The 72089-nt window shown below is 40.5% G+C and overlaps 1 protein-coding gene across 1 annotated transcript; it reads right to left on the minus strand.

Annotated features, from left to right (window-relative positions):
- Positions 1151 to 17212, minus strand: LOC102173951 (solute carrier family 7 member 13). The gene is given in 4 exon segments (XM_018058080.1): positions 1151 to 1236; positions 10561 to 10692; positions 16550 to 17158; positions 17161 to 17212. Coding segments are annotated over 4 exon segments (879 nt in total).

Genomic DNA, 72089 nt, shown 5'->3' on the forward strand with positions numbered 1-72089 from the left:
TTTCTTATGGAGTATAATTGCCTTACAATGTTGTGTTAATTTCTGTTGTACAGCAAATGAATCAGCTGTATGTAGACATGTATCCTTTTCCTTGTGACATGCTTCCCACACACCCCCTCATTTTAAATTTAAATTACCTCATTTAATTCTCATAAATCCCTAAGTGGTGAGTGTTAACTCCAATTTGTAAATGATAAAACAGGTTTAAAGATATTGATTACCATCTCATCACTTAATGACCGCCAAACACCTCGCATTTTACCATTTTTCCAGTTAAAATACTTTTGGTTTAAAGTAGACTGGATGGATGGAGGAGCCTGGTGGGCTGCAGTCCATGGGGTCGCTAGGAATCAGACACGACTGAGCGACTTCACTTTCACTTTTGACTTTCATGCATTGGAGAAGGAAATGGCAACCCACTCCAGTGTTCTTGCCTGGAGAATCCCTGGGGCGGGGGAGCCTGGTGGGCTGCCGTCTATGGGGTCGCACAGAGTCAGACACGACTGAAGCGACTTAGCAGCAGCAGACTAGATAAAAGTATCTTAAATCCTAAGTGTATTAAATTAAGTCATATAAAGAAGTCTGGAGGGAAGCAGTTCTAGGGCTGGTTATATTTCCAGCTTCACAAGATGAGTGTTCCATTTGTCCGTGTTCTCTTGACTTGCATATCAGGGTTACAAGATGGTCAGCACAGCTTCAAGCATCCCACCTTTACATGATAAAATCCAAGAAAGGAAAGGACAGAGAGATTGTTCTGGCTTCTCTTTTTTACCAGAGAGAACAATATGTCTCATAAGCCCTGCATTCGACCCTCTCTTACATTTTGTTGGCAAAAGCTGGTCTCACACCCACTCCTAGACAAATCACAGGCCCGGAGTATTAGATTATAGGGGTTAGCCAAGATCCATTATGATTCATCCCCTTGAAGATGAGTGTAATTTTGCTTTTTACCTGAATAAACTCAGGTAAGGGAAGGGAAAAGGGGACAACCTGTAAGATCTCCCTTGTATATTAAAATGCTCAAAGATCCCAGGTAATAAGGAATTTTCTGACTTGCCATTAGACACATCATCCTCCATAAGATTTTAACTGAGATAGAAATTTTGAATGCACCATTAACCTAAGCATGTGGAACTGAAGCGTGGTGAGACTACAGGTCATCTTGGTAGAGCTGTGCCTTGTGGGCCATATGTGACCGTGCGAACGCCAAATTTAGCCTGAGAATGGGGCCAGCCACTAGAAGGAAGAAAATATTGCACTATGCCATGAGACAAGACAATGTACACTAGTCACATTCTTGTTTTAAAACGATTTATATCACTGAGACAAAGATCTTTAAGTCAAATGTCTTTCAACACCTTTCCTTTAAAATTTATTCAGAATAATGAGTCTGATCAACTCAGATTTCTTGATGGACATATTACCTGTTTAAAAAAACATCTTTGCAACACATTAAAAAAATAAAGTCTTCGGTTTAAAATGTCAGACTGAAGAAACATCTGTTTAAGCCGTGAGTGCATGCTCAGTCATGTCCAACTCTTTGCAACCCCATGGCGCCTCTGTCCCTGGGATTCTCCAGTCAAGTATACCAGAGTGAGTTGCCATTTCCTTCCCCAGGGGATCTTCCCAACCCAGGGATCAAATCCATTTCCTGCATCTCCTACATTGGCAAGCAGATTCTTTGCCACTGAGCCACCTGGGAAGCCCCAATTTAAGCTACTCTTCTGTGTGTGTGTGTGTGTGTTAGCCGCTCAGTCATGTCTGACTCTTTGAGACCCCACAGACAGTAGCCCAACCAGGTTCCTCCATCCATGGGATTCTCCTGGCAAGAATACTGGAGGGGGTTGCCATTCCCTTCTCCAGGGGAATCTTCCTGAGCCAGGGATGGAATCTGGATCTCCTGAATTTCAGTCAGATTCTTTACCTTCTGAACTATCAGGGAAGCCCCAAGAATACTGAACTAGGTAGCCATTTCCTTCTCCAGAGGATCTTCCCAACCCAGGGCTCAAACCTGGGTCTCCTACATTGCAGGCAGATTCTTTACCATCTGAGCCACCATGGAAGCCTCTTAAATTCAGCTACACACAACAAATATGCTAAGCCATGAAACATGTTTTACAATACAACGCAGGAGACTCTGGTTCCACTCCTGGGTGGGGAAGACCCCCTGGAGAAGGGATAGGCTACCCGCTTCAGCATGTTGGGGCTTCCCTGATGGCTCAGATGGTAAAAAAAAAAAAAAAATCCCCCTGCAATGGGGGAGCCTGGGTTTGATCCCTGGGTTGGGAAGATCCCCTCGAGAAAGGCAAGGCTACCCACTCCACTATTCTGCCCAGAACGCTGTACCTTCACTCTTATGTAATCCCAGTAAAACCAGAATGAAGAGGTTTTCAAATAAATAACCCCATGAGGAAGGGGGAAAAGAGAAAAGGTTTTGTTTTTATTTTTTGAGAAAAATATTCCAAAATATTGCAAATTGGAAAGCAAATGCATTAAAGATGCATTACAAATGTGGGTCTTTAAAGCAGGAGAAGTTGAGAAACAAGGTGATTTACTCTGCAGAATGCTCAAAAACATCATGTAAATTAATGGAATTAGGTCTGACTGGGGCTGGGGCAGTTACACCACTTAAATAAAGAAGATTATGTGGAAATGATCTAGAATTCAGTTCTAGTCTTAATCCCTAGGCAACGGCTCCTGTGCTACCATAGCGAATGACTGCAGATTTATTGATGGGAGATATCAGCACGGTTGAAGTTCTAGGTACTCTCTGAAAATGAGATGAGTTTGTATTCATTGATTACTAACTGCAGAGACTGTGCTCTCTAGTCCCATTCCCCAGCTCAGCTCCCAATACCCGAAAGTCAGAGTCCTGCCTTTAAGAAGATTAGAAGACTCCTCTGGGGAACCTGACTACCCAAGATGAAAGAGGTACAGATTCTGGCCTTGACAATGCCTTAACAATTGGTTCACTCAGATCGCCATATGTATAGCATGTAAGCTATATGTATACATTTGGAGTTCCCAATCAACATATTCGCCCATTATTATTAATTATGAACAGACAGTTAAGGCTCACAAAACATCTGAAAACTACTGGTTTTCCAGTAGTCATGTATGGATGTGAGAGTTGGACCATAAAGAATACTGAGCACTGAGGAATTGATGCTTTTGACCTGTGGAGTGTGAGAAGACTCTTGAGAGTCCCTTGGACAGCAAGATCAAACCAGTCAATCCTAAAGGAAATCAGTCCTGAATATTCATTCGGAGGACTGATACTGAAGCTGAAGCTCCAATACTTTGGCCACCTGATGCGAAGAGCCAACTCATTAAGGCCCTAGTGCTGGAAAAGATTGAAGGCAGGAGGAGAAGCGGACAACAGAGGATGAGATGGTTGGATGGCATCACCGCCTCGATGGACACGAGTTTGAGCAAGCTCCGGGAGATGGTGAAGGACAGGAAAGCCCGGCGGGCTGCAGTCCGTGGGGTTGCAAAGAGTTGGACTCGGCTGAACAACAAACGGCAACAAAAAAGTAACAACAAGCAAACAAATAGAGATTAAAAATAGGAAATGAGAGATAAAAAATCAAAAGACAGGTTCAGGAGGTTCACACGAAAATAACAAAAATTCCAGAAAAACCAACAGAGAGAGGAGGCATTTATCAATGAAATGCTCCAAGAAAATTTCCTCAAACCAAAATATTTTCCATTTCGAAAAGGCTCATGAAGGTCTAACACAACAGGTGAAAGTAAAGACACATAAAAATCCATTACCATTAAATTTGTTAAAATACTGAAGACCAAAAACGTACCTACATTTTTTTCAGGTTGTGGGGGGTGGGGGTGGGGAACAGGGCTTTGGCCACATATATAGGATTCGGAATTAGAATATACTAGAATGTCTAACCAGAACAATTAAACAAGAAATTTTAAAAATTAGAATGATTTTGAAATGTCAACAGCAATATTGGAATTTAGAATTCAGCAGAGAAATACCTCAAAATTCTGAAGCAAAATTATTTCCAAAGACTTCTTTTACTTGCAAGCTATCACTCAAAGAAAATAAAATAGACAGTTACATACTTGCAATATCTCATGAAATTTTTCTCCCATTACCTTTTACATGAAGTTACAAAATAACATGCCCTTCCAAAACAAAGAATCAACTGAAAAAGAGAAATACATGGGACAAAAGGAACAGGTGGAGGTAAAGAGAATTCCCCAGAACATTGACAAAGGAAATCTCAGGTAAATCACGTTAGAAACTGTTTTAGAAAAGTGCAGAGGACCATATGTAGAGCTGTCTTACCCTCCAGCGTGAACAGATAACCACAGGGAAAGTCACTGGAACCATCATCTCTTTTGATGAGTCTGCAGTGATGATGGGAATACTTGAGATAGAAAGATGGTGCAATGTAGAAATATACATCTGCTCTTCAGGGTTCATGAAAGCCTCATGTCTCTCTTTTACTTTTTTGGGGGTGGGCAGGGAATTCATATTTATTTTTACTCAAGTAAACAAAAGCTTATCACTGCAAGGAAAGAAAAGGAAACTATGCTAGGATAAGAATTTCCCTATAAATACCCATGTGATTGCGTATATGTATAAACTTGCATTAGTTATTTTTAATTGTAAAACATAAAAGTTATTTCCACTGAAGTTAAGATCAGAGCAAGGATGCAAATATCAGTACAGTTTTCAACCTTGTTCTGGAGGTGTTGGTCATCACCACAAGGCAAAACATATAAGTGATATCTAAAAACTAAAAGTGGAAGAAACAAAATTCTTTTTCTGACGATGACAATTATCTTCCTAGCAAATGAGAAATAGTCTTCTAAAAAATTATTGGAATAGTGAGAGTTCAGTTTAGCCAAATACAAGATCATCCACAATAAAAATGGCTTTCCTAAATACCAACAATCACCAGTTGGAAAAAAATAATGAGGGATTAAAGTATCCCAAACATAATTGCTATCAAAAAAAGAAAGAAAATATGGAATATATAGGAATGAACAAAAATTTGCAAGATCTTTGTAAAGAAAATTATAAAACTTCTTTGAAGACATAAAGATAACCTAATAAATGGCAAGATAATCATCTTGAAAAGACAGACTCAGTATTGGAAAATGTGAGTTCTTCCGGAAATAACCAATACAACCAAGTAATGAAAACAAAAATTCAAATAGAATTTGCCATGGTGTATGAAAAGGCAGTAATAATTAATACTCATTTTTTACAAGATGAGGAAAATTAACATACACTACCAGATAACCAAATAGGACTTTTCTTTTAAGAGCATTAAAACCTATGTACGTTCCCTAGGGCTGCCACAGAGTACCAGAAACTGGGTGACGTGAAAAAAACCGAAATTTCCTCTCCCACAGTTCTGTGGGAAGTCCACTTGCCTTCTCTGAAGGGTCAAGTTTCTGGCCACTCTTGGCCTTTTCCCCAACTTGCAGATCAGTTCAGTTCAGTCGCGCAGTCGTGTCTGACTCTTTGTGACCCCATGGACTACAGCACGCCAGGCTTCCCTGTCCATCACCAACTCCATCAGTTTGCTCAAACTCATGTTCATTGTGTCGGTGATGCCATTCAACCATCTCATCCTCTGTCGTCCCCTTCTCCTCCTGCCCCCAATCTTTCCCAGCATCAGGGTCTTTTCAAATGAGTCAGTTCTTTGCATCAGGTGGCCAAAGTATTGGAGTTTCAGTTCATCATCAGTCCTTCCAATGAATATTTAGGACTGATTTCCTTTAGGATGGACTAGTTGGATCTCCTTGCAGATACATTATTCCAAACGTTGCCTCAGAAGTCCACGGCATTCTCGGTGTCCCATCACACATCTTTCCTCTGCACGGCTCTGCTCATCTGCTTTCAAAGACATCATCTTGTTGAATTAAGTGTCCATCCTATACACACTATGACCTCTTCTTAACTAACTACATCTGTAAAAGCATAGTTTCCAAATAGATTCACATTCTGAGGTTCAGGTAAGGACATGAACTTTGGGAGACAATATTCAACCCAATAGGGTAACTAAAACATTGCTATTTTTAAGAAACTGCATACTAATACGGAATAGATTAATAGAACAGAATAAATCATTCAGAAATAGATGCATATATATTTTAAAATTAAAAACTATCAAAACAAAACAGATTGGTAATTGGCTGTTCATCTCAGAAATAAAGAAGATACATTTAGAAGACTTCTTTCAAATATACATAAAAACAAGTTTTATATAAACCAAAGAGTTAGATTTTAAAAACAAAACCATAAAATATTAGGAAGTTAATGTAAGCAATTCACATAAAGAAAATTCCTAGGGAGAAAAGTCAGTCACTTTTGTGATGTCTTTAAGAGATAGATACAAATCTATAGCCCCAAAGTATAACATAGCAAGTTACAATTTATGAAACCCTTTAATTAGAGGGTCCTCATTTGGGGCTTAAATCATTAAGAAAACTCCTTTTAATGGGTAAAATACCTTTGAGAAAGATAACCTATCATTTCACAGCCTGTTATCAATTATCCAAAAACTGAGAGAGGAAAAAAGAGCATGCATGTGGGTATTAGAGACAAATTCCAACTACTTATGCTATGGTTACCCTTGCCTTCCATTTTTTTAAATGTCATATTTATTTATTTATTTATTTGGCTGTGCTGGGTCTTGGTTGCAGCATATGGGATCTAACTCCCTAACCCAGGCCCCCTGCACTAGGAGCACAGAGGCTTAGCCCTTGGACCACCAGGGAAGTCCCCTGCCTTCCATTTTGATGCAAATGAATATCAAATAATAAACAAGCAATAATAACTATCACTGCGGCTTTGTGCTGTCTGCATGCCTTAGCTCATTTAATACATCCCACATTCTCAGGAGGTGAGCACTATTTATTCCCATTTTAGGTCTGAAAACACTGAGGATCAGCGGTTAAAAGAAAGAAGATTGTCTTTCCCTGTGTACTCTGGAGGCCCCCACGTGACAGGGATCCTACTGTGGTTTTGGCGTACCTGACTGTCCAGGTAGACTAAACTCTGCATGATTGCGGAAGCCAAGTCTTACTCCTTTCTACACCCAGCATACCTAGCTAGATACTCAAATCCTAGTGGCTACTCAATAACTGATACAATTAGGGGATAGCTAGGTGGGCTTCCCTGGTGGGTCAGCTGGTACAGAATCTGCCTGCAATGTGGGAGACCTGGGTTCGATCCGTGGGTTGGGAAGATGCCCTGAAGAAGGGAAGGGCTCCCACTCCAGTATTCTTTCCCGGAGAATTCCATGGACTGTATAGTCCCTGGGGTCGCAAAGAGTCGGACACCACTGAGCGACTTGCATTACATTGTTAGTTGGAAGCAGAAGCAAGAACTGAAAAGAAAGGCTGGTTGCAAGTCAGCCAAAGTTGATGGTGATTAAAATGCTGCTTTCTCCGAGTGTTCATTCTTATATTTCGTACTTAGTGAGAGACAAACATCCCAAAGAAACTGCCCAGATTTGAAGCTGGTTTCCACTTCATGCTGTGTGACTTTGGGCAGGTGACTCAACTTGTAGAAACCTGTTTCCTTTTCTGTAAAATGGAGATAACAGTAGTATCTGCCTTCTGTATTACCGAGAAGGCTAAATACGATAATCCAAGTAAAGCTTTTAGCGTGCTGAGCCTACCAAGACTATTTTACTATTCTGGTAATTACAGCATCAGGCCAGCTTTCTCCAGTAGTATCCTGATGCGGTCAAGTTGTTGCCTCTTTCCTTTTGCAACTAAAGGGTGCTCCCGTGAAACTCTTCTTCATCCAGACTGAAAGTCAGTTTAAATTTAAGTGAAGATGAAAAGATGGACTCTGTTGGTGATCACGTTAAGCTGATGTTTCAGAATGGCAGATGCTGTAACTTGTGACCCCACAGCACTTGCCTGTTCTTATTTCCCACCTGTTAAATCTGACCCTCACTGTGGAAGATACTGGAATGAAGCGGTAGCTTTGTAAGTAAACAAAGGAACCTCTGCTGAACAGACCCCATGATGTCAGACTTGACAGAAACTTAAGTAAGGAATAAACAAAAACCACCTGTAGATCAGTATTAACTATTTACTTTCTGTTATATATTGTAATATACATCCTGCCTTTTCTCTCATTGCTAAATCGCTTCAGTCGTGCCCAACTCTTTGTGACCCCAGGGACTGCAGCCCGCCAGGCTCCTCTGTCCACAGGATTCTTCAGGCAAGAATACTGGAGTGGGTTGCCATGCCCTCCTCCAGGGGATCTTCCCAACTCAGGGTTCGAAAGCACCTCTCTTAAAGCTCCTGCTTTGGCAGGCGTGTTCTCTACCATTAGCGTGCTTGGGAAGCCCTCAGGTGGTGCTAATGGTAGATACAATGAAATTCTCTCATTGTCTTTTTACTTTAAGCATTCTTCAAAAACACGATCTTCGGAGCTCAGGGTGGTCTATTATATGACTTGCTGGGAATTATTTATCTATTTCAAATTTATTGAATATTTTGGTGATCTGTAATTTTTTGCTCTCTTAGATAATGTTATGATGGTTGTCCCTGTACATACAGTTTTCGTGTATAGCTCTGATTTTTTTCTTAATTAAAGTTCATAATACAATAAAAATAGGTATTTGCAATAAAAATATTATTTCAGAATTTAAACAAGATCTGAGGATATGTATAAAAGAATATGTCAAAATACTTCATGAGTCTTCCACATATACCAAAGTTACCCACAAAAATGTTGAAACTATTATGACAGCTGAGAAGAGATATTCATTATTTTTCACAATCTTCATGACTGGCCATAACAGATGTCAGCTTCAGTGAACCATTACAGCTAGCCAGCTGACCAACAGCCCTCACCACATCTATAGCTAGCTTTGTTAATTTATTTTCTACATAATCAAAGTAGAGGGCTTTCCTGGTGGCTCAGATGGTAAAGAATCGACCTTCAATGCAAGAGACATGGATTTGACCCCTGGGTCGGGAAGATCCCCTGGAGAAAAGAATGGCAACCCACTCCAGCATTCTTGCCTGGAGAAGTCCATGGACAGAGGAGCCTGGCAGGCTACGGTCCATGGTGTTGCAAAGAGTCAGACATGACTGAGCAACTAACACACTGCTTGCTTTTATCCAATTTAGCAGTCAGGTTGTTCTTGCAAATTCTCAGAATGTTGATTATTTCTAGCATACAGCTCCCAAAGACAGCTAGACCACTGTGAATCAACAGTGATATCATGCAATGGCAACTTCCTACGTGGCAGGAGCTCAAGACCTCAGGCAGAGCGTGTTATGACTTTTATATTAAACCTCCCCCAGGTTTATTCCCAGTGCCCCAAGGATTTACCAAAGCAGTAATAACTACTCAGAAGAGATTAGTCCCCAAGGTACTGGCTGATAGCTTATCACAGAAGGTGATTACTCAAAGGCTAAGCTGGTTTGAGGAAATTGCTAGTCTCTCATATTTCCTGTTCCTCAAATTTCCTTTTATTCCTTGAATCTGTTGCTCATTTTTAAATATATGTTTTATCTCCTTAAGATTTTCTTATTTCATTTTTTAAAAATTTTTATTTTTACTTTATTTTGCTTTACAATACTGTATTGGTTTTTCCATACATTGATATGAATCCACCACGGGTGTACATGTGATCCCAAACATGAACCTCCCCCCCCACCTCCCTCCCCACAACATCCCTCTGGGTCATCCCCGTGCACCAGCCCCAAGCATGCTGTATCCTGCATCGGACATAGACTGGTGATTCATTTCTTACCTGATAGTATACATGTTTCAATGCCATTCTCCCAAATCATCCTACCCTCTCCCTCTCCCTCTGAGTCCAAAAGTCTGCTATACACATCTGTGTCTTTTTTGCTGTCTTGCATACAGGGTCATCATTGCCATCTTTCTAAATTCCATATATATGTGTTAGTATACTGTATTGGTGTTTTTCTTTCTGGCTTACTTCACTCTGTATAATCGGCTCCAGTTTCATCCATCTCATCAGAACTGATTCAAATCAATTAGGGGTCTCAAATAGTTATCTTTTAGTCAAATTTCCAATATGTTCAGAGCCCTCTGCCACCATATATTTTAGAGTTATTTATGATAAAAAATGACATTATATTACATATTAATATTTATCATATAAATTATATACATTAGCATCTATTCTTTTAATTGCTACTATCCTATATTTCAAGTTTATCATTCTTTACGTCATCTAGGAGAGTATTTGGAAAACTCACATTGTCAGAGTTTTAGTAGATAGAAGCTCTGATCACCCAGCATCACCCTGGTGAGATGAGATCATGAAAGGAATGCTGACCTTGAATCTGCGTCGTATGCAAGCATTACGTATAGTTTCCATATTAGCAAAAAACATATTACCATGCTTAAATGTGAAACTCTTTTCTTAACCAAACCATACTCTGTCCCCTCTGTCATCTTCAAAGATTACAATAGATTCTCTATAAAATAGTGAAAAGCAAACAACAGTTCCAGCTGGTAAAGGGATACTTACATATGCTGTCTTTATTATTATTTATTGTCTTAGCAATTTATGTACAAACCTGAAGAGAGAATTTCCTTGGGTGTCAGAACAGTCAGGTAGGAAATGTTAACCAGTAAATAAACAAGAGTTACCAGAGGGAATGCAGGAAATATGTTCTTTAGAATTGTTTTTCTGGGTTTCTTGAGCTCCCCTGAAAGACGTAAAAGAACAAAATCACAATGGGTAAATCTTATGTCTTAAATTTATCTTTAAAATTGTTCCATGGATCAAGTGTTGGGCTGCATTCTTCCTACTCACCCTGGCCACTATCACACACACACACACACACACACACACACACACACACTAATATACACAAACACCCACAATAGTAACTGCTACACACACCCGCTCCCCTCAGAGCTTGCTGCTAAGTGAACAAAGCAGGGGAAATGAAGACATTTCCCCCATATATGGTAAAATTTCTGAATTAAAGGCCCAAGAATGAGAATGGAAGCTGAGCCCACACGACCCTGTGGGTTCAGAGCCCACCTGTGTCTTCAGGCTTCTCTGTTGGGCACTGGGCGCTGAGTTTGAGTCCTGGGAGTACAATGGTAAGCAAAAGCGAATAGGAAGCGCAAACTCTCCTGTTTCCTGTTCCTCATTTTTTCCCAAATTTCCTTTTATTCCTTGAATCTGTTACTCATTTTAAGACATATGTTCATTACCTTAAGATTATGGGAAGAGGAGCTACGATTAACTCAATAATCACATAAAGAAAAGTTAAAATAGTGTTTGTGATAAGGGTCCAAATAAAAGAGAAAGGGCTGTGAAAATATATTATATGATAATTTGATGGTCCCTTTTGCTATTTGCGTCACAGGCACACCAGCTTTCTTTCAGTTCCTCAAAAATGTACTGCCTGTTGCCCTCAGCCCATTCTCTCATGCCCTTTTCTGGTTGCCTAATTGACATTAACCCTTCCTTCAGCAATTATAGTTTCTTCTGGGAAAATAGGAGCCAACACACACCTTGTTGTTCAGTCACTCAGTCATGTCTAACTCTGAGACTCCATGGACTGCAGCACCCCAGGTTTCCCTGTCCTTCACTATCTCTGGAGTTTGCTCAAACTCATGTCCATTGAGTCTCATTCTCTGCTGCCTCATTCTCTTCCTGTCCTCAATCTTTACCAGCATCAGAGTCTCTTCCAATGAGTCAGCTCTTCACATCAGGTGGCCAAAGTATTGGAGTTTCAGCTTCAGCATCAGACCTTTCAATGAATATTCAGGGTTGATTTCCTTTAGGATTGACTGGGTTGATCTCCTTGCAGTCCAAGGGACTCTCAAGAGTCTCCTCCAGCTCCACATTCAAAGGAATCAGTTCTTCAGCCCTCAGCCTTCTTTATGGTTCAACTCACACCACATCCATCCATGACAACTGGAAAAACTATAGCTTTGACTAGACAGACCTTGGTCAGCAAAGTGATGTCTCTACCTTTTAAAACCCTGTCTAGGTTTGTCATAGCTTTTCTTCCAAGGAGCAAGCATCTCTTAATTTCATGTCTGCAGTCACCATCTGCAGTGATTTTGGAGCCCAAGAAAAGAAAGCCTGTCACTGTTTCAATTTTTTCTCTATTTGCCATGATGACATGATCTTGGTTTTCCGAAGGCTGAGTTTTTAAAAAGCCAGCTTTCACTCTCCTCTTTCTCCTTCACCAATAGGCTCTTTAGTTCCTCTTTGCTTTCTACCATCAAGGTGGTACCATGAGCATATCTGAGGTTACTGATGCTTCTGGCAGTCTTGATTCCAGCTTGTGCTTCCTCTGGCCCAGGATTTTGCAAGACGTACTCTGCATATAAGTTAAATAAGCAAGGTGACAATAAACAGCTTTGACCTACTCCTTTTCCAATTTTAAACCAGTCCATTGTTCCATGTCCAGTTCTAACTGTTGCTTCTTAAACTGCATACAGGTGTCTCAGGAGACAGGTAGAGTGATCTGGTATTCCCATCTCTTTAAGAATTTTCCACGGTTTGTTGTGATCCACACAGTCAAAGACTTTAGCATAGTCAATGAAGCACAAGTAAGTTTTTTTTTCTGGAATTCTTTTGCTTTTTCTCTGATCCAATGGATGAGTCTTCTGCTTTTTCCAAAGCCAGGTTGTACATCTGGAAGTTCTCAGTTCACATACTGTTGAAACCTACCTCAGAGTGAACCTACTTTGAGCATTACCTTGCTAGCATGTGAAATGATGCAATTGTGCGGTAGTTTGAATATTCTTTGGCATTGCCCTTCTTTGAGATTGGAATGAAAACTGACCTTTTCCAGTTCTGTGGCCACTGCTGAGTTTTCCAAATTTGCTGGTATACTGAGTGCAGCACTCTAACAGCATCATCTTTTAGGATTTGAAATAGCTCAACTGGAATTCCATCACCTCTGCTAGCTTTGTTCGTAGTGATGCTTCCTAAGCCCCACTTGACTTCACACCCCAGGATGTCTGGCTCTAGGTGAGTGAGCACACCATCACAGTTATCTGGGTCATTAAGATCTTTTTTGTACGGTTCTGTGTATTCTTGCCACCTCTTCTTGATCTCTTCTGCTCTGTTAGGTCTTTACCATCTCTGTCCTTTATTCCATATCATTCCATATTTCATATCCATGTCCATTTCATATACATGAGTTCCTTTTGTATCTCTAATTTTCTTGAAGAGATCTCTAGTCTTTCCCATTCTACTGTTTTCCTCTATTTCTTTGCATTGATCACTGAGGAAGGCTTTCTTATCTCTCCTTGCTATTCTTTGAAACTCTGCATTCACATGGGTATATCTTTCCTTTTCTCTGTTGCCTCTTGCTTCTCTTCTTTTCTCAGCTATTTGTAAGGCCTCCTCAGACAGCCATTTTGCCTTCTTGGATTCCTTCTTCTTGGGGATGGTTTAGGTCACAGCTTCCTGTACAGTGTCACGAACCTCCATTCATAGTTCGTCAGGCACTCTGCCTATCAAAACTCTTAGGCCAACAAAATTGTCCTGTTATACCGTCTGTGGGGACACACAGAGTCGGACATGACTGAAGTGACTTAGCAGCAGCAGCAGAAGCATTCTCATAGCATCTGTGAAAACAGTAGAAGAGTCAGTCAGAAGTTCTCTTTCCCTGTGAGTCCTCACCTTTCCTTAATGCCAATATTCAGTGCAGAAGAGATCATGATTTAGCATTTATACACATAATGATTTTCTAGGATAGTCTTATTCTAAATATTGTCCCATTCATGACACCGTTTTCCCCAGTCTTACCATTTTCTGAGGACTCTCCCTGACACAGAGAGTTGAATATTATAGCTATGTGTATACTATGTGATCCTGGGCCCTGGTAATGGGTAACAGCACCACACGCAGACCTCTGACTCACTGGAAGTCTATCATTGCCAGTACACAGGATTTCTTGCAAAGATTTGAACCATATGTCAACAAAGCTTAGAGAACCAGGAAAAAAGCACTCAGTGCTTGCAGAATAGGCAACTGATAACTTTAATTTTTAAGTCCTAGAGCGTCCTTGATTTCTGTTGTTCCCGAAGACAGGTTGCTCAGGTCTTCCTTGAAATACAGCATTGTTCTTCCAGCCCGTTTCCTTCTGCTTGTTTAAGCTAATGTGTGTGAGTTTCTGTTACTTAAAGCCAAATACCTCTGACTAACAAATATTTGTCCTTTGACAGATATCAAACGCCTTCCATCTACATCCAACCAGGGGTTGCATGTACTGTCCCTGGGCTGATTGAGAACTGAAGTGTAAAGACTTAAAAAGCTCTCATTCAGGTGCTGCCTCACCCACTCTCTGCTATGGGCTTCTGGATGATTTAGTGACTCTCAAGCTTTCAATTTCCCTACCTGTATATTGGGGGTAATTGGAAAATATAGAGACAATAAAATTCCAATCAAATCCCTAGCACTTAATAAGTTATTAATGACTACGGTTATTGGTTAAAGCTTTTAAGCAAGCAAAAGGGCAACTTTTAAGATTACCTGTTCTTTCCTTTGGGCCTTTTGCTCTTTCTCATTATGTACTAGATTGGAGATAAGAAATATAATACAATAAAATATATAATATAATAGCTATACAAGTGGTGAATATCCTTGGTTTTGAACTTAAAAGATGAATGTTCCCGCAGCAGTCAAAGTCAGCTGCTTACAAACTACCATTTTACTGGTAAAAGTGTTAGTTAGAATTTAGTAATGCTTAAAAGTTATTAAGTAAATTAACAATCCCAGCATATACCCAAATTCTTCCCGCGTTTGTTTACTGCTTGCCAGTTTTGAAGAGTTCTGTAATAGTTGATAGGTTAGCAAATTTTGTTAATTTGTTTACAGCAGAGTCATCTAGCAATGAAACACCATTGGCAAAGAAACAGATGGAATTGGCACAAACAGAAGCCAAAGATTTCTGTTCTTAAAAGAGAAAGAGACAATGTGAGAGAGAGAGAGAGAGGAAAAGAAAGTTTGTTCATTATCCTCTCAAATGGCAGTGGCCCATTTAATTATAAAACACTGATCTCTCATAGTTTTCTTTTCTCAATATCTCAATTTTAAATTCAATGCTGAGTGACTTTCCTCTCATGCTCTAAACTCACCAATGAACTCTTGGTTAGTAAAATCGCTTTTGATCACTTCTCGCACTCTTCAACTTCTGAGGCATTTCACCATGTGGATTACTCTCTCCTTTGGAAACTTGGTGATTTTCTTTCTCTAGACTTCCTCTGGCTTCTTTATCAAATCCTCTTTCTCCATCCACCTCCTAAAAGTTGACATTCTCCGTCATCCGTCTCCAATCCTATGCCATCTTGCTCTACCTCACTCTTGGTGCGTGACCTATTGATTAGCAAGCTGGTGAAGTGGAAACAATTTGGCAGTTATTTAAGATTGTGTGCCATGTCTTACACACATCTGCACACTTCTGGTCTCCACAGCTTCACTCAGATTTCTCTACTGCTGGAATTTTTCGGGGGATTCCATTAAAATTGCTACCTTTTTCACTTGATGAGACAGCAGAAGGTGGTTTTATCTTCCACTGAATTTCCATTGTAATTGTATTGTTCCCTTACAGCCAGTTACTACATACTATCATATTATTACTTATTCATAAATCACAGAATTATGGTGACTTTAAGTGATACTGCCTATTTTTCAGGTAAAGGAGGGTAAAGTGCAGAGAGTTATAGACACTTGCCACAGCTAGGAAGTGGCAGAAGTCAGGCCACAACCTAGGGAGAGCCTCTTCTACTGTTGCAGACCTCTTTGGTGGAAAGAATGCATCTTACTCATCTTAAGGCACTAACACAGTGCTTTGAAAATCGTCAGTGTTTCAAAAAATGCCCGCTGGCAAGAGAGTCAATAGATGATGGACACATCAGTGACCACAGGGGGCCCTAAAATTAAGGGAAACTTTTCTCGGTAGTAGAGAGTCTGCTTCATGTTTAAACGTCCAAGAAAAACACCGATAAGAAGGTTGAAGTTGAGGAGGTGAGAGGGAAAGCGCACAGGTGGAGGTCAAGGGGATAGGCTGACTTTGAAAATGTAGAGAAAACTTGTATCCTAACACTGAAGGGAAGAGTACTGAATCTGACCTTAGACCGATCAAGGAAATCTATGAATCTATTTTTTAAAAAAATGCTTAAAAGCCTGAATGTGTCACACCCACCCATAACACAAGCATAGTCTGACATTGGATTATTCTTAGATTCACAGTTTCATGAAAGAGGACTATTTCCACACTCTCCGAATTCATCCATTAATAGAATTAAAAACTAGATTGGCACGTGAGTCCTCTATCTGTTGTCCCAGAAAAGAAAGCTGAAAAAGAGAAGTTATTCAAGAAAATAAGTACTTTGGAATAACCAGAAAAAATTAAGAATTGGTGATAAATGCAGAGCTGGCATATTCTGCTCTGATTTGGAAAATAATAAAGAAGAAAAATTACTTAATTTAAATAAGACACAAAATATAATAAAAGATGTGCATTTCGCATTGCATGCAACAAGTCATGGGTTGAGATTTGCTTTTCTCCAGGTATTGTTGGTTACCTGCTGGATACGTAAAGCATCCCCCACCTGAATATGCAAAATATCCTTGGAAGATGGCTTCTGTCAACTGGGAGGCTTCTAGAAACTCAGCATTGAAAGAGTTCGGAAATAATTCTAGATTCTCCTTCCTCACTTTTACCAGCAACACTACTGCGCTTAGGGAAACAAGGCCGAGTGTGGCCATTTCCAGCAACATGCTGGCTATCTGAAGCCAAGTCACCTCTCTCACACCACAAGAACTCAGAATTCCCAGCGCCAGACATTTCTTCAGCAGCTTTGGAGCAGAGCACCTGGGATACAAAGGCTGGATACTGTACTAGGCAAGGAGCAGAGCCTGCCTGGCAGTGAGCCCTGGACCCAGAAAGGTGGTCCAGAGATTCAGGAAAGAGATCATATTGCCAAAACACCTCTTGAGAAAACAGTAGCAAGCTCCACTGCATGGGAAAGTCACACCTACCTCTGCTGAGTGGAGAGGGGTCATAAAGGACCACAGGGCCCAATCAACCTGGATGCTCAGGGAGAGCCCTGGATTGATGCATGAGGACTTCAACACCCCTTTGAGGGCCACAAAAACATCTGCTCCAGTTATATCTGCAATTAGAAACCTCATGCCCAGCAACATCCAAATACTCTCTTGAGCTGTATCTTCCTCTCTTTATCCATTGTAACTGAATTTTTAAATTCTGCATAAATGACAGCTGATGACTTTTCCTGGCTATACTGGTAGAAATGATGTTCAAGGGTTCTCTGAAATAAAAGAGTGCTGCCCTTCTTGTTCCATCTTTGTTAAATAGAGACTGTGTTCAATCCTTAACAAAATACATGTGATGCATCCAGGTAAAATAATGTCAGATTACTTGAAAGGGTTTTAGTTTGACTTTTTAAAAAATTATCATCAAAATAATACATTCAGATGGAAAAAAATTTCGGTAAGATAGGCATTACAGCAAGAAGCAAAGATTTTCTACTCTACTTCACCCCTTCCCAAACATATTCCCAGCTTTTTCCTCTGGAAACAACCATTTAGGAGTGTTTACGGTTCTGGTTCTTTTTGGCGGTTGCTTCCACTGTTCTTCCGTGTTGGCTCAGATGGTAAAGAATCCACCTGCAACGCAGGAGACCCAGGTTCAATGCCTTGCTTGGGAAGATCCCTTGGAGAAGGGCAAGGCAACCCACTCCAGTATTCTTGCCTGGAGAATCCCATGGGCAGAGGAGCCTGGTGGGCTACAGTCCATGGGGTCACAAAGAATCAGACATGGCTGAGTGACTAATTCTTTCTTTTTTTCCACAACTCTAAACAATATAGAAATTTTTACTCATAAATATTTCAACTTAAGACAGCGTCTGTTGACTTCCGCCCATGAACACTGAGGAGCTGGCTCACTTACTGTCCTCTCACTTACTCCCTCTTCCTCCCATTCTTTCCATCAAGCTTTCAAGAGACCAAGGATCTACATTTCATTCGTTTTACAGAAACAAATTAACAATGTAAGGGAGTGAAACACCCTGCAACGTAAGCCTGTCCCCTAACCAGCCACCATTCTGGTGGCCTGGGTCACGTGCAGAAAGATGAGGTCAGGAAAGACAGGAGGAGGCCTGATCCCCCTGAATGTTGAGTTTTAATGTTGCAAAGAGTTGGACATGACTGAGTGACTGAACTGAAAATAATCAAATTGATAAAGTCAAAAAGTGGGATGGTGGTTACCAGGGGCTGAGACCAGGGGGGAATGGGTAATTATTAATCATAAATCATGAAGTTTCAGCTAAATAGTATGAATAAGCTCTAGAGATGTACACCGTTATAACTATCAGCTCAGTTCAGTTCAGTTCAGTCGCTCAGTCGTGTCTGACTCTTTGCGACCCCATGAATCGCAGCACGCCAGGCCTCCCTGACCATCACCAACTCCCGGAGCTCACTCAGATTCACGTCCATCGAGTCAGTGATGCCATCCAGCCATCTCATCCTCTGTCGTCCCCTTCTCCTCCTGCCCCCAATCCCTCCCAGCATCAAAGTCTTTTCCAATGAGTCAGCTCTTCACATGAGGTGGCCAAAGTGCTGGAGTTTCAGCTTCAGCATCATTCCTTCCAAAGAACACCCAGGGCTGATCTTCAGAATGGACTGGTTGGATCTCCTTGCAGTCCAAGGGACTCTCAAGAGTCTTCTCCAACACCACAGTTCAAAAGCATCAATTCTTCGGCACTCAGCCTTAATAATGCACACTGAAAATTTAAGAGGATAAATCCCATGTTATGTTCTTATCACAAGAAGATATTTTAAATAAGGGCAAAATATAATTTAACTAATGGGGAGGAAACGGTAGAAAAGAGCAGACGCAGGGGGCAGAGTCAGCCAGCATCCTGCCACTCAGTCTCTGCCCCACCTGCTTTCCAGAGGGACAGTGAGTGAACCCGTGTCCTGGATTTCACAGCAGGAAGCAAGACTAGAAAAAGAAGCATGACCCCCACACACCCCCACAAAAAACAGTGTGGCATCTTTGCAGTTGTGTTAACTACACATTTGACTATGCTGAACTACATTTCCCAAATTTCTCAGTTAAAATGAACCATAAGGAAGAATTCTTTCTTTTTTTTCTTTCTTTCTTTCTAATTTTTGCTTGTTTGTTTCGTTGACTGTGCTGGGTCTTAGTTGCGGCATTTGAACTCTTCAGTGGCGACATGTGGGATCTAATTCCCTGACCAGGGATCAAACTCAGGGGCTCCTGCATTGGGAGTGTGAAGTCTTAGCCACTGGACCACCAAGGAAGTCCCCGTAAGGAATATTCTTGAGTAAGATTTAGAAAACAAAAGTGAAGCTGCAAATCATTTTGATGTTTCACACGGACAAGGAAGCCGTCCTTGACCAAACTAAAACAAGACTCCTTTGAGCCCTCATCCTTTGATTTGCTGAGCAGTTTAGCAAGAATACTCACCCTGCTGCTATCTAATCCAGTTCCTCTTAGTTTTTCTCCATTCACTGACCCCCTCACTCTGCGTTGGCTATAAATCCCCACAAATCTTTGCTGTGTTTGGAGTCGAGTTCAGTTCTAGACTGAAGTCTCTTTCCCCTACTGCAGTAGCTTGAACAAAATCTGCCTTGCCCTTTGTAACCAGCATGCTAAGCAATTTTTCTTTTATAATATACATTGTGTTATAGATGATGGCCCACCCCTTTGCTGTAATTGTTTTATATCTGTTGGCTTATCTCATTAGCATGAGGCAGTAAGTAAACCTGTAGCTCTTCCAGCTTCACCAAAGTCCTCCTTCAGCTGTTCCAACTTCTGGGTCTGGTGCCTACGTTGTTCCACCAGGAAAGGCTTCAGCTTCGGTGAGATACTCACGCTCTCAAGGTGAGTGGTAATAAAACTGAGATTTCAGTTTATCCTCATGAGCTCCAGCTTGTTCTTGTTCTCCTTCCCTTTTACATCCACTGTCCCTTCTGGATGAACTTCAACTTCCAGCTGCAGACTTGAGGACTAGAGACATCATAATCAGTCTTACTAGAGACAACATAATCAGCTCCCACAACTAAATAAAGTCAAATCGCTTTAACAAGCAAATCCTCTTCATTTTCAAAGCTAGAAATAGAAGAGATTCAGATACGGATGCAGATAAAGAGCTATAGACGGCCCTATACATAGATGAAATAGATGCGGATGTAGACACGATTTCCTAGAGGTTCCATTGCTCCAACTGATACAAGGAGAAAAAGCATATGCCATTTCATGTATCCCTTGAGTTCAGTAGTATTCAAGCATGTCAGTCACTCGGTGGCAAAGAATCTGCTTGCCAATGCAGGAGACTCGGGTTCAGTCCTTGCGTCAAGAAGATCCCCTGGAGAAGGAAATGGCAATCTACTCCAGTATTCTTGCCTGGGAAATCTCACGGACAGTGGAGCCTGGTGGGCTGTAGTCCGTGGGGTCGCAAGAGAGGCAGACATGACGTAGCAACTAAATAGCAACAGATGTCTGTGACGCTGAAAAATAAGAGTGTAAAACAAGAGACTTGGGCTGGGGTGTCAACCCCCATCCCTGGCACTCTCAGGACTATCAGAGATTCTCCAAATACAGCAGGAGCTTCCCTTGAAACAGGATCCCTACTCCACGGTGTGTAGTCTTGAAGATTCTGGGTGGGGCTACTCCATTAAAAGGTGAATCTTCCAGTATTAGGCTCCCTGGCATAGCTCCTCTGGTGCCCTGAGAATTACCTCCGCACAGCATGTAGGTGAGCCCAGCCACTGGACAAAAACTCTGGGAAACGAAATGAAAAACGTCCGTGGCCATGCCTTTTCAACATGTGACTCAAGAAACAGCAACGGGAGTCGCAAAAACAGAGAATCAGAGAAGAGGGAGGCAAAGAAGAGACATTCTGAAACACTAAATTGCATAGTGAGATGCCGTCCTGAAAGGTTTACAATGTTTTTCCTATTTATTCTTCTTTTCCTTTAATTGCATTCTAAGATAAGATCTGTCATGACAGATCTAATGGTGTCAGTCTTGCTAAACGTGTATCATTAGCTCAATTGTACAGATATGCAAAAAAGAGGCTCATAGAAGGGAAGCTGCTGCTGCTGCTAAGTCGCTTCAGTCGTGTCCAGTTCTGTGTGACCCCATAGACAGCAGCCCACCAGGCTCCCCCGTCCCTGGGATTCTCCAGGCAAGAACACTGGAGTGGGTTGCCATTTCCTTCTCCAATGCCTGAAAGTAAAAAGTGAAAGTGAAAGTGAAGTCCTGTCAACTCTTCAAGACCCCATGGACTGCAGCCCACCAGGCTCCTCCATTTTTTCCAGGCAAGAGTACTGGAGTGGGGTGCCATTGCCTTCTCCATGGAGAAGGGAAGGGACTTTTGCAATTCATATGCCTCTGTGTTACTCCAAAATTTATGTTCTTAATACCTAAATTTTATTGTTTGTAGAATTATTTGTAGAAAAAATTTTACGGTTTGTAGAATAAATTCCTGATTTATTAACGTTTAATTAATTTTTATTGAAGTGTAATTGCTTTACAATGTTGTGTTAGTTTCTGACATACACAAAAGTGAATCAGTTACACATATATATATGCACACTTGTTCAGAGTTCCTTCCCACTTAGGTCACCACAGATCGCTGAGTAGAATCCCCTGTGCTGGGCAGCTTGTTCTCATTAGTGAGCTATCGTAGACATAGGAGTGCATACATGTCAATCCCAATCTCCCAAGTCACCCCTCCCCTTCACCCCTTGGTAACCATAAGTTCGTTCTCTACATCTGTGGCCCTATTTCCACTTTGCAAATAAGTTCATTTGAACCATTTTTCTAGATTTCACATATGGATGATCTTATATGACATTTATTTTTCTCTTGCTGACTTACCTCACTCTATATGACAATCTCTAGGTCCATCCACATCTCTGCAGATAGCACTAGATTTTTCCTTTTTATGTTTTGGCCAGTTCAGTTGCTCAGTCGTGTCCAACTCTTTGCGACCCCATGGACTGCAGCAGGCCAGGCTTTCCTGTTTTACCCCTGATTTAAATATAAGTATGCTAGTCAAATTATCAGAATGAAGTCCCCACATGTCTATTCTTCCATAAAAGCAACAAGATACTGAAAAATTTGTCAAAATCAACTTTTTCTGTTCTTCAGAATCTAAGTCAACAACTGTCACAATCTACGGAGATTTTATTTAAGAAACACTTCTGAGCTTTAATTAATACAGTTGAGTTTGTGGGTTTCAAATTTGGCCTATTCCCATCCTCCTTCCCCCAGCTCCGAACCAGCCTTGAAAACCAACGGCTCTGAAATCTTGTATCAGCAAAAGCAAGCGGTGTTGCAGCCACTGAATAGTGGTAAGCTAGGAGCTCCTCAAAGAGCACCATTTCCAGAGCCTTCTCCTCATTGGACCTATCTCTTGGCTCCTTGAAAATACTCCATATGCAGGTCTTGAAAAAATCCCTGTCAGCAGGATATCCAACACAAACAATCAACTGGAATTTTGTTTAACACAGCAATAGCCTAAGGCAGCAATACCAGTTTAGGGGGCAAGGTGGACAGGGGAAATCCAAGCCTAAAATTTAAAAGGAAGATCTGGAGGAAGAGACATCCAGAAGGGCCTCTGAAAAGTGCCGATGTATTTATAAATATCTTGAAGGCCACGTGCACATCCAGGACTCTGAAAATGCCCAGAGAAGGCCTGATGGGGCCCCAAGCTCTCATTTTTGTCTGACACTGAGGCCCTGTGAAAACTAGAAACGAAGCCTAAGTTAGATTAATAATTTGCCTGAGCATAGAAGGAATGCCTTAACTTACACAGAGCTCCTTAGCAAAGACTGGAAGACTTACTGGCCCCAAGTACTTATGGGAATCTCTGATCAGTCACTCAGTTCAGTTCAGTAGCTCAGTCGTATCTGACTCTTTGCAACCCCATGGACTGCAGCATGCCAGGCCTCCCTGTCCATCACCAACTCCCAGAGTTTACCCAAATTCATGTCTATTGAGTCGGTGATGCCATCCAACAATCTCATCCTCTGTCGTCCCCTTCTCCTCCTGCCCTCAATCTTTCCCAGCATCAGGGTCTTTCCCAATGACTCAGTTCTTTGCATCAGATGGCCAAAGTATTGGGGTTTCAGCTTCAACATCAGTCCTTGCTATGAACATCTAGGACTGATCTCCTTTAGGATGGACTGGTTGGATATCCTTGCAGTCCAAGGGACTCTCAAGAGTCTTCTCCAACACCACAGTTCAAAAGCATCAATTCTTTGGCACTCAGCTTTCTTTATAGTCCAACTCTCACATCCATACATGATTACCAGCAAAATCATAGCTTTGACTAGATGGACCTTTACTGGCAAAGTAATGTCTCTACTTTTTAATATGTTGTCTAGGTTGGTCATAACTTTTCTTCCAAGGAGCAAGAATCTTTTAATTTCATGGCTGCAGTCACCATCTGCAGTGACTTTGGAGCCCCCCAAAATAAAGTTTCTCACTGTTTCCATTGTTTCCCCATCTATTTCCTATTAAGTGATGGGACTGGATGCCATGATCTTCGGTTTTTGAATGCTGAGTTTTAAGCCAACTTTCTCACTCTCCTCTTCCACTTTCATTAAGAGGCTCTTTAGTTCTTCTTCACTTTCTGCCATAAGGGTGGTATCATCTGCATATGTGCGGTTATTGATATTTCTCCTGGCAATCTTGATTCCAGCTTGTGGTACTTCCAGCCTGGCATTTCCCATGACGTACTCTGCATGTAAATTAAATAAGCAGGGTGACAATATATAGCCTTGACATGCTCCTTTTCCTATTTAGAACCAGTCTGTTGTTCCATGTCCAGCTCTAACTGTTGTTTCTTGACCTGCATATAGGTTTCTCAAGAGGCAGGTCAGGTGGTCTGGTATTCACATGTCTTTCAGAATTTTCCACAGTTTCTTGTGATCCACACAGTCAAAGGCTTTGGCATAGTCCATAAAGCAGAAGTAGATGTTTTTCTGGAACTCCTCTTGCTTTTTCCATGATCCAGCAGATGTTGGCAATTTGATCTCTGGTTCCTCTGCCTTTTCTAAAACCAGCTTGAACATCTGGAAGTTCACAGTTCACGTGCTGTTGAAGCCTGGCTAGGAGAATTTTGAGCATCACTTTGCCAGCATGTGAGATGAGTCATTAGCTGACTACTAAGCACAACTAGTGAAGAAGTCAGGGGCTGCACACTGGGGATACAAGTTTTTATTTGTTTCTTAGGGCTGCCACAATAAAGTAACAAAACTGAGATGTCTTAAAACAACAGAAATGTATTGTCTTATTGTTCTGGAGGCTAGAAGTTCAAAATCAAGATTTCAGCAGGGCCACATAATCTCTGACCGCTCTCGGTGAGAATCCTTCCTGGTCTCATCCAGTTCAGTTCAGTTCAGTCGCTCAGTCATGTCCAACTCTTTGTGACCCCATGAATCGCAGCACACCAGGCCGCCCTGTCCATCACCAACTCCTGGAGTTCACTCAGACTCACATCCATCGAGTCAGTGATGCCATCCAGCCATCTCATCCTCTGTCGTCCCCTTCTCCTCCTGCCCCCAATCCCTCCCAGCATCAAAGTCTTTTCCAATGAGTCAACTCTTCGCATGAGGTGGCCAAAGTACTGGAGTTTCAGCTTCAGCATCATTCCTTCCAAAGAACACCCAGAGCTGATCTTCAGAATGGACTGGTTGGATCTCCTTGCAGTCCAGGGGTCTCATCCCAGGGCAAGCTATTTCTGCCCATCCGTAGCCCTCCCTGCTTTGTAGATGCAAGACATCGGTTCCATGCTCTTTTCTCCCTGTGTCTTCTTTTCCCTCTTTGTCTTTCTTGTCTCTTCATAAGTAACATAAATTTTTGTTGAAATTGGACATTTTAGATAAAATAAATGTCACAACTCTGAAAATCAGATCCCTCCTCCCCAAAGTTTGTTGTTATTGTTGTTTCTGGGGTGTGGTGCGTGTGTGTGTGTGTGTGTGTGTGTGTGATTGCTTAATCACTTTCCTAGTCTAATTCTAAAAAATTCATATTATGGGTTGAATTATATAACTCCAAAAGACATGTTTAAGTCCCTGGTACCTGGTACCTTAGAATGTGACAATATTTGGAAATAGAGTCTTTACAGAAGTAATTAATTTAAAATGAAGTCATTATGGTGGGCCCTAATCCAGTATGACTAATGTACTTTCAAACTGATGAAAAACAAATGAGTCCCAAATGGAATAAACTTAACTAAGTTTGTACCCTAGCACACTGTAGTCAGACTTAGAAAGACATAGACAAAGGATTCCTGAAACCATCAAAAGAAAAATACTCATCATCTGTATGAAATTCTCAATAAAGTTAACACTAACTTCTCATTAGAAACTATGGAAGCCAGAGGCAGTGGAACAATACAAAGTGTTGGGAATGGGAGGGGAAGACTGTCAATCAATAATCTTACATTCAGGAAAACTATTCCTCAAAACTGTGAGAGAAATCAAGATACTACAAGGCAAACAAATGCTGAGGGAACTCACAAGTACCAGTTCTATGGGAATCTTTCAGTCTAAAATGAAAAGACACTAGGGAGTAACTCAAATCCACATGAACTATACAAATGAATATAAAACACAATATAATACAAGTTTTGTAATTTTTTCTTCTCCTATCTGATTTAGAAGACAACTATATACTGCAATGAATATAAATTTTGTTGATGGTCTTATAATGTTTAAAGGTATAGTTTGTAAAACAATAATATCACATAGGAAAAAGGAAGGAATGGAGCAAAGTTTCTCCATTAGAGCAAAATTTCTATATACTATTGAAATTAAGTTAATATTAATCTAACTTAGATTGATTTAAGTTAAGATGAGAGTTATAATCATCAGGGCAAACACTAAGAAAACAACTTTTTAAAAAGAATAAGCAAAAAAGAGAAATTAAATGGTACACTAGAAACTATCTATTTCACACAAGAGAGGGAAGTCACGGAGGAAGAGATGGATAAAAAAGACAGATACAAAACAAATGGCAAGATTTCAAACATAACTCCTACCTTAACAGCATTTACAGTAAATGTGAAATTTAAATGCTGTGATGCAAAATGTAGAGACAGGTAGGATGGAATTTTTTAATGATCCAATTAAATATGGTATATAGAGTATAGCAAAATTCAAAGATGCAAATAAGTTAAAAGATAGAAAAAGATACATAATACAATAGTATCCAAAAAAGAGCTAGAGAGGTTACACTAATAAAAGACAAACTTTTAAGAAAAAATTGCCACTAGACTGGAGAAACATTTTATGATAATAAGAGAATTGAGTTACAAGAACAAATAATTACAAAACAAATTGCAAACAAATAATTACAAAAACCTAACAACTGAGTCCCAAATATATGAAACTAAAATCGAAAAAATTAGAGGTAGGAACAGAAAATTCAATGATAGTTGTTCTTGAGAATTCCCTGGGGGTCCAGTGGTTAGAAGTCCTTGCTGTCACTGCGAAGGGTTGAGATTTGATCACTGCTGAGGGAACTAAGATCCCACAGACTACATCAAGTGGCCAAAAAAAAAAAAAAAAAAAAAGAATTAAAAAAGTAAATAGCTGCTCTCAAAAATGCTCTCAAAAAATTGATAGAAAAACTGGAACAAAAATCCACAAGAATATGTATAACTTAAAAAATATCTTCAACCCACTTTATCCAACACCCATCATCAGCAATATTCATAAATATTTTCTACCATAGATGGAACATTTTACAAGATAGATGATATGTTAAGTAATGATATAAGCATTAATAAATTTAAATGGACTTAAGTCATACGAATGGAGTTAAGTTAGAAATTAAAAACAGAAGGAAGCTACAGCAATCAAGACTGTGTGGTACTGGCAAAAGAAGAGACAAACAGATCAAAGGAACAGAAGTGAGATCCCAGAAATAGACCCAGGCAAATGTAGTCAACTGATCTCTGACAAAGGAGCACAGGCAATTCAAGGAGAAAGCAGAATCTTTTCAACACATGGTACTAAAACACTAAACACCAACTGCAAAAGAAGATAAATAAATCCAGACACAGAGTAGACATTTTTCATAAAAACTAACTCAAAACAGTTCATAAACCTAGATATAAAACACAAAACTACAAAGCTCTTAAGGACAACATAAGGAAAACTCTAGGTGACCTTGGGCTTAGTGATGACTTCTTAGGCACAACAACAAAAGCATAATTTGTGGGGAAAAAAATGTGATAAATTGGACGTTTCCTAATTTAAAAACTTTGGCTCTGCAAAGACACTGCTAAGACAATGAAAAGACTAACTGCAGACTGAAAGAAAATATCTGCAAAATATACATGTATCCAAAATATAGAAAGAACTCTTAAAACTTAATGATAAGAAAGCAAACAACCCAACCAAAAAGTGATCAAAAGAATGGATAAGCTACCTTGTTAAATAAGGTATGGCAAATAAGCATATGAAGAGATGCTCCACATTGTATGTCATGAAAGAAAGAAAGTGAAGTCGCTCAGTCATGTCCAAGTCTTTGCGACCCCATGGACTGCAGCCCACCAGGCTCCTCTGTCCATGGGATTCTCCAGGCAAGAATACTGGAGTGGGTTGCCATTTCCTTCTCCAGGGGATCTTCCCGACCCAGGGATCGAACCCAGGTCTCCCACACTGCAGGCAGACGCTTTAACCTCTGAGCCACCAGGGAAGTCCTGTATGTCATGAGGGGATTGCAAATTAAAGTAAAACTACACACCTTTTAAAATGGCTGAAATCACTGACTATACCAGCACTAACAATAGCAAATGTTAGTAAGGATGTGGGCAGTAAGAACTCTTATTTATTGCTATTGGGAATGCAAAAGTGTTTACAGCAACACTGTAAACAATTTGGCAGTTTCTTACAACACTGAACATTGGCTTACCATATGATCCAGCAACTGCACTCCTTTGCATTTACCCAAATGAGCTGAAATTAATGACGTGCACACAAAGTCCTATTCACAACTTAACCAGCACTTGGAAGCAGCCATGATGCCTTCCAGGGTGAAAGAAAAAACATCTGCGGTAATATTAATAGAGTATTATTATGTTGAACACAATGGAATACTACTCAGCAGTTAAATGATAAAACATGGAGACATCTTAAAAATGTATATTGTGAAGTGAAAGAAACTGATTCAAAGACACTACAGCTACTTGATTCCAACTGTTGAACATTTAGCCAAGCTACTCCATGGCAGCATTGCCTTGACCTCCATTTTGGGAGCAAGAAACTTGCAGGGGCCTTAAACTGACATCAGCTCCACATGCAAGAACATTGCCCAGGTAACAGCCTGCAGAGGCACAAGAAAATCTAAGTTCCCCAAATGACTTCCCCCAAAGCCCTTGTGATAAACTCTCACCCCTCCGCCCAGGGCCTTCCCCTTGTGTGCTCCTTAGATAAGCTTATCAAAGCCCCGTTCCTCTTGGTTTGAACAGACCAATCTAGCTTAGCTGGAAACCCTGAAGCCCTCCACCCATGGACCTTAAAAAAAGCCCATGCGCCACATCCTGTCCCTCTCTCTGCCTACACCCTGCCTTGACCTCCCCATGTGCTCCCCCAGGGTATGCGGTGTACTTCCTCCATGATCTATGGCCAATAAACTTCTCTATTTCAATTCCCTTGTGGCCTCTTGTTGAACCAGGGCTCACCATCTGTCATTGCAAGACTCAACAAAAGCTAATTTAACAAAGGCACAACAGTTGGCATCTGGAAAAGGCAACATTACTGAGACAGTAAAAAGATAAGTGGCTTCCAAGGATTTGGAAGGAGGGAAGGAGGGATGAACAGGTGTTGCAGAGGTTAACTTGGGGGCAGTGAACAATTTGTATGGTGGATACATTTGTGAAAACTCATAGGATATACAATATAGAGTGAAGCTTAATGTAATATTGGCTCATCAAGTGTATCTCTAGCACTAGATCCAGCAATTTCTGGATCATGTGGTAAGCCAATTTTTAGTATTATTTAACATATTTAACAAGATATTGATAATAGGGTAAACTGTGTAGGGGTAGAGGAGAATGATGGGAGGATGGGGTAGGTGGGAAGTTTCTGTACTTTCTGCTAAATTTTTCTGTAAACCTAAAACTGCTCTAAAAAATTAAGTCCATTAATTTTTTTCAAAAGGTACAGCAAGTTTGCTGGATATAATATCAATCTGCAAAAATCAATTGTATTTTGATATATGAGCAAAATTAAGAATAAAATTTCACTCACAATAGCACCAAAATGAATGAAATACTTAAGAATATATTTAACAAGAAAAGTGCAAAGCATACACTGAAAATCATAGAACTTTGCTGAGGTAAATTTTAAAAAGTGTTAGTCACTCAGCCATGTCCCACTCTTTGTGACCCCATGGACTGCAGCTTGCCAGGCTCTTCTATCCAAGAGGCAAGAATACTGGGGTGGATAGTCATTCCCTTCTCCAGGGGATCTTCCCGACCCAGGAATGGAATCCGGGTCTCCTGCATTGCAGGCAGATTCTTCATTGTTTGAGTTACCAGGGAAGCCCCAGACCTAAATAAATAGGCATTCTGTGATTACAGATTGGAAAACTCAATATTGTTAAGATGACAATTCTCTCCCAAATAGATTCAACACATTCCTATCAAAAAACTTCAGAAACTGACAAATTCTAAAGTTTGTATGAAAATGTAAAACACCTACCAGCCAAAATAATTTTGAAAAGAACAAAAAAGTTAAAGAACTCTTATTTTCTAATTTCAAAACTAACTGTAAAAGCTAAAACAATCAGACAATCTGGTAATGGTATATGTGTGTGTGTGTTAGTCTCTCAGTCATGTCTGACTCTGTGACTCCATGGACTGTGGCCTGCCCGGCTCCTCTGTCCATGGAAATCTCCAGGCAAGAATACTGGAATGGGTTGCCATTCTCTTCTGCAGGGGATCTTCCCAGTCTAGTGCTTGAACCAGAGTCTCCTGTGTTGTGGGCAGATTCTTTACCATCTGAACCAATAGAGAAGCATGGTATTGGCATATAGACATGCAAATATAATTGACCCTTGAACAACACAGATTTGAACTGTGAGGGTCCACATGTAGGCAGATTGTTTTTTTAAAACAGTAAGTACTATAATACAGGACTACATGGTCTGCAGTTGGTTGAATCCACAGATGCAGTTATGATGAAACCTCAGCTATGGAAGGCAGACTAAATTTATGTGGATTTTCACATGTGAGGAGAGCCAGTGCCCCTGATCTCTGAGTTGTGTAAGGTCAACTGTATGGAGAGTAATGAAACAGAATTGAGAGCCCGGAAAGAAAGCCTTATATTTCAGTCAGCTGATTTGTTTTACAAAATGCCAAAGCAATTCATCGCGAGGAAAGGGTAATCTGTTCAACAAACGGAACTGGGACTGGATCCATTAGCAAAAAAGATCGATTTTGACCTTCATCTTAGAACATACACAAAATTAACTCAAAATGGATTATATACTTGAATGTAGGAGTTAAAACAATAAAACTTTTAGAAGAATAGGTAAAAGAAAAGCTCCAAGACCTTATGTTAGGGAAAGACCAAAAGAATAATCTATTTTTAAAAAATTGTTAAATTGGATCTCATCAAAATTTAAAACTTTTGGACTTCAAAAGCCACAATTAAGAAAATGAAAAGATAAGCAAAAGACAAGAAGCAAACATTTTCAAAATACATGCCCAATAAAGGACTTATACCCAGAACCTGTGAAGAATGCTGACAACTCAATAATAAGATGATCCATCAAAAATGTTTAAACATGTTAACACACATTTCTGAAAGAAAATGCATGAATGGCTGATGTAAAACGTTACACGGAAAGATGCTCGAAAATACCATCCATTGTTGGTGTTGTCCAGTCACTCAGTCTTTGAGACTCCATGGACTGCAGCACTCGAGGCTTCGCTGTCCTTCACCATCTCCTGGAGTTTATTCAAACTCATATCTATTGAATCAGTGATGCGATCCAACCATCTCATCCTGTCATCCCCTTCTCCATCCACCTTCAATCTTTCCCATCATCAGGGTATTTTCCAGTGAGACAACTCTTCGCATCAGGTGGCTAAGTATTGGAGCTTCAGCTTCAGCATAAGTCCTTCCAATGAATATTCAGGACTGATTTCCTTTAGGATGGACTGGTTGGATCTCCTTGCAGTCCAAGGGACTCTCAAGAGTCTTCTCCAACACCGCAGTTCAACATCGTCCATTAAGGAAATGCAAATTAAAATCACAATGAAATGTCATTTCACACCCATGGGTATGGCTCTAATAAGTCAGACCGATATTAACAAGTGGCGGCAAGATGTGGACAAATAAGAACCCTCTGATGTTGCCAGTGACAGTGTAAGGTAGTTCAGGCATTTTGAAAAAGAGAGCTTTCATGTGGAGAAGCCAGAATGCTTCCACATACCGCTTTGTGGACAGTTTCTTTGTCTGGTACCCTATCTATGTATCTCTTCACCAGGTTGCTGACTCATATGTAATAAACTGGTCATCTCATAAGTAAATAGATCTTCCTGAGTTCTGCAAGCTGTCTAGCAAATTAACCGAATCCAAAGAGAGGGCTGTGGACATGAATTGGAGCAAACTGCAGGAGATAGTGAAGGACAGGGAAGCCTGGCGTGCTGCCGTTCATGGGGTCACAAAAATTTGGACACAGCTGAGCAACCGAACAAGAAAGGACAGGGTTGTATAAACCTCTTGTTTGCAGCTAGTTAGTCACAAATACAGGTAAAATCTGGGTTTGCAACTGGCATCTGAAATGGAGAGCAGTCTCCTGGGACTGAATCTTTACCTTGAAATTTGATTCTGTCTCCAAGTATGTAGTGTCAGAATTGAACTGAATTCACAGACACCAGAACTGCATGTGCGAAGTATGGTTCCTCCCTGATTGAAAACTGAGTGTCTCCACACCAACTCTGTGGGAAAGCAGGGATGGTAGTGTGACATACTAGGGGAGCAAGAGACACACACATGCACCAGAGACACCGGTGGAGTGCAGAAGGGGTCTGCGAGCTCCTTTGGGCCCCATGTGTGGCATGAACAGTAACTGGGATAAAGTGTGTTTCTCCTTTGCGGGTGGTCCTGCAACTGGGACAAAGAGAGACACAACCAACAGGTCCTTTGTGGGCCATCCTCAAAACAGAAAGGCTAGAATGGGGTCAGGGACCACCAGCGCTATGAAGCAGAGTAGATGCCCAGATAAGGCCACATTCTGTCCAGGTTGCCATTTGAGGAAGCATCATACTTTGCCGTTGCCAAGAGTCTAATAGTATAAATTACATAGAAGGCAAGGATCCAGTGCAGGACTTAATAAATCAAGACCTGCATGAGGTCAGGCCCCTCCCGCATTACCCACAGTGGCAGTTGCATAAGCCACTAAAAAATTAAAAGGGGCTTAAAATTTAAAATTTCAACCCAGGGAAAGGAAAAGACCGAACACGGGGCAACACCATGAATGTAATCAAGCTTCAAAACTAAAGGACCGAAAAAAACAGAATTTATTCTTGCTTAGACGTGACTAAGTTTTCTGCTTTGGGCAAAATAAGAACTTTGAGGCAAAAATCAAAGTGAATTATACCGAAGAGAAAGGAAACGGCACCAGAAAAGCTTCTAGAACAAGAATGCTACCCTCCACTGAGCTCCCCAGATTTGAACTTCTAGAGGAGGCGGCTGGAAGGGCCAACCCGCGGTTGGCACGAGGATGCGTGCGCAGCCCTGGTACCAGCATGGCCTCTGCACACGCCAAGGGCTGCAGCCGCGGCGGGGGTGAGCTGCCATGGTGAGCGCATCAGTACCTGCAAGGAGGCCTAACGAGGAGGCCTGGGAACTCATTATTTACTTGTTTTAATAATTTACAGACCAGGAACAAAGGTTTACTTCTACAAACAGTGATTTTTCAACTGAGAGAGCTTTCAGCAGTCTTGCCCCTGAACTTTGGATTCTGGTTAAATTACTGTCTGTTCAGATTTTTTTCAGACTCATATGGACAGACAAATCGTGTTTCAATACATTATTTTATCTCTCTTGAATTTGGTAAAAACTGGAAAAAATGTTCTGTTTTGTTTCTCTCGTTTGTATGCTAAGTTGCCCTTCTTGTCTAAGGAGATGGCTTAAGGTTGCTTTCTGTATGTCTTACTCAACATTAGGCTGTTTTTAATTTTTATCCTGTTCAGTTTAAAACACTTCAGTTCAGTTCAGTCACTCAGTCGTGTCCAACTCTTTGCGACCCCATGAATCCCAGCACGCCAGGCCTCCCAGTCCATCACCAACTCCTGATGAAGATCTTTTTTGTACAGTTCTTCCCTGTATTCTTGCCACCTCTTCTTAATAGCTTGTTTCTGTTAGGTCCATACATTTCTGTCCTTTATCGAGCCCATCTTTGCAAGAAATATTCCCTTGATATCTCTAGTTTTCTTGAAGAGATCTTTAGTCTTTCCCATTCTGTTGTTTTCCTCTATTTCTTTGCATTGATCACCAAGGAAGGCTTTCTTATCTCTCCTTACTATTCTTTGGAACTCTGCATTCAGATGCTTATATCTTTCCTTTTCTCCTTTGCTTTTTGCTTCTCTTCTTTTCACAGCTATTTGTAAGGCCTCCCCAGACGGCCATTTTGCTTTTTTGCATTTCTTTTCCATGGGGATGGTCTTGATCCCTGTCTCCTGTACAATGTCATGAACCTCAGTCCATAGTTCATCAGGCACTCTATCTATCAGATCTAGGCCCTTAAATCTATTTCTCACTTCCACTGTATAATCATAAGGGATTTGACTTACAACATACCAAATTATATTATTTAATCCTATCTTAGACACTGACTGAGCTATATTTTGCAAGTTGGTATAATATTAAAACACAGTGTTTTTATACATGTGAGTAGAAAAATATTGGTAAATAATCAAATATGATTATGGATTTGTGATCTCATATTTCAAAATGATCAAAAATCTCCAACTGTGACAGAATGGCATGTACTTCAAACAAGGATTGTATTTTTATGGAAAAAAATGGGGGGAAATTATTTGAAACTGAAAATCTCAAAAACTTTTCCATTGTTGATTATGTTGTATAACATGTTAACATGCTGGCAAATTCCCCACAAAATGCATAAGGACAAAATGTCTCCCACAAAGGTACACAAATACTTAGGAAAATGTCTATATATATATGTTTTTAGATTTATGTTTACTTGTTTCTGGCTGTGCTGGGTCTCTGTTGCCACACGCAGGCATTCTCTAGTTGTGGTGAGCAGGGGCTTCTCTTCATTGCCCAGCACAGTCTTCTCATTGTAGCGGCTTTTCTAGTGGAGCACGGGCTCCAGGTGCCTGGGCTTCAGTAGTGCAGCACATGGCCTCAGTGATTGCCACTCTCCAGCTCTGGAGCGCAGGCTCAGCAGTTGTAGCATGGGAACTTAGCTGCTCTGTGGCATGTGGGATTTTCTTGGACTGGGGATGGAACCTGTGTCCCCTGCTTTGGTAGGCAGATTCTCAATGAAGGTGAAAGAGGAGAGTGAAAAGGCTGTCTTAAAACTCAACATTCAAAAAACAAAGATCATGGCATCTGGGCCCATCACTTTATGGCAAATAGATGGGGAAACATGGAAACAGTGACAGACTTTCTTTTCTTGGGCTCCAAAATCTCTGCAGATGGTGACTGTAGCCATGCAATTAAAAAACGCTTGCTCCTTGGAAGAAAAGCTATGACAAACCTAGATAGCATATTAAAAAGCAGAGACTTCACTTTGCTGACAAAGGTCTGTATAGTCAAAGCTGTGGTTTTTCCAGTAGTCATCTACGATGTGAGTGTTGGACCAGAAAGAAGACTGAGTGCCAAGGAACGGATGCATTCAAACTGTGGTGCTGGAGAAGACTCTTTAAGAGTCCCTTGGACTGCAAGGAGGCCAAACCATTCAATCCAAAAGGAAATCAATCCTGAATATTCATTGGAAGGACTGATGTTGAAGCTGAAACTCCAATACTCTGGCCACCTAATATGAAGAGCCAACTCATTGGAAAAGACCCTGATGTTGGGAAAGATGGAGGGCAGGAAGAGAAGGGGGTGACAGAGGACGAGATGGTTGGATCGAATCACTGATTCATGAGTTTGAGCAAACTCCAGGAGACAGTGAAGGACAGGGACGCCTAGCATGATGCAGTCCATGGGGTCACAAAAGGTTGAACACAATTGACAGGACAACAGCAACAACAACAAAGACTACTAGGAAAGTTCCGGAAAATGTTTGTATTCTTTATGAGAAATGTAGGAAAGATTTATTTCTTAAGAAGAGAAGGAAGATTAAATAGAGAAAAAACATTGCGAGAGGAAGGAAATAATTGGAAACAAAGAGAGAAAGAAGGAAAGAAAAGAGAAAGAAGAGAGATCTAATTTATTCTCTGCTATTAATTACATTGTATATTCAAATGTCAGGAGTTCTTCCAAAGTAAAAATGTTTATATTGATTTATGATAATGCTTTGAGAGGAATGGCCAATATATAAAAACCACTGTTTACAAGACAATATAACTTTCTCAGTTCATGTGAGGTGGTACTTACAATTAGACTTATGAAGAGAAAATGATAAATGTAAAGGAGAAATGCCAAAATAGTAAATGCACTTTTTAATTTTGAAATTGGTCTTGAAATCTTTCATTGTATTGAAAAAAATAGGACAGTGTTCAGTTTGACTTCAATATCATCATCAGTCCTCTAAGTTTTGGCATGACCATCTTTGGTGTAACCATATTTTACTGTATCAGTTAGGACTGCATGCAAATAAGTTACAGGAAATTGAAGTAGCTTTTAAAAATATAGTCATCTTTTTTACTTGCCTCAGAGGAAGGCTGAGGTGGAAATTGGTCCAGTGACTTACCCCCTAATAGTTACTGGATAGATGGCTGCTAGAACTCAGGCTTAGCACCAGCAACCAAGGCGAGAGGAAGACAAACTCACAATGCTGCCTCACAAGTTTCTTTTACCAGAAAATCAAGAAAATTCAGGGAAATTCTCCAGTTCAAGGGGCAGGAAGAACCGTTGGATCAGCCAACCAACAGTGGCAGCAGCAGTTTGCAAAAGCTGTTTTTATTTCTTTGAACTAAGATCCTGATTATAAAATCAAGGTCAAGTGCTCCATAATAAGTTGCAAGGAATTTATTTCAAAAGAGCGGAATATTCTAGGAACTAGGTTAATCTTTAGTTTCCTACTTTGCATTATACCCAAAAATGCCAGTATTGCCCCATGTTGCATACCTCTTTCTGTGAGAACTCACTTTGCCCCAGCATCTGTGTCTGCCAGGGAAGGCAGCTGGCCCAAAGGCACGCAGCACACACAAGACTCAGGGGCTTGTGGTGCTCTCTTAAGACCTGATCAGAAAGATGAGCTAGACCAGTATGAATCCTCAGTTAAGAAATGAAAACTGAAAAACAGAGGCGGAAGCAGTGATGGTTGTGAACGTGCAAGTGTTCCATAAGCTTGAAATGGACCCATGGTAAGCAATATTCAGGTACAGGAAAAGTTTTGGCAGCAGAAGTTTATTAAAGTGCATGAAGAGTGCCCTGAAAGTGTAGTTTAAAGTTTTTTCCTGCATGATTCAAGAATCAGTCAATTAAAAAAATCAGCAAGCCTAATGTATACCTACAACTGACGCTTGTTGATATATTGCAGAAACCAACACAATATTCTAAAGCAATTATCCTCTAATTAAAAATAAACAGATTTAAATAAAGAATAAAAGCACCTGAATGTGAAAAAATACAGCAGGCCTAGTGAGTTGCCCACATTAAAAACAGAGTGCACATTTCAAGAAATATCTATTCATTTTATAAATAAGGAAAATAAAATGCTATTTATTCCATTCTCTGAATAAATGTTGACTTATAATCATGAAGCAGAAAAGTAAACAGTGTTAAATCTCAACTAACTCACCCAGAAAATTAAACCCAGTCCCTTTTAAACATTTTTTATTTATTTAATTTGTGGTCTGCGCACAGGCTTTCTCTAGCTGCAGAGAGCCAGGCGCTACTGTCTAGCTGCGATACACGAGCTTCTCATTGGGCGCGGTTTCTTGTCGAGCACAGGCTCAAGGGCAGGGGGCTCCAGTAGCTATAGCACACGGGCTCAGCTGCCCCATCACATGTGGAATCTTCCCAGATGAGGCAACTGAACTCATGTCTCCTGGATCAGCAGGCAAACTCTCAACCATGGAACCACCAGCAGAGTCCAGCCCTTAGGCGATTAACAACGGTATCAGACATAGCTTCGCGCTGCTTCGGGGGTGTCTCTGGGAGTCAGCGCTATTGCTGAAGACAACAAGACCGAAATCAAGAACTACCAGACTGACGCTTTGACGGCACCTTATCCAACAAGAAGCAGGCCTGGAACTGTGAACAGAGCTCCCAGGACCTGCATTGCTGTGAGAAGGCAGTGACAGCCAGCGGGAGTGCGCCCGCCCGGCGAGAAGGGCTCCGTGTGTGCAAGCCCTCCTGCCCCACGGCTTGCCTCTCAGCCCGAGACACTGCGTCCTGGGAAGACCCACAGTGGCCCCTCCCCTTCCTCTGCCCCCCATCCTTCTCCCAGGGCGGCAAAGGAGCACCTGGGCACATGGTGATCCCACCCCGGGATCCTCAATCGTGCCTTACCTAATAATAAATATTCATTGGAAAACTGGAAGGAGCGTATTAAAAAGTAACATATACACACTACTACATGTAAAATAAAGGACAGCTACTTACTGTATAACACAAAGAATTATACTCAATATTTTGTGCTAACCTGTACGGGAAAAATACCCCAGTCACTTTGCTGTACACCTAAAACTAACACAACCTTGTACATCAACTATACTTCAATAAAAATAAATTAAAAAAAAACAATATTAAGAGATTATGACCTAGTATTTCACGTGAATATCAGTTCTACCCGATGGCACTTTAGAAGTCTCTTTACAGAAAAGAACGCTGAAACTTCTATCTTTTTCTGGACCAAAGTAGCAGATTTTTAAAAAGTATAGAATAATGCCAAAATTCCACTCACTGAGTACTTTAAATGTTTATCTTCTAGGATTTTTTTTTAATTTTTCATGTTTCACAATAGTTTCACATGACTACCATCTAGAAAATATCTCAGCATAGCAATCATTTTTCTTATTCCCTGCTAACTTCACATATAGGTGTTAGAACAGTCCTCAAATGAAAAGTTCACAAAATGGATTTGGAAATGTTGGATGGAACCCATCTTCCAGGTCTAATGAAGTGAGCAAAGCCACCAGACTGTATTAGACAAGTAAATTTTAGATAAGTCAAGTAAAACAAGTTAATCAACACATCAGAGATTCTCCAGTTGTCTATAGAAGGATCCTTGGGCGTCTGTGACTGTCTTGCTTCTGGTTGAATATGCTGATGAAGTCAGGACGCGGCCACTGAAGCCCATTCCCTGTCTTGGAGGTATCTGATGGAAAGAGTAGTTCCCCTGAACTCAGGGAAACCCAAAGGCCTCACAGGGCTGTGTGTTAGCACCACATTTGAGATTATTTAGATCTCTGTTATTCATATTTGAAAAAGTCGGCAGTTTGCTTTTGCTTCTGGTGACAGGCAAAGGCAAAATAGCCTTGTGGCTCAGTGTCTGCAGCCAGGAAAGGTCACACGCACAAACTAGGAAACTATTTTTGATAACTTGGATTTGGAAAGACCAGCCTAGTGCTCTGTGAGCTATTTAAAACCTGCTCTGGATTCTCAGGCAACACCAGATCCTCTGATTACATGTTTACAAGCCAGTCCTTAAAGATTCATAGAGCTCTCCACCCCATAGCCAGGACACCTAAAGTCATTCACTTCAAAGTGAAATTCTCCAGATACTAGCAGAATAATCTCCATAAACACCTGTGCATGCAGATGACTGCAATTAGCCCCATTTTAGAAACCAGCCAATAAACTCTTTTTCATCAGGAAATTCCACAGTAAATTTGGATCTAAATCATACACTTTCCCAACTTAGTTACAGCTCTTAGGATAAACCTGATGTGCTAGAAATAAGGGCTTCCCAGGTGGCTCAGTGGTAAAGAACTCCCCTGCCAATGGAGGAGATGCAGATTCGATCCCTAGGTCAGGAAGTTCCCCTGGAGAAAGAAATGGTAGTCCACTCCAGGTTTCTTGCCTGGGAAATCCCATGGACTGAGGAGGCTGTTGAGCTACAGTCCTTGGGATAGCAAAGAGTTGGACTGAACTTAGTGATAACAACAACGAAACCAAAAATAAAGTATTTGGAGTATAAGATGCATTCTGATGAGCATGAGAAGACTGATTAAATTATTCACCCCAGAACCAGACTGGCTATGTATGACATTTGGTTGTTAGCTAAGCTTCCTTACCTTAGTTTCCCCATTTTTCAAATGGGGCTGACACTAATAAGCACCCCATAGATTTTCTGTGAGAACAGAATAAGCTTAATATTTGTAAAATTGTGAGAACAACTCCCTGGAACATTGTGAGTATATCAGGAGTATTAGCCAACAGTAGTGCAAAGCAAGAGAGCTAATTCACCATAAAGACTTATTTCTCATCACCAAGCAAGGAGACCCAACCAGTCCATTCTAAAGGAAATCAGTCCTGAATATTCATCAGAAGGACTGATGCTGAAGCAGAAACTCCAGTACTCCACCTGATGAGAAGAACTGACTCATTGGAAAAGACCCTGCTGCTGGGAAAGATTGAAGGCAGGAGGAGAAGGGGAGGACAGAGGATGAGATGGTTGGATGGCATCATGAACTCGATGGGCATGAGTTTGAGCAAACTCTGGGAGTTGATGATGGACAGGGAAGCCTGGCGTGCTGCAGTCCATGGGGTCACAAAGAGTCAGACATGACTGAGCAACTGAACTGAACTCATCACCGAAAGTAATGCAGTTATATCTCTGAACAAAGGAAATCGGCATTGTCCTTCTGTGACACTACTGATCTATTTCTTCTATCTTGCTCTGGGATCAAGAATCCCTACCATTCGTGAAACAGTGGGTGTGGAGATTTGAGCAACAAATATTGATTGTGCAAAAGTCTATAAATAACTTATTTCTCTGTAGTTGAAATTAATTTTATTCTCAAATGCTAATTTGTGGTAGAAAATTCATTTAAGGTAAAACTTAGTGATTTTCAGTTTAAAATTTAGCCTCTCAAGACTGTCCCATCTTTCTTGTCACCTTTATGCCCTTTCCCCAGCAGTAAAGTTCCTGCAATGCTCTAAGTTCCTGAGAGAGTCATCTTGGGCTTGTGGGAGTGGAAAGGTGTGCTGACCTGTCTCAGGTAAGACTGCACTGAGTGAAGCTTGAGCTACCTGATCTTGGGTATCAGTCTCTGCCTCCACCACTTCTCACATGTGGCCTCAGAGACATAACCTGGAGTCTGGTTGCCTTGACGTGGGCGGTCCACTTTGCAGACCCTAGTATAGGGTTCTGTCACCCTAGTCCTGGGCTCCCCTCTCAGACCTTAATTCTTAACCAAAAATATTTGTTGGGGGAAAGATAGATCACCTCATGCTCTCTTTGCACAAACCTGCTATACCACTGTTTCTCTGGAAGCTACTTTTCTTTTGGTGCTAGACTGTATTAGTCATCCTTTGCTTCATAAAATATTATCCCAACACTTAGTGGTTTAAAATAAAAAACATGTATTATCTCAGTTTCCATTGATCAGAAATTCAGGAGCAACCTGTGGGTGGTGGGTGGTTGTTACCTGGGGTCTCTCCCGAAGCTGCAGTCAAGATATTGAAACCAAGCAGGACCCTGTGGGTCTCCCAGGTACAAATCCCTTCTGTTTCCTTCATTTCTTGTTTGTAAGAAACAGACTTCAATCTCCTTGGCCTTCCCTGAGTTCCAAAGAGCAGATTCAGTCTTTAATCAGGGATGGGAGGGAATGAACACAGAAATAAGACGAAGATACAATAGTCCAACCTTGGACATGGAAGCAACCTAAATGTCCATAGACAGATGAATGGATAAAGAAGATGAGATACATATATACAGTGGAATACTACTCGGCCATAAAAAAGAATGAGGTGTTGTCATTTGAAGCAACATGAATGAACCTAGAGATTATCATACTAAGTGAAGTCAGTCAGAAAGATAAAGATAAATACCATACGATATCACTCATGTGTGAAATTTAAAATGAACCCATCTATGAAACAGAAACAGAATCATGGATGTAGGGTACAGACTGGTGGTTGCCAAGGGGGATGGGGGTAGGAGATGGATGGAGTGGGAGGTTGGGGTTAAAAGACGTAAGGTTTTATATATAAACTGGATAAACAAGATCCTATTGTATAGCACAGAAAACTATATTCAATATCCTATGATAAACCATAATGGGAAAGAATATTTTGAAAAAGAATGTATATGTGTATATAACTGAATCACTCTGTTCACAGTTGAAATTAACACAGCATTGTAAATCAGCTATACCCCAACTAGCCTTGGGTCAGGATCCTGATTCCTCCTCAATGAATTTACATAACAGTATCTTCTGCAGAAAGAAGGCCCTTACCCAGACAGAGGATGGCAACTTCAGGCTGAGCCCAAGATGCTGGGAGTACAGCCCTATCCATCTACCATCAACCAGTCAGAAGAAAGTCATATACCCTGCAACTCTCAGTCCAAATTTTGCCTATAAAACCTTTTCCCCCAAAACCATCAGGGCGTTCAGGGGTTTTGAGCACAGGCCACCTGTTTTCCTTGCTTGGTGCTGCAATAAGCCTTTCCCTGGTCCAGACTCCAGTGTCTCAGTTTATCTGGCCTCACTGTGCATCGGGCACACAAACCTTTGTGTGGTAACAACGTCAGCAGGGCTGCAGTCATTGGAAGGCTCAGCTGGGGCTGGAGGAGGTCTGCTTCCAAAGTCACTCATGTTGCTGTGGGCAGGAGATCCCAGTTCCTCACCATCTGGGGTCTCGGGAGAGATTCTGAAGACACCCCAGGACATAGCAGCTAGCTTTTCCCAGGGCCAATGATTTTAGAAAGAGAACAAAAGAGAAGCCACGTTGTCTTTGGTGATCTAGCCTAGTGAATCACATACCATTCTACTGGGCGCGGTGACACGGCGGAGCAGTTCTACGCAAGAATGCCAACACCAGGAGGAGGAGGTCATGGTAGGCCATCCTGGAGGCTGGCTCTGCACGCATATTCTGTCAGGTTCCTCTTCTCCCAGAATTCTGCATGGGATACAAGGCGCCAGTCATTCTTTCTGAGCCCCAAACTCACCAGAGACGGTGCAGGCTCGGGAGTTTACTGTCTGGCTTCTAATTATCTTCCAACACTTTTTAAGTGTGTGACCTGGGAAATTTACTTAATATTAATATTTCTGCACCCAAGTCCTCATGTATAAAACGGAGCTAATAATACCACCTACAGTGAGCTGTTGCACTGTGTTTAGTCTCTCAGTTGTGTCTGACTCTTTGCAAACCCGTGGACTGTGGCCTGCCAGGCTCCTCTGTCCATGGGGATTCTCCAGGCAAACGTACTGGCAACCACGTCCTCCTCGAGGGGATCTTCCCAACCCAGGGATTGAACCCAGGTCTCTTGCATTGCAGGCGGATTCTTTATTCTCTGAGACACCAGGGAAGTGAGGTGTAGGGAGAATTATAAAAGATAATCCAGGTCTAGCACTTAGAACACTCTGGCATATTGTTATTGTTCAGTAAATATTAATATCATCACTGACATTCATAAAGATTTCATCCAGGGAAGGGGAGAATGGGCAGGCAGGGAATAAAGCTCCACACTGTATCTGAGCTCTCCAACTTTTCTTTCTAAATCCACCCCGTATATCTTTCTCATATCAAGGGTTTATTTTTGGATTTTGAGCTTCCATTTTGGTTCTTGTTTTCTAATTTCCTTACCCTATAACTTAAAACTGCTCTTTTCTCTGTATCCCACAGTCTCAGATTCCATAATGCTGTGGTATACTCTTTAAGCCTTCAGCTTTGGTTCTTGATACTTATCAAGATTTTGAAATTCATAGAGCATTTTTCTCTCCTAAGCACCTGGTCTTGGAAGCTTTGCTGCCCTGTTTTAAAAACTCAAAGCCACTAACAAAAACAATAGCAATTGCTCACCAAAGGCCAGGCCCTAATGGAGATGCTTCATACATTAACTCATTCAATCACTGCAACAACTGCTGAGTGTAGATATTATTATTACCCCATTTTACAGATGAAACAGGCAAATAGAGGGTTAGTGGGCAAGTCCACAGAAAAGAAATAGCAGAGCTGATCTTTGTCCTTTGAACCAAGGCAACCCCAACCCTGCACACCCCCACTTCCCACGCACCCCCTTCCCCACACTGCAGTCTATGTTCCTGTCCATTGCCTTGCATAACCTTTCAAGAAAGTGCTCTTGCTACTCCCTTGTTCTTTTACATTCTCCTTTTCTTGTAGCACTTTATCTCAGCCTCAAGGACACTTCTTTTAGCTTTTTATTTCATATCATTTCAGACTCACAAAAAAGTTACAAAAATAACACGAAGAATTCCTTATAACCATCATCCAAATTCTGCAAATGTTAATATTTTACCATATTTGCTTTACCATTCTCTCTCTCTCATCTCTCTGTGTGTGGAGATTATGTGTATATAACCATATAAATTTCCTGAGAGTAAGTTGCAGACATGAAACCTCTTTACCCTTAACTATTTCAGGCTTTGTTTACTAAAAACAAAGATAATCTTTTACATAGTTTAGTACAATTATCAACAGCAGGAAATTAACAATGTTAATAATACTAGCTGTGGAATGCTGGTAAATATTTAACAGCAAGCTCTCCAGGTTTTAAAAAAAAGTGATCCTGGTTTGTCTTATTTGCTGCTGCTGCTGCTGCTGCTAAGTCGCTTCAGTCGTGTCCGACTCTGTGCGACCCCAGAGATGGCAGCCCACCAGGCTCCCCCATCCCTGGGATTCTCCAGGCAAGAACACTGGAGTGGGTTGCCATTTCCTTCTCCAATGCATGAAAGTGAAAAGTGAAAGTAAAGTCGCTCAGTCATGTCCGACTCCTAGCGACCCCATGGAATGCAGCCTACCAGGCTCCTCTGTCCATGGGATTTGCCAGGCAAGAGTATTGGAGTGGGGTGCCATAGCCTTCTCCAGTCTTATTTGCTACTCCCCACCATATAAATACTCTCTGCTGCTGCTGCTAAACTGCTTCAGTCATGTCTGACTCTGCTACCCGATAGACAACAGCCCACCAGGCTCCCCCATCCCTGGGATTCTCCAGGCAAGAACACTGGAGTGGGTTGCCATTTCCTTCTTCAATGCAGGAAAGTGAAAAGTGAAAGTGAAGTCATTCAGTCGTGTCCGACTCTCAGCAACCCCATGGACTACAGCCCACCAGGCTCCTCCATCCACGGGCTTGTCCAGGCAAGAGTACTGGAGTGGGGTGCCATTGCCTTCTCCATAAATACTCTCACTCTGGCTGATTTCAAGCCAACCACCTGATGTCACTAAATCTGGAGTTGAGAAGATGTCACAGTCAGCTCTTATGGACCAATACAAGGCAACCTCAGCACATCATTGAAAATAGACATTTAGTTACTGCTGCTAAATCACTTCAGTTGTGTCGGACTCTGTGCAACCCCATAGACGGCAGCCCACCAGGCTCCCCCATCCCTGGGATTCTCCAGGCAAGGACACTGGAGTGAGTTGTCATTTCCTGCTCCAATGCAGGAAAGGGAAAAGTGAAAGTGAAAGTGAAGTCGTGTCCGACTTGTAGCGACCTCATGGACTGCAGCCTACCAGGCTCCTCCGTCCATGGGATTTTCCAGGCAAGAGTACTGGAGTGTGGTGCCATTGCCTTCTCCGATTTAACTACTAAATAGCTATAAAATTTACAGAGCATTAAAGAAAAATGTATATATATTTACAATAATCAAAATATTTTTCTGCTACTTTATTTACCTATGTTCCATTAGTGTCCTCCCCAGGTTCATCTAAGGATAGGTGTCATCAAGTGCCAGGGAGAGAAAATGAGGCTTAACAACTTTATGTAAAAGACTAACATGTCCTACTTATGAAGGGATGTTTCACATGACTTTATTGGTCCGTGTGGCTCCCAAAGCAATTAACAGAAACTTGATATCTAGAATTAAAGAGATGATAATCCTGTGCTATGATTATTCTCATTTGTAATTGAAATAGCTGCTAATAATGTGAATTTGAAGCTGTAAGACTGAACCTGCAAAAATGAAAATATCAGCAGCAAACTTTACGTCACAAGAATCAAATTTTGCCGTATAACTATGGTATTTGAGCAGAAAATTGATGCGAATCTTATTTTGAATTGAATATACACACAATAATATTCTCTAAGGCATTTGAGACATTTTTTGAATACACACAGGAAAAAAAAAAAACATAATGATCCCAGTATATCAGTCTCCTCCATCCCCCCCCCCCCCCAGGAATAAAACATTAGGAAAAAACTATTGATTGGGCAAATGGCATTACTCTCAACTTCAAATTATTATCAAAGAAAATATTCAGAGAAAACTGAAAAGTCTTTTATTTATTTCAATTATTTGCTTTAATTGAGCATAACTTACAAATTCCATAGAGAAAGTACAGGGAAAAAGAATATGAGCAACTCTTTTATTTAATGAAGCAACCACGCAGATCAATTTTAAAGAGATATACATTATGTATTAATAAGACAATGTGAGCCTACAACAGACTAGGTTTTAATTTAGGCACATTTACCTAGTAGTTCACTTTGGAATTAAATGTGTTATAGCATTTTCACTATTTTTGACTGAGCAGACATTTAATTTTTATTTGGAATTCGAAGCATCCTCGCAAAGCTGTTTCTCATAGCTTCCTGCCCAGGCAGCTCTTCGTCAGCTGCATTAGGTGAAGAAGCCTTTGACAGCAACTACAAATCAGTGATCTTCATCAAAATAAAATGAAATTCAAAGAATACTAAAAGTAAATAGAACCTATCCCACAGAGAAAATATTATAGGTAGATAACATGGAGATGCGATCATTGGGATCAAAACCAAAATAGATGAACAGTTTAACATGAAAACCCCATAGAGTGGTATCTGCATATTTCTGTTATGATAAAACAGAATCTAGGCTAAGGACCTATGAAGCAAGTTGAGCTGTCTTGGAAGGTGTAAAATAAAACTGAAAGGAAGGAGATGATTTCGGAGGGTGTCCTTGTCAGGATTTTGCTTCGATGGTAGGAGCACGCCTTAGTGATCATACCCCACGAGTGTGTCAGGTTGCAGTCACTTGCTGCCTGCCCAGCATGGGTTTATGGGGATTTTCTTTAGGGCAACACAAGTCAACAAATGCCAAACTAGAAAAAGTTGATGTCATAAATCCACAAAACATCATCCAGCTGTGTTTTGGCCAGAGGGTAGTAGGTTATTCGGTGTGATTTAAGAAGCAGGAGGGAATGGGGGGAGTGAAGTGAAGCAAAAGTCACTCTGTCGTGTCCAACTCTTTGTGACCCTATGGGCGTTACAGTCCATGGAATTCTCCAGGCCAGAATCCTGGCGTGGGTAGCCCTTCCCTCCTCCAGGAGATCTGCCCAACCCAGGGCTCAAACCCAGGTCTCCCACATTGCAGGAAGATTCTTTACCAACTGAGCCACGAGGGAAGCCCACAATTCCCTCAGCCTTTTCTGAGCTTTATCCCTTCCCCTCACCCCAAATACCTCCACTGCTAGGGCTAACATTTCAGCCACTAATCTCAAACCACATAATGAAGGATGCACCTTTTTGCTACTGAGTCATTATGCATTCAGGATTTTCTCTTAAAAACTAGTGTGAAGGGTAAGCCATTTGCCTAATGCCTTTTAGGATAGTCAAACACTGAGATTAATGGAGAAATAAGAATGCGCAGAAGATAAGTAACTAGGACACACAGACAAATGTTAGTCAATTCTCCCGCACACCTGAGGCTAACCCTTTGCCACTTTTAAGATGCACATGTATGTCAGGGTATAATCACAATCATAAAAACTCATCTTAATAAATGTTTACTATGAGCCAGACACTGTGCTCAGTACTTTGTTGTCATTATTTATTCATTTACTTTTTCAATTATTAAGGGTCAAACACTATTTTTGATACATGGGTTTTAGTGATAAAAAATCAGATAATATTCCTGTTTTCACAGAGTGTACATATTAGTGATAAACAAAATGTCAATAGGTCAAATGGCTATGTTGAAAAATAAAGCAGGGAAAGATGGTTAGAACTGATGCTTTTGAACTGTGGTGTTGGAGAAGACTCTTGAGAGTCTCTTGGACTGCAAGGAGATCCAACCAGTCCATCCTAAAGGAGATCAGTCCTGAATATTCATTGGAAGGACTGATGCTGAAGCTGAAACTCCCAATACTTTGGCCACCTGATGCCAAGAGCTGACTCATTAGAAAAGACCCTGGTGCTGGGAAAGATAGAAGGTGGGAGGAGAAGGAGGTGACAGAGGATGAGATCGTTGGATGGCATCACCAACTCGATGGACATGAGTTGGTGTAAGCTCTGGGAGTTGGTGATGGACAGGGAGGCCTGGCTGCTGCAGTCCATGGGGTTGCAAAGAGTTGGACATGACTGAGTGACTGAACTGAACTAGAACTTCTAAAGAAGGGTAAATCATGGTGTAGTGTCCATGGCCAGCAATAAAAACTTTCCCAGTGCTAGCTGTGGGGTGCCTTGCTCTCTTTGCTTGTCCCTACATGGTCCTCACCATGCTCTACTTACAGTTCTCTATTTTCTAACTCTTCCATTGGGCTGTGAACTGCTTGAAGGCAGGAACAATCATTCATTTTTATATTCAGCATATCTAGCACAATCCCAAGACCACAGCTGGTGGCCAATAAATACTTTCCGGATAAATAAATTAGCATCTAAGTTAGAATTTAAGAGAAACCTTTTGAAGAAGGTAACTGAAGCAGTCTTCATTCCAGGTATTCTTTTCTGCCTTCCAACATACTCTCAGTGCATGGTCAAGAGCTCTGACAGCAGAATCAGAAATTCTGAGATTGGACCCTCAGCCTCAAACTCATTGGATGTCTGTCTGTGGCTCTTCACTCCACTGCTCTAGGTTTCAGTTTCTTTACCTGCAAAACATCGACAATAAAGATTTCTCATTTTTTGCTGACATATTAGAGATATATATATATTCTTGGCAAAAAACCTAATTCTTATCATTGCTTCATACATGTTAGCTGTCGTTATTATTATAGATACTTAACACAAGCCTATAATTATATACAGATTACCTCTCATGAACAGAGGAGCCTGACAGGGCTTTAGTCCATGGGGTTGCAAAGAGCTGAACATGACCGAGCACACAGCCAACCTATCTTTTCCATGTTTAAGTCAAGAACGTTTTGACCACGGCGTGCTCAGTCATTCAGTAGTGTCTGAATCCAGTGGACTGTAGCCTGCCAGGCTCCTCTGTCCATGGCATATACTTTTTCATAATAAGAATGTTGTTACCTACTCATTCTTTCTATCAAAATCTTCCTTATCTTTTGAGGCCTTGAAGACCAAATAGTTTTTGAAACTCAAACAAAACCAGAAGGTTCCGATGGAAACTGAAAGGTGGTGGATTGACATGTTGGATGAGGAGTTCTCAAAGCTCCACTAAGAAGCTGTCTCTTCTGCTTGTCACATGATTAAGGAGAAATGCAGAGTGCGAATTCATGAATGGCTTCCCTGGTGGCTCAGCTGCAAAAAACCTGCCTGCCAGTGCAGGAGACGTGGGATTGATCCCTGGGTTGGGAATATCCTCAGGAGGAGGAAATGGCAACCCACTCCAGTATTCTTGTGTGGAAAATCCCATGGACAGAGAAGCCTGGTAGGCTACAGTCCACGGGGTCACAAAAGAGTTGGATATGACTTAGTGATTAAAAAATAGTTCCTGAATGATCCAGTAACAGTTTGTATGCATGACTAGCTACAGAACTGCTCTTCAGAAGCAGCGTTAGGCCCTGGGATACAGAGTGTCCCTGGGTGTATCCACTCTGTACGGCGTTCTAAGGACTTCAGTAGCTCCAGTTTGTCTTTGATGGCACCAACATATTGTCCACTCATAAAATGATAAGAATGATGAAATTACAATGACATCATATGGTTCAACAATTTAATAGCTTCACTGAGTTCACTTTTCAAAAGCTTATGAATTATTTTTGTTCTCTTTCTAATGCCAGTATACCAAAAGTCACTTAGATTTTCCTCTTAAGAACAGTTTTATCAGATTTACTGCTCATGTCCAATAATGATAGTGATGATGGCTGCTCCTGGACACCCTTACTTCTATACATTGCCCTTCTATACTTTTCTACAAGACCCTTGCCTATAAAGAACCTGAAGCAAAACAAAGCTGCCCTGAAACTGTCTATTTACATTAAGTAATTGAAACAACGGAAACAAAAATTGAAACAAAACCCAATCAAACCAGTCAAAAAACCACCAAACCAAACAGTGAGATAGCTGTCATCTAATATTGTTTTCTTGAAGAATTGATGCTTTTGAACTGTGGTGTTGGAGAAGACTCTTGACAGTCCCTGCAAGGAGATCCAGCCAGTCCATTCTGAAGGAGATGAGCCCTGGGATTTCTTTGGAAGGAATGATGCTGAAGCTGAAACTCCAGTACTTTGGCCACCTCATGCAAAGAGTTGACTCATTCGAAAAGACTGGGAGGGATTGGGAGCAGGAGGAGAAGGGGACGACAGAGGATGAGATGGCTGGATGGCATCATTGACTCGATGGACATGAGTCTGAGTGAACTCCGGGAGTTGGTGATGGACAGGGAGGCCTGAGCTGCTTCAATTCATGGGGTCGCAAAGAGTCAGACACGAGTGAGTGACTGAACTGAACTGAACTGAATATTGTTTTCTTAACAAAAGGAAAAACAAGAGGGAAAAAATCCACAAGATGCTGAAGCAAAACTGGATCATTCAGTGTGATAAGCCTCCAACCCCCACCCTGTTCTGAACCACTTCTAATTCACCTTGTTGGTGAAGGAGGAATTCTTCACCCTAAGTAGTTAGATATCTGAACACATGACCCCCAAAACTGGACAGATGAGCACGACAGCAGCTTATCAGTCACAGAACTCACACCTTCGGGTCAGAGGACACTGCCCGCCGTGCAGGGCCATGCAAGGATGGCACTCCAGAGCAGAGGGAACCAACAGAGACTGTGGGAGCCAGGCTGTGCAGGAATAAGTGGATCACCCCTGGAAGACATGGTCACTTGTTTGAATAATTTCCAGGCTAGCACGGAGGTAAAATCCAGTAGGTTAAGGACTATGTACAGCAGGTCCAGCTGTAAGAGGTACTAGGCAGGTGAGGAGCCTCTCCTTTGGGGTGGGAGGCATGCGTAGCAAGAGTGGGAGTGGAAGGACGTCACAGCAGCGCTAGAAATTGAATGTCCTTACCCCTCTCTGCTGCTGCTGCTGCTGCTAAGTCGCTTCAGTCGTGTCCGACTCTGTGTGACCCCACGGACGGCAGCACATCAGGCTCCCTCGTCCCTGGGATTCTCCAGGCAAGAACACTGGAGTGGGTTGCCATTTCCTTCTCCCATGAATGAAAGTGAAAAGTGAAAGGGAAGTCGCTCAGTCATGTCCGACTCTTTGCGACCCCATGGACCGCAGCCTAACAAGCTCCTCCGCCCATGGGATTTTCCAGGCAAGAGTACTGCAGTGGGTTGTCCTTACCCCTTGGCTTCCCTGGTGGCTCAGAGGTTAAAGCAACTGCCTGCAATGCGGGAGACCTGGTTCGATCCCTGGGTTGGGAAGTTACCCTGGAGAAGGAAATGGCAACCTACTCCAGTATTCTTGCCTGGAGAATCCCAAGGACGGAGGAGCCTGGTTGAGCCCCAGTTCACACGGTTGCAAAGAGTTGGACACAACTGAGCCACTTCACTTCACTTCACTGTTGAGTAAACAGATTCCTCGGAATTCTAACACTCCGATACTTAGCCTTTAAAATAAAAACTAAGTGAGTCATTTATTTTTGTCATAGACATGAGTGATGGGAAAAACTGGTTCCGTGGCAGAAACTAGCCTTGAGTTTGATTCACAGTGAGTCACACTGAATTGGAGAGCTTATCTGAGGCTTGATGGTACTTAACTGTTTACAATTATTTTTTGAGCACCAAAGCACGGTGTGAACCTGCAGCAGAAACATTGTTATGTGTTCATTAAATCCTTCTAATGTTTCTGCTGAGCACACATTTTCTCTGCATCTCCAAACTACTTTTCAATGATGTGTGGCCATGAAACTAAGTTTTGGACAATGGAATGAGGGCAAAAGCTAAAAATGATACTGTCAGACCCATGTGAGAGTATTTGTTTTCTCTTTCCTTTCCACTGATGACCCTGAGAGGCACGTGTTGAAGATGACAACCTCACAAGATGGAGGCTTTTAGCCCCTGAATGACTAGACGACAGTGGTCTTCCCCCACAATATCTCAACTGAACAAAGACTAAAATAAGTGAACTAAAACAAGATGTTATTGTGCTAAATCTCCAAGGTTTGAGAACCACTTGTTACAACAGATAGTTTAACCCTCATAGATAACCCCTGTACAGAATGTTAAGAAAGCTTCAGATATGAGAGCAAAGCCTAGGTATTGTTACAAATACTAGATATAATTTATTCTGAGTTATCCCTTTCTCCTATGATGGTTTGTGCTATCGAAAACATCTCTAAGTTGTATCACACAAAAGAAAGTCAACTCCTCCAGGCATGGTGTAAAGAAAACCAATAATTAAATATATTAGAACAAAGATAAATTCTGAACTACACTAACCAAGAGCTGGGCAAAAATAAATGGGTAGACAACCTACTATGTTAATGAAAAAGTTTTCAAAAAGTTTAAAAAAAGAGATGATAAGAAAGAACAGAAGGAGAAGAAATGAGAGATTATAAGAATCCAATTGAGGGGCAAAAGAACATCCTTATGGATAAATGAATTTAAAACATAATGGACAGAGATGAAAGTTGAATTATTAAATAGATGAAAAATTTGAGAAAATCACCAGTAAGATCAATCAGCAGATAAGAATATGGCAAAGGTGTGCCTATTGAAATGATCAATTTCAGACTGGAGCACAGATGGCTACAATTCAATAAAAGCATTCTGAGACCAAAGAACTAAACAAATGGAAGTACAAAAGCCTCCAAAGAATTACTGCCAATTAACAAGGAGAAGGCAATGGCGCCCCACTCCAGTTCTCCTGCCTGGAGAAGCCCATGGACGGAGGAGCCTGGAAGGTGCAGTCCACAGGGTCGCTGAGGGTCGGACACGACTGAGCGACTTCACTTTCACTTTTCACTTTCCTGCATTGGAGAAGGAAATGGCAACCCACTCCAGTGTTCTTGCCTGGAGAATCCCAGGGACGGGGGATGGGCTGCCGTCTATGGGCTCGGACACGACTGAAGCGACTTAGCAGCAGCAGCAGCAGCAACAACCCTCAAATAATGATTCCAGCAGATTGAAGACACATAATCAGCACTCATCCAGCCATAACTTGGTAAAATCGTGATACTTTAAAAGTAAAGAAAAGAAACAGAAGGAAGAAAAAGAGAGGAGGAAGAGAAGGACAGGAAAGGAAAAGTTAGGAAAAGGAGAAATCTTCAGACATCAGGTAGGAAAAAATTCCACTGAAAAGGAGAAAGAATTGAGGCACAGCATGATGCAAAACAAAACATAGTAGAGAGACACATCCAGAAAACTCTAAAAGAGAAAAAAATAAACAACAACAAGTCATATGGCCCAAGGAAATTATACTCATCCAAGATGTGAGAAAATCAAACAGACCTTCCAAACTATTTCAAAGAACCTGCAAGAACATAGGACTCATGGGTTCTTATTAAGGGAAAAAAAACGCAAAGCAAAGCAAAATAAAACCCCCCGAATCCCAAATTATTGAACTCAGAAATGGAAAATACAAGTAAAAGGACTGGAGATGGAATGAAATTCACGTAAATGTGAAATAAGTACTAAGCTATTGTGTTCAAAAAACAGTGGTATACAGTCGACCCTTGAACAACACAGGTTTGAACTGTGAAGGTCTCTTAACTAGGGATGTTTCTATCTATCTGTGGAGTTTTCCAGTAAATACATACAGCACTACACGACTCACAGGTGGTTGGATCTGCAGATGGAGTGGAAATAAGTAATTTTTAAGTATGACTCCAACTTCTCAGTGCACTTTATTATCTCTTAAGCTCAGATAAATCTTTTAGAACATAATAGCCTATTGAGAGGAATTTCATTCCTTTTAAACATGAAGAAATTTAAATATAATATTTTTCATTTAGAATATGATCTCATTAAAATATCACTTTCACCAACTTACATACCTATGCTTCCATTTGTGCATATGTATAGAAAAACATCTGGAGTAAAGTTGTTTCTAAGTAGGGGACTGGTAATGACTTTTTAACTTCTTTAAAAAACTTTTTTTAGGACTTCCCTGGTGGTCCAGTGGCTAAGACTCCAGGCTCCCAATTCAGGGGCCCCAAGTTCAATCCCTGGTCAGGGAACTAGATCCCGCATGCTGCAACTAAGACCTGGTGCAGTCAAATGAAGAAATAAATAAATATTTTTTTTAAAAAACCTTTTTTTAACATTACTTAACTTCTTTATATAGATCCTTTGCTACTAAAATAAAATTAATATTACAAGGGAAGAAGAAAAATTGTTTCTTGCGCTATGGATTGTGTATCTTTAGATGTTACATACTGACTTATATTTACTCTTGCAGTAGCAAAGGATTTTGTATAAACACCATGCCCCTGGCAAAACTAGCTGGTTATAGTCCGTCGATCTTTTGGTTCAGCTCACTACCTAATAGAGCCTGCAGGAGGTTTTTTTTGTTTTGTTTTGTTTTGTTTTTTACTGTATTTATCTTTTAAAAATAATTTTAAACATTCTATACTGTAAAAAGTACTACAAACTCTTGGAACATTTCAAACAAAAAATGTATTGTGGACAGCAAATTCTATCATTGACAATCCCCTCTTCCCATTTCCATTGCAACACCTTTTAAAAAAAAAAATTAACTAAATAGTTGATTTGCACTATTGTGTTAGTTTCAGGAGTGCAGCTTCAGTTTTTTTTCCATGATAGGTTACTGCAAGGTATTGCATAATGCTCCCTGTGCCATACAGCAAATCTTTATTGTTTATCTATGTTATACATAGTGCTGTCTATCTTTTAATCCCATACTCTTAATTTATCCCTGCCCTTCCTCTTTCCCCTTTGGGAACCATAAGTTTATTTCCTTAGTCAGTGAGTCTGATTCTGTTTTGGAAATAAGTCGATTTCTACTGTTTTTTGGACTGCACAGATAAGTGATATCATATAATATTTGTCTTTTTCTGCCTGACTTACTTCACTTAGTGATGTCTAGGTCCATCCATGTTGTTGCAAATGGCAATATTTCACTGATTTTTACGGCTGAGTAATATTCCATTGCATGCAGATGTGTATATATGTGTGTGTATATATATATATATATATATCCACCATGTCTTCTTTATCCACAACTTATTACATCGTTTCAGACATCTTCTAAGCGCCTGCAAATGTGCACACATGCATAGAAAACACAGATCTAGTCATTATTTTTCACATACATAAGGTGAAACTACAAATATTGTTCACGGCCTTTAAGTCAGTTTCCTGGGAAATAGACTTGAAATGCAGATTTGCAGGCAGAAGGTTAACAGGCGAACGATCTCAGGAATAATCCCTGTGGCGGACTAAAGGAAGTACTGAACTGCGATGCTGAGAGCGCTGGTACCCAGGTTGCTCTCGGCAACCGCAATGATTCTATACAATTCCATCCTAACTTAACCTATCCTACCCCTGCTACCAGAATTTACTTAGGAATTAGATCAATATTCACTTTCTCCAATGGAGTAATATGGGAATTAACAGGTCAGAGTTCAGAACCTGGGGCTGGTATAAAAATCCACAAGAATACTGACTTTCTATCGTTTCAATCTTCTGTTTATTTCACAGCTTTGGGTAAGTTTTTCAGCGCTGACCAAGACAAGCACATCGTCCACATATCAGTTATTGCTGCAATAATGATGCATAACAAACCAAATCAAATTCAATGACTTGTAAAAACAAGCATTTGTTCTTAGGTTTATTACATTTCATAGCACATATTTTAGTTACCATTAAGTTGTGAGCATTGTATCAAGTCATTAAATTTTCTTTTTAAACATGAACTGTAGTCATGTATGGATGTGAGAGTTGGACTAGAAAGAAAGTTGAGTGCTGAAGAATTGATGCTTTACAACTGTGGTGTTGGAGAAGTCTCTGGAGAGTCCCTTGGACTGCAAGGAGATCCAAGCAGTCCATCCTAAAGGAAATCAGTCCTGAATATTCATTGGAAGGACTGACTGAAGCTGAAACTCCAATACTTTGGCCACCTCATATGAAGAACTGACTCATTTGAAAAGACCCAGATGCTGGGAAAGATTGAAGGCGGAAGAAAAAGGGATGACAGAGGATGAGATGGTGGGATGGCCTCACCGACTCAATGCACATGAGTTTGAGTAAACTGCTGGAGTTGGTGATGGACAGGGAGGCCTGGTATGCTGCAGTCCATGGGGAAGCAGAGAGTCGGACACGACTGAGCAACTGAGCTGAACTGAATTTATTCAATAGTATACATTGCTAGACATCGATGTGCATAAAATTTGGGGCAACTCTGATTTTTTTTCTGCTCATTTCCTTCTCACTCTGCTCTTTGTTCCAGTCACACTTGCCTTCCAGTTGCTTATCAATATGTCAGACACATTCCTGCCTTAGGGACTTCACACTGGCTGTTTCCTTGGTATGGAGGAACGTTCTTTTCCCTTACCTTCTTGGAGCTTTTTTAAAAATCCCAGTAAAACCTGCTGTAATCACCCTGTTTGAAATTGCAACCCTTTGTCCTTTTCCTTAGCCTCATCTTTTTTTTCAATAATACCTAATATCTAATACCCTAATAACAATACCTTATAATATTCATCATCTAGTTTTAGAAAAGGCAGAGGAACCAGAGATCAAATTGCCAACATCCGCCGGATCATGGAAAAAGCAAGAGAGTTCCAGAAAAACATCTATTTCTGCTTTATTGACTATGCCAAAGCCTTTGACTGTGTAGATCACAAGAAACTGTGGAAAATTCTGAAAGAGATGGGAATACCAGACCACCTGACCTGCCTCTTGAGAAATCTGTATGCAAGTCAGGAAGCAACAGTTAGAGCTGGACATGGAACAACAGACTGGTTCCAAACAGGAAAAGGAGTACGTCAAGGCTGTATATTGTCACCCTGCTTATTTAACTCATATGCAGAGTACATCATGAGAAATGCTGGACTGGAAGAAACACAAGCTGGAACCAAGATTGCCGGGAGAAATATCAATAACCTCAGATATGCAGATGACACCACCCTTAGGGCAGAAAGTGAAGAGGAACTAAAAAGCCTCTTGATGAAAGTGAAAGAGGAGAGTGAAAAAGTTGGCTTAAAGCTCAACATTTAGAAAACGAAGATCATGGCATCTGGTCCCATCACTTCTTAGGAAATAGATGGGGAAACAGTGGAAACAGTGTCAGACTTTATTTTTGGGGGCTCCAAAATCACTGCAGATGGTGATTGCAGCCATGAAATTAAAAGACATTTACTCCTTGGAAGAAAAGTTATGACCAACCTAGATAGCACATTCAAAAGCAGAGCCCTTACTTTGCCAACTAAGGTCCGTCTAGTCAAGGCTCTGGTTTTCCCAGTGGTCATGTATGGATGTGAGAGTTGGACTGTGAAGAAGGCTGAGCACTGAAGAACTGATGCTTTTGAACTGTGTGTTGGAGAAACTCTTGAGAGTCCCTTGGACTGCAAGGATATCCAACAAGTCCATTCTGAAGGAGATCAGCCCTGGGTGTTCTTTGGAAGGAATGATGCTAAAGCTGAAGCTCCAGTACTTTGGCCACTTCATGCGAAGAGTTGACTCATTGGAAAAGACTCTGATGCTGGGAGGGATTGGCGACAGGAGGAGAAGGGGACGACAGAGGATGAGATGGCTGGATGGCATCACAGACTCGATGGACGTGAGTCTGAGTGAACTCCGGGAGATGGTGATGGACAGGGAGGCCTGGCGTGCTGCGATTCATGGGGTCGCGAAGAGTCGGACACGACTGAGTGACTGAACTGAACTGAACTGAATACCTAAATTATTATTTATTTGCTGTATTTACAATTTATAGTCTCTCTCCTTTGCTAAAATGAAGGTCTATGAAAATAAAGATTTTAGTCTAATTTTTTCACTTATAAATCCCCAGTGCCTAGAAAAGTGTCTAGAACTCACTAGATGCTCAGTAAAGATTATTAATCGATAAACCTCTAGAAGTAGAATTAAACTGTATTTCTGAACTTCTAAAAGTTAAATTACACCCAAATTGGCCTAAGAGTAGGCATTTTTAATCAGGTCGCATGTTATTCAGTACACTTTATAGTGTGTCCACATTCAAACAAAAATTTTTTAATTTTATTAAAATTATTACCTATTCATAGTACACTTATACTTCTTAAAAGTTAAAAATTGATCATTAATCATACACAAGGCTGTCAAATTCTGTTACTAGAAAAACTGATCCCATTTCTGTTTAGTTAGCTTGTCTCTAGTTCAGCTCGATCATTACAATCCAACTTCTTCTTCTCTTGGAATAATTTAAGAACAGAGACAAAACTGAAAACCATTATTAAAGTCTCACATAAGCTTTCTAAACTTCTTAAGCATTCACTAAAGAAGCAAAAACCATGCACTCAAAAGGAATTTGCTTTCATTATTTATAGTAGATAAATACTTAGTGTTAGATAAACACTTAGGCTTAGTGTTTTATTTAGGAAATTACTAATTTCCTACTTCTCTAGTCCTTGCTTTTTTCCACGTTTCCACACCTTCCTTAGACACATTACTCCTGTTTAATACGTATTCTTCCCTTTGCGATTTTTATGGTGCATGTTCTTATTCTTTTCCCATTTTCTGTACTTAACCAAAACTCTAAAATACTGCTGTTCTCATTTTCATTATCTTAAGGGCATATTTGCAAACTGACTTCACAACAAATATCTGTAAGAGTATTAGATATTGTTGGTTTGTTGGCATTTGTTTCTATTAATCTTCAGTATGTACTCTTTCAAGAGAAAATACCCTTTTACACTCATGACCACAATTTTTATTAAAAAAAAAAGTCACAAGGGTTGTTAAAAATACAAAGAAACTGAAACCCTAGTGCATTACTGGTGGGAATGCAAAATGGTGTAGCTACTGTGGAAAATGGTATGGTGAGTCCTCAAAAAATTAAAACTGGAATTTCCTTGTGATCCAGAAATTCCACTGGTGGTTATTAGAGTTAAATTAAAAGGATTAAAAACAGATACCCAAGCTAATATCTGTACACCCATGTCAACAGCAGCATAATTCACAAATAGCCAAAAGGTGGAACTAATACAGGAGTCCAAAGTAAATGAATAAACAAAATACAGTATACATAAGCAATGAAATATTGTTTAGTCTTAAAAAGGAAGAAAGTTCTGACACAAGCTACTACATGGATGGGCCTGAAGACACCATGCTAAGTGAAATAAATCAGCCACAAAAGGACGAATACCATGATTCTGCTCACGTGAGTTACGTAGAGTAGTCAAGTTCACAGAGACACAAAGCAGACAGATGATTGCCAGGGTGTGCAGTGAGCGTGGGGTGGGAAGTTAATGCTGACGGTTATGGGGCTTCAGCTGGGAAGATAAATTGTTCAGGACATGGGGGAGGTGATGATTGCTCAACAGTGTGAATATACACCGTGTCACAGAACTGTCCACTTAGAAATGGTTAGAATTATAAGCCTTACACTATAAAGCTTTGAACATTTTTTAGTGCCCAAGAACTGATAAATTAAACACTCTTCTCAATTAAGAACTGTGAACCACAAATTCTTCCAAAGATGTTATAGACGGTAGCCCTGTTCATGGGGTGCTTCAATGCGTGTGCTCAGCTACTCAGGCATGTCCGACTCTTTGGGACCCCATGGACCTGCTAGGCTTTTCTGTCCATGGAATTTTCCAGGCTAGGATACTGAAGAGGATTGCCGTTTCTTCCTCGAGGGGCTCTTCCCGACCCAGGGACTGAATCTGCACCTCCTACCACTGTCACCCAGGAAGCCCCCAGATGGTGTTTAGGAAAAGTCTTATGAAAATGGACCACAACAAAGAAACCAGAGACTTCAGTCACATCTTTACTACACAGCTTCAGTCACAGTATTTGAAATGCATTCAGTATCATCAAAGCTCATATTTTATTTAAGGAGAAAAGTTTCCCTACACGAAAAAATAGTTTTTGTTGTTTATGATAGATAATTACATATCTATATGTAGCTATAACTGTACAAATTATATAAATACAACTGTCCTCTACATACAGAACCACAATAATTCAGTAGCACTCAAGCACTTGATGAAGATAAGTTCATTTTTCTCTTAGTTATTTACTATCAAAGATAAATAGAGGACTTCTTAGAGTGTCTGAAAATATAAGCAGAGAAGATACCACAGTCAGGAAAGGAACTGTTGTTAACAACATGCTTTAGAATCATCTGTGGTTCCTCTATTTCTCTAAATATCAAAGAAAAGAAAAGAAATACTGTTCATTAGTTACAATTTCTGAAAAAGATATGCTCTGCAATTCTAAGGAAATAGACACATATGTTCCAGACACCTATCACAGACTTTTCACGGTGTTGAAAATTTCATGAAATTGAAACCCAGTTTCAAATATTATTACATCCTGTTCTCTCAGTATGGGCCCCGATTATTGGTTTAAATTATGGTAAATATAGAAATGAGAACAGGAAACTCTGATCTCTCACTAGAATGTGAGCTAGGGCCATTGAAGCTAACTCTCTAAGCCTCAATTTCCTTAAAGCTAAATACATGTGGCTGATAATATCCACCTTGCAGTTATAAGAATTAGATATAATGTCCCTGGAAAACAGTAGGAATTTAGTAAATCATTATTAACATAAGTATATTCAATAATAATAGTACAAGAACTTGGTAGCAAGAGGGGCATCTGTTTGGATTATCTGTATCCTCCTGTTACCTTTGTGTAGCACTCACACACAACTAAACTGGTAAGAAGAAATAACTGATATTAATAAAGGTTAATGAAACACAATTATCATCTGTTCTTAGGACTCAAACCCAAGGCACAATATAATAAGTGCTTTTTATAAATTTTAATCCAAACTGCTTTTAAGTTATTTTTGTACAGGAAACTGTATCTAGGCATCCCAGTTCCGGGACCCCACGTAGAGGAGACAAGGCCCCTTGGCTGCTGGGGAGAAAGCTGGGACAGATGGAAGATGAGAAGAAGCCTAGACTCCACTTGTGACGAGTGCACGGGTGCTCACTTGCCTGCAGGCAGGGCAGAGAGAGCTCGCACTAGCAGCTGTCCCCTCGCCTTACTCCCCAAGCCAAGCTGCGCAGACATACCAGCTCCACTCAGTCCATGCCATGGCACAGGATATAGGGCAACCTGGTCCCAGAAAGGGATGTGATATGGTCATACACGGATGACCAACAGGCCGAGGCAGTGACCCCTGGGAGGCAGCAGTGACCTCGGTCAACATCTACAGAGGCAGCACCACAGATGTAGCCTGAACTCTTGGCAGCAGTGCAAAAAGTTCAAGAAAAAACTCCTTGCAACCAAAACCCTGCAACCCCCAGTCCCAGCTGAGACACGCCTTGGCCCTGCCCACTCCACACCACAACTTTGCGCTAGATCTGGAACGCCCACAGTAGGGGAAGGGATGTGATTTTCAGTCTGAAACGTCAACATCTTGGACCTCTGTGAGTGCAAGAGCCTCCCTTTCCTATGTACTTCACTCCTTTGGGGAAAACTCTCTAGGTCAGGAAGAAGAAAGGGCAGACACTTAAAAGTGAGCTCAGCCTGCCTGAGCCAATCTTCAGGGCTTCCACTCCAGCAACTGGGGAGCAGACCCCACCCAGGGCAGGGGGACTGCAGTGATGGGGCAGGAAGTCCTGGCTCACGGGCTCTAGCTCTCCCAACACAAGCCACACACCCAGCCAAGATGACAGCGGCCAGCACGCCCGCAGGAAAGACGGGGCTGGCATCCACACCAGACCCAGCCCTCCCTCCAAAGGCATGAGGCAAAGCAGTCTACCCAGGGAGTTCCACCAGAATAGATAACAGTTTCATCTAAACTCATAGATACAGAGAAAGCGAAGCGAAATGAAAGGCAGAGGAACTACTTCCAACTGAAAGCAAAAGAAAAACCCTGAGAAAATAAATAATGGAACATGACTAGTCTACCAGACACTCACTTCAAAAAGCTGGTAATAAAAATGCTAACTGAATTAAGAAAGAGTATCCGTGTAAATGCACATCGTTTTAATAAGGAACTAGAAACTATAAAGACCACCCAATCAAAAGAGGATAATTCAATTTCTGAGATTAAAAAAAAGCACTTCAGAAGCAATAAAAAACTGAATAAACGACACAGAGAATGCATGCGTAATCTGGAAGGTAGGATAATGGAAATCATCCAATCAGAACAGATAGAAAAACAAATTTTAAAAAGTAACATACGAGAACTACAGGATAGTCTATTTGTGCCAACATACACATAATAGAGGTTCCAGAAGGCAAAGAGACAAAAGGGAATCAAAAATGTTTTTGAAGAAATTATGGCTGAAAACTTTCTAAACCTAAAGAAGGAAATAGATATTCAGGTCCTGGAAACACAGAAGGTCCCCAACAAATTAACTCAAGACATATTATAATGAAAGTTGTAAAAGTTAAAAATAGAGAGAGAATTCTAAAGGCAGCAAGAGAAAAACAATGAGTCATATATAAGGGATCCCCTGTAAGGCTATCAGTTGACTTCTCTGCAGAAATTTTGCAGGCCAGAAGGGAGTAGCATTATATAGCCAAAGTCCTAAAGTGGAAAATGTGCGAACTAGGGTACTCTACTCAGCAAGTCACCATTTAGAAATAAAGAGGAGGTAAAGAATTTCTCAGACAGGCAAAACCTAAAAGAATTCAGCAATACCAAACCTACCTTAAATGAAATGCTAAAAGGTTTTCTCTAAGGGCAAAAGAAGCAAGAATCTATGGGAAAGGGACAATCTCAAAAGGAAGGGCACGTATACTGTATGGATTGAAGATAACTTATATGAGTCAGTATGTAAATTTTTAAAAAAACCCAAATGAACAAGTAACTATACCTACAAAAAAAGGATAAGCATGAGATGTAAAATATGAGATCAAAACCACAAAATGTAGGGAAGGGTGGTAAAAAATGAGCTTTAAGAATACGAACTTAAATGATTACCAGTTTAAATCAAGTAGATATAATTGGGGATCAACATATATGAGTCCCATGGAAATCACAAATCAAAAATGTATAATAGATACACAAAAACCAAAAAGAAAGGAAGTCAAGCCCACTACAAAAAAATCATCAAATCACAATGGGAAAAAACAAAAAAGAAAAATGAACAAAGAAATTAAAACAAAAAAACCTGGAAAACAAGGAATAAAAGGGCAATAAGGACATTCTTTTTTAGTTGCTAAGTCATATCTGACTCTTTTGGAACCCATGTACTATAGCCTACCAGACTCCTCTGTCCATGGGACTTGCCAGACAAGAATACCGGAGTGGGTTACCATTTCCTTCTCCAGAGGATCTTCCAGACCCAGGGATCGAATCTGTGCCTCCTGCTTGGCAGACAGCTTCTTCACTACTGTGCTATCAGGGAAGCCCATGAGTACATACCTATCAGTAATTACTTTAAGAGTCTAACTGCTCTGATCAAAAGACATAGGGTGGATGATTAGATTAAAAAAAAAAGAAAAACAAGAATCTTCAAAATGCTGCCTACAAGATACTTCAGGGTGAAAGACAGACGCAGATTGAAGGTAAGGTGAGGGGACGGGTATTTCATGCAAATGAAAATGACAAGAATGTAGGAAAGCAATATGCATATCAGGCAAAATGCACTTTAAGGCAAAGATCATTTTTTAAAAAAAGAGGGACATTATACAATGATAAAGAAATCACTACAAGGAGAGAATATTACACTCGTTAACATATATGCACCATTCAATACAGGATCACCTAAATACATAAAGCGAATACCAAAGGAGAGGGAGAAATTACAGGAATACAGTAGCTGGAGAAGGAAATGGCAAGCCACTCTGGTACTTTTACCTGGAGAGTGCCATGGACAGAGGCTACAGTCCATGGGATTGCCAAGAGTAGACACAACTGAACAACTAACGAAGACAACAGAATTTAACACCCTGCTGCCATCAATGGACAGACCTGTCAGGCTGAAAATCACTACGGCAACAGAGGTCCTAGATGACACAACGGAACAGTTGGACTTAATCGATACCTACAGGGCACTGCATCCAAAAAAGAATGTACTTTCTTTCAAACATGCATGGAACACTCTCCAAGGCAGGCCACGCAGCAGGTCACAAAATAAGCCTCAACAAACTTAAGAGTATAAAAATGATATCAAGCATTTTTTACAACCACAAGACCAGCTACAAAAAAGAAAAATAGGAAAAGAACAAACACATGGAGACTAAACAACATGCTAACAAAAAACCTAATAGGTCAGTGATAAAATCAAAGAGGAAATCAGAAACACCTCACGACAAATGAAAATGAAAATACAACTTTCCAAAATCTGCAGCAAAAGTAGTTCAAAAAGTAATGCACATAGTAATGCAGGTCTTCCCCAAGAAAACAAGAAATATCTCAAATAAAACACCTAACCTACCCACTGAAAGAATTAGAAAAAAGAGCAGACAAAGTCCAAAGTCAGCAGAAGGAAGGAAATAACAAAGATCAGAGAGGAAATAAATAAAATAGAGATTAAAATAATTGAAAAGATCAATGAAACCAAGAGCTAGTTTTTGAAAAGATAAACAAAACTGATAAAACTTTATCCAGGTTTACTATGAAAAAAAAAAGAAAGAGGACTCAAATAAACACAATAAAAAATAAAAGAGGAGAAATAACAACTAACACAACAGAGATACAAAAAAAACTTGTGATACTGTGAACAGTTATACTGCAACAAATTAAACAACTGAGAAAAAACTTTTAAAAATTCTAGAAATTCTAGAAACATACATCCTGATAAAACTGAGTCAAGAAGAAACAGACAATTTGACCAGTCTGAGCATCAGAAGTGAAGTAGATCTGTAACGAAAATATCCCTGCAAACAGAAGTCCAGGACTGGACAGTTTCACTGGGGAATTCTGTCAAACATATAAAGAAGCAGTTATACTTACCCTTCTCAAATTTATTCCAAAAATTGAAGAAGAGATAACACTTCCACATTCATTCCATGAGGCCACTTTACCTTGATACCAACATGAGACAACGGAACTGCAAAAAACAATAGTTGCTGGCCAATATCCTTGATGAATATAGACACAAAAATCCCCAAGAAAATATTGACAAACCAAATCCAACGATATATTAAAAGGATGATACACCATAATCAAGTTGGACTCAATCTAGGGTCATAACAATGATTCAACATATGCGAATCAATCAATATGATACACCATATTAACAAAAGGAAAGACAATCACATGATCATATCAGTAGACACAGAAAAAGCACCTGACAAAATGCAACATCCATCATGATAAAAACTCTCACCAAGTAGGTATGGAGGAAACATATCTCAACACAATAAAATGATGAAAAACCCATAGTCAACATAGAACTCAATGATGAAAAGCTGAAAAGCTTTTCACTGTTGAAAATGTGGAAACAGACAAGGATGCACACTCTTATCACTTCTATTTATGACAGTATTGGAAGTCTTAACCACAGCAATCAGAGAAGAAAAAAAAAGATTTAATAAAAATAACGTATCCAAAATAGAAAGGGAAGATGTAAAACTGTTATTATGTGCAGATGCCATGATTCTCTATACCAGCGGTACCTAAACTTTTGGAGCCAGGGACTGGCTTCGTGGAAGACAATTTTTCCACAGACTGGGAGGAAATGGTTTGGGGATGATCCAAGTGCTTTACATTTGTTGTGAACTTTATTTCTCTTATTATTATATCAGCTCCACCCCAGATCATCAGGCATTAGATCCTGGAGGTTGAGGAACCCTGTTCTATATAAACAGCCCTAAATTCTGTACCCCAAAACTTTTAGAACTAATAAGTGAATTCAGTGAGTTTGCAGTATACAAGATTAATGTACAGAAATCTGCTGCACTTCTATACACTAATAACTAAATAAAAGAGTTTAAAAATTGCATAAAATTAAAAACCTTAGAAATCAGCTTAACCAAGAAGGTGAAAGATCTGCACTCTGAAAAATATAAAACACTGATGACAAAATTGAAGATGATTTCAAACCATGAAAACATATCTCATTCTCTTAGATTGAAAAAACTAGCATTATTAAAATGTCCATACCACCCAATGCAATCTACAGATTTAATGAAATCCCTATCAAAATACCCAGGGTTTTTTTCACAGAACTAGAATAAATAATCCTAAAATTTATATGAAAGCACATAGGACTCCAGATTGCCAAAGAAATCTTGAGAAAAAGGAACAACCTGCCAGTCTTCAGACTATACTATAAAGTCACAGGAATCAAAACAGAATGGTACTGACATAAAAACAGATACATAAATCAATAGAACAGAATAACAAGCCCAGAAATAAGCCCATACACGTACATTCAGTTAATCTACAACACAGGAGGCAAAAATATACCATAAATAAGGATAGTTTCTTCAATAAGTGGTACTGGGGAAATGCACAGTCACATGCAAAGAGTGAAAATAGGACATTCTCTCAACCATATGCCACACACACACACACACACACACACAACTCAGAATGAATTAAAAACTCAACCATATACCACACACACACACACACACACACAACTCAGAATGAATTAAAAACTCTCAACCATATACCACACACACACACACACACACACACACACAACTCAGAATGAATTAAAAACTCTCAACCATATACCACACACACACACACACACAACTCAGAATGAATTAAAAACTCTCAACCATATACCACACACACACACACACACACACACACACACACACACAACTCAGAATGAATTAAAAACTCTCAACCATATACCACACACACACACAACTCAAAATGAATTAAAAACTCTCAACCATATACCACACACACACACACACACACACAACTCAGAATGAATTAAAAACTCTCAACCATATACCACACACACACACAACTCAAAATGAATTAAAAACTCTCAACCATGTACCACACACACACACACCTCAAAATGAATGAAAAAATCTGCAAGCAATAAATGCTGGAGAGGGTGTGGAGAAAAGGGAACCCTCCTACACTGTTGGTGGGAATGCAAACTAGTACAGCCACTATGGAGAACAGTGTGGAGATTCCTTAAAAAATTGCAAATAGAACTACCTTATGACCCAGCAATCCCACTGCTGGGCATACACACTGAGGAAACCAGAATTGAAAGAGACACATGTACCCCAATGTTCATCGCAGCACTGTTTATAATAGCTAGGACATGGAAACAACCTAGATGTCCATCAGCAGATGAATGGATAAGAAAGCTGTGGTACATATACACAATGGAGTATTACTCAGCCGTTAAAAAGAATTCATTTGAATCAGTTCTGATGAGATGGATGAAACTGGAGCCGATTATACAGAGTGAAGTAAGCCAGAAAGAAAAACACCAATACAGTATACTAACACATATATATGGAATTTAGGAAGATGGCAATGACGACCCTGTATGCAAGACAGGGAAAGAGACACAGATGTGTATAATGGACTTTTGGACTCAGAGGGAGAGGGAGAGGGTGGGATGATTTGGGAGAATGACATTCTAACATGTATACTATCATGTAAGAATTGAATCGCCAGTCTATGTCTGATGCAGGATACAGCATGCCTGGAGCTGGTGCATGGGGATGACCCAGAGAGATGTTATGGGGAGGGAGGTGGGAGGGGGGTTCATGTTTGGGAACGCATGTAAGAATTAAAGATTTTAAAATTTAAAAAAATAAAATAAAAAATAAAACATTTTAAATCTTAAAAAAAAAAGAAAAAAAAAAAAGAGTTGAAGAGGCCGACAGCAGAATCCAGGGAATGGTTAGGTCTAAAAAAAAAAAAAAAAACTCTCAACTATATACCACACACACACACACACACACAACTCAAAATGAATTAAAAACCTTAATATAAGACATCATGAAGTCATGAAGTTGCTCAGTCGTGTCTGACTCTTTGTGACCCCATGGACTGTATGTAGCCCACCAAGTTCCTCCATCCATGGAATTTTCTAGGCAAGAGTACTGGAGTGGGTTGCCATTTCCGTCTCCAGGGGATCTTCCCAACCCAGGGATTGAACCCAGGTCTCCCGCATTGCGGGCAGAGACTTTACTGTCTGAGCCACCAGGGAATTGCTACAATATAAGACATACTACCACAAAATTCCTAGAAGAGAACATAAGCTAAACATTTCGACATAAATCATAGCATTATTTATGCTATGGATCAGTCCCCTAAGGCAAAAGAAATAAAAGCAAAAATAAATGAATGAGACATAATTAAACATAAGAGCTTTTGCATAGCAAAGAAAATCATCAACAAAATTAAAAGACAACCTATAGAACAGGAAAAAAATTGCAAATGATGTGTTCGATTCCTGGGTCAGGAAGATCCACAGGAGAAGGGATAGGTTCCCCACTCCAGTAATTCTTGGGCTTCCCTAGTGGCTCAGCTGGTAAAGAACCTGCCTGCAGTGTGGGAGACCTGGATTTGATCCCCGGGTTGGGAAGATCCCCTGGAGAAGGGAAAGGCTACTCACTCCAGTATTCTGGCCTGGAGAATTCCATGGACTGTAGAGTTCATGGGGTCACAAAGAGTTGGACATGACTGAGAGACCTTCACTCACAAGAGGCTAATATCTAAAATATACAAACAGCTGACATAACTCAGTATTTTAAAAATCCAATGACAGTGGGGCAGGGGCCACCACAGTGTTGTGAAGTGATTGTCCTCCACGTAAAATAAATAAACAATTTAAAAATCCAGTGAAAAACTGGGCAGAAGATCTAAATAGACGTTTTTCCAAAGAAGGCATACAGATAGATAACAGGCACATGAAAAGATGCTCAGCCTCGCTAAGTATTAAAGAAATGCAGATCAAAGCCTCAGCCAGGTACCATCTCACATAAGACATCAGAAAGTCTATAGATAACAAATATGAAGTGAATTTGGAGAAAAGGAAACCCCTGAATACTATTGGTGGGAATATAAATTGGTGCAACCATAGAGAAAACAGTATGGAGGTTCAGGGAAAAAAAAAATTAGAACTACCAAATTATCCAACAATTCCATTTCCGGAACATATCTGAAAAAAATGAAAATGCTAATTTGAAAAGACACACAAATGCCAATATTCAAACTATTCTTTACAATAGTTAAGACGCAAGCAAAAGCAGCTCAAGTGCTCAGAAACGGATGATTGGCTTGAGAACATGCACTGTGTGCAGATAGATAATGGAATATGCGTCACAAAAAAGAATGAAATGCTGTCATTTGCAGCAACATCAGTGGACCTAGAGATCTTATGCTTAGTGAACTAAGTCAGAGTATCAAACACTATACAACAGCACTTATATGTGGAACCCAAAATGTAATACAAATGGATGTTTATTCAAGACAAAAACAGACTCACAGAGAAAGCAAACTTGTGGTTACCAGAGGGGAGAGGAGAGAGTGGGGAGGGACAGATTAGAGGTGTGCAAGGTTCACGGACACCGACTACTATAAGTGGTAGTAGTGTTCAAACGACTACTGTATGTAAAGAGGATAAGCAACAAATACTCACTGTAGAGCACACGGAACTATACCCATTATCTTGTAATAAGCTATGATGGAATGCAAGAATCTGCTAAAATACTGAATCACTATGCCGTACACCTGAAACTAACACAATATTTTAAGACAACTCTACTTCCATTATGGAGAAGCAAATGGCAACCCACTCCAACTAATCTTGCCTGGAGAATTCCATGGACAGAGGAGCCTGGCAGGCTACAGTCCGTGGGGTCACAAAGAGTCAGGCATGACTGAGTGACTGTCACTCTCTCATACTTCCATTAAAATAATAAGTAAATAAATAAAGTACTTATAGTCTTCCAAAAGCATAATGATCTTATTTCCTTTGGATATAAACCCAGAAATGGAACTGCCATGTTACATGGCAGCAATGTTTAAGTTTTTGAGGAACCTCCATAGTGGCTTCACCAAATTACGTTCCCACCACCGAAGTACTAGCTAGGGCTTCCAACACTATGTTAAATAAAAAAGACAAGAACACGTATCCTTGTCTTGTTCCTGATCTTAGCAGAAAAGTTTTGAGCTCTTCGATGTTTAGCATGAGGTTAGCTGTGAGCTTGTCACACATGGCCTTTAATATGTTTATGTATGTTCTCCTTATACCCAGTTTCAAGAGTTTTTATCATGAAAGGATAATAAATCTTGTTAAAAGTTTCTTCTGCATCTACACCCAGTGTGTTGAAAGTTTTTTAATACCTCCATTTCATTCCCTGGGTCTAGAGGTCCCTAGCCAGTCTACCTTTTTCTTTCCACTGTTCAGAGTTTCTTTTTTGCTTTATGTATGATGTCCAGGAGTTTTCACTGTATTTACTGGGAAGAATAGGGAGACACATGTCAACTTAACCTTCTCTGGAGCAAAGTCCTCCTGTGCGATAGACTAAATATTTGTTTCTCCCCAAATTCATTAGTTGAGACCTAATCCCCAAAGTGATGCTGTTTGGAAGTAGGGTCTTCAGGAGGTGGTCAGGCCTGGAGGGTGGAGCCCTCGTGAGTGGGACTGGAACCTCTGTGAAAGAGGACCCACAGCAATGTCTCTACCTTCCACCACGTGAGGTCACAGAACAGCAAAAAAATACAGCCATCTGTGAACCAGGAAGTGGGCTCTCGCCGGACACAGAAATTGCAGGCACCTTGATCTTGAACTTCTCAGCCTCTGGAACTGTGGGAAATAAATTTCTGTTGTTCACAAACCACCTAGTTTGCAGTATTTTACTATGGCCAACCCAGACAGAAGAGGCCAAGACTCCTGCTCAGCAGTTTTGTAAATACCGTAACATAGCAAATGGCGACATGGAGATGTTCTCATTCATCAGAGTCTGAAGACTTCTCATACAGTTGATATTGTTGTGAACTGTTATGTTATAAGCTGAATGCATCTCTCTAAACATTTTTATATTGGAGTCCTAACCCCCAGTACCTTGGTTGGTGGCTCAAAAGGTAAAGAGTCTGCCTGCAATGAAGGAGATCTGGGTTCAATCCCTGAGTTGGGAAGATCCCCCGGAGAAGGAAATGGTAACCCACTCCAGTACTCTTGCCTGGAAAATCCCATGGACGGAGGAGCCCGGTGGGTTACAGTCCATGGGGTCGCAAAGAGTCAGATCCAGCTGAGCGACCAACACTAACCCCCACTGCCTCAGAATGTGACTCGGAGATAGTGCCTTTAAAGAGGAAACTAAATTGAGGTCTTTGGGGTGGCCCTAACCCAATACGACTGCAGTCTTTCTAACAACAGGAAATTTGGACACACCACAGGCACAGAAGGAGGATCATGTGAAGACACAGGAGAAGACAGCTGTCTACAAGTCATGGGGAGAGCCTTCAGCGTAAAACAATCGTGCCAACACCTTCAGACTTCTGGCCTCCAGAGTATCGAAAAATAAACTTCTGCTGTTTAAGCCACCCAGTCTGTGGTACTTTCTTACCGCCTCCTCGCCAATTGATTCAGTATCAGAGTATTAAAATTATTTAATTACAGAAAATGTTTTCTACATGATAGAAGTTAGTTATCTTTTCTTATCTCTTCCTTTTGATTTAGACTAAAAAATCACAATTGTAATAGCCAGCATATGCTCAAAAAAATAATTTTTTTTCCTCAAGAGAGATATTTGGAGTAAATAGTTAAAAGTTGAAAATCTGGAAGGTCTTCTGCTATTGACTGTTTTGTAGCTTCCTGATCAAAGACTCCTAAAATCACGAGAGATATACCTGTCTGGAGCAAAGGCAGATGGTGCCAGAAAAGAAAACAGTCTTGAAACTTGAAGCCATGTATATGTGGAAAATAGCCACATGCAATCATATGATGAATCAAGGAAAAGAGAGACTGAAAGTTAGATGTATGTTCAGAAGAATAAATAAAAGGAAGAAAGACGAGAAGGAAAAAGAGAGTGATGGGAAAGTCAAAAAGAAAAGGCGCTCGAGAAGGAAGAAAACAGAGGAAAGGAACAGGCTGGAGAGACTGAGAGAGGAAAATATTGTGAAATCATTTTTTTTTCTTTAGTTAATGTTGCTAATACATGCTGATGGAGCTCTTCCAGAGTGGAAGTGTTCATTTGGCTTGATAACAATTGTTTTGGAGAAAATGGCTAACATGCAAAAAAATAATATCACGAGTGTTTATGAAACAACTCCTTTGGTGTGTTCAGTTTTTGCAGCGGTCAGGCAGTGATTGGAGAGACAAGGGAAGTTCTCTAACATGATGACTTTCCCCAAAATGGCAAGGCACAGAAAGCAGAGAGAGGCTTTTCCTCTCAGTAATTGGTTTCAGCAGCATTACACCTTCCAAGCACTTGTCAATACTGTTACCAATGACTGTTTTAATTCTTGTTACCAGCTAGTAATAATTCACGCCCCCATTCTCCAGAGTATTGCCCTCACCCAAGTGATAGCCCCCTTGCCTGGACAGAAACTAACAAAGGAAACCTTAACTATGATACGATGTCTGCTCTAGAGCTCCCCTCAGTTCAGTTCAGTTCAGTTCAGTCGCTCAGTCATGTCCGACTCTTTGTGACCC

This window comes from Capra hircus, chromosome 14, assembly GCF_001704415.2.
Source record: "Capra hircus breed San Clemente chromosome 14, ASM170441v1, whole genome shotgun sequence".
In the NCBI taxonomy this organism is placed as follows: domain Eukaryota; kingdom Metazoa; phylum Chordata; class Mammalia; order Artiodactyla; family Bovidae; genus Capra; species Capra hircus.